Source organism: Periophthalmus magnuspinnatus, chromosome 8, assembly GCF_009829125.3.
Source record: "Periophthalmus magnuspinnatus isolate fPerMag1 chromosome 8, fPerMag1.2.pri, whole genome shotgun sequence".
In the NCBI taxonomy this organism is placed as follows: Eukaryota; Metazoa; Chordata; class Actinopteri; order Gobiiformes; family Gobiidae; genus Periophthalmus; species Periophthalmus magnuspinnatus.
The window spans coordinates 11,656,981-11,729,069 of NC_047133.1; positions in this window are offsets into that span (position 1 = coordinate 11,656,981).

Consider the following 72,089-nt stretch of genomic DNA (forward strand, 5'->3'; position numbering starts at 1 on the left):
ACAAATTCATAAAGAAAGAGACTTAAAGAGAGAGACAGACAGAGAGAAAAGAAGAGACCATTACAAATAAAGAGATAGGAGAGACAAAGAGACTGGGAGGGAAAGAACATAAGAGTGAAACCAAGCAAAAGAGGGAGAGAAGGAGAAAGAAAAGAGACTGGGCAAGGCCATTACAACAACTGTTTGCAATTTGCATGATGGAAAGACAAATTCAAAGGGGAGAGAGTCAGAGGAGGACAAGTTGTTAGAAAACACAGGCCTTATTAAAACAGCGTGTTGTGTGGAGTTGAGCCCAGGGAGCACAGGGTCAACCATTAAAATGTAGCAAACAAGAGTACAGCAAAGTAATGTGACGCCTGTTTACCTGCTCATTATGCTGTTTTTGTTGTTTGTTTTTTGTAATAATATATGGATGCACAGTGAGGGTATAATTATAATGGCATCTGCAAACAAGGCTGTCCGCGACGTTCAGACTCCTCGATGTAAAATGTCATATAATATAAGGAGGTATTAAAGGGGGTATTAAATTTTACTTCTGTGCGATATTAACTGCAAACACATAACTTATTTAGATCACCATGGTAACTTTTATTGTTTTGAAAATACTATATTTGCCAAAAACAACTCTCTATTGACATGTTTTATGAGTTTCACTTTCATTTTTGACACTGAGTCTCCCTCCCTTTGCTCTCTGTGCTAAGTCACTCCCTTTTCAGAGTGCTATCACAACACAATCAACTGCGTCAAGCTAATGAAATTACTGCAGGTTTAACAAGTTGTTTTGTACAGTTTTGTATAATCTTGGAGAACTGTTGTGCAGGACAGGTGCATGGGTGATGTGGGCTTGTTAGCGGAGCAGTGGGCGGAATTTTAGCGCTAACAGGAACGAGGGTTTGAATATTGCCTGGGGGAGATCGCTAATTTATTGAAACGTGCATGGATGACATTGAAAACCATCAGGTGTGTTTTCAATGAAGGAACACTATTATAACATGACAGGAAGCTAAAAAAAACAACAATTTTGCATAATACCCCCTCTTTAAATTGACAAATGTTGCTGATTTGTACTGTCATTTAGCATTGCTGTATTTTATAGAGTTTATTTATTTATTTTTATTGTGAATATTTGTGTGAAAGAAAATTTCCCGGCCACTATGTATGTTCTAAACACTTTAATTTCCATGTGTTCCAAAAGTACAGTTGTTTTTGATCACTTATTCAATGTAATAAATGAAGGATGAAAATGTATATATTTAATTTTTGTTGTTAAAGATGCATGAAAAGGTGGTTGGCATTTCTCAGCGCCAATTTCTGCTAGTGAATCACCGTCTGTGTCGTCTTTTAGGCATAAATGAACTCAATTACAAATATGAGACAATATAACTGAAAAAGGGATATATATATTTATTTATTTATTTATTGCTCATGCCATTTCATTTTATTGGCATCAGAGTCAAAAAAGTCAAAAACAAACAAATCAGACAATGAACATAAATACAACTGTTATCTGCCTGGACATTACTGGCATGAACAAAAAGAACAGGAAGTTGATGAGTCATTTCACATTTCTTGCACAATCGTTCCCCGCCTCAACCAAGTCATCAATGAGCCACATGCACGTTTACAACAGCCTCTTGCGGTTTATATTTCTTTCACTCACGTTTTAACGAGTCCCATAGCTTGACTCATATACACAGACATATTTCTGTTTTAACTGCAGAGTCTCACCATCTTGTCTAATTTAAACCACGACAAACAACAAGAGACATGAATCACGGCGATCAAACGTTATATAATCGTGTTAACTTTGGTACTTGGCAGGTAAACACGTTATCGCCTTAGATATTTGTGACATCAAGGGGATAAAGAGGCTGAGGAGGGTAAAGGTTCTGCTGCTACGTTTGATATCGAAAAGAGCACAGTCCGTTAAGTCGCTGATGAACTTAAGACGTGATTGGCTGAGAGGCAAAAGTAGCATTCAAAATATCAATAAATGTCAAAGATATGCTAAAAATGCCTCAGCTTTGTTGCATAAATGACCATAGAAGACGAAGCTTGATCTTCTCTGATAGAGAAGACACATTTTTGTCCAATAACCGCTGAGGAAGAAGAGCTGCACATGACTCATAGGTTACTCTCTGCAGCTGGTTGGAGGTGCATATTTCAGTCCCCCTAATGCTACATAAACAGACACTGACACAGGGCGTTTTATAGGCTTGTGTAATGCACAACCTCGAGAAAGAGCATCATTTATGGTCAAAATAAACAGTTTATATAAGACGGAAAATGCAATAAAACAGGTACCATAATGTGAATATAATAGACCCATTTTTACTCCCGTTTGTTATAATATTAGTCAGTTGGCATACTTAACAAGCCATCATGCCAAAATCTTTGTTGAACTTAAGAAAAAGCTATAATTTGAAATAGGGAAAGTAATAACATTGACTTACTGACTTATTCTTTCTGACATTCTTTCTTCAGAACAAAATTTTGCTTGTTTTCATTTGTACAGATTTGTACAGATTTTGATGTTGTTTATTTATCAGTAGAGGCAGGACGACAGCACCATCTGCATTTGTCCGACTTCTTCAGTACAGTAGCACAGGTGTGTGGTAGTAAAAAGGGTCCCTCGTCCCGGTTTATAGTTCATAGTTCCGATAGAGCAGTCGTCTAAACTAAACCACGTAAATATTGGTCTGAAAAAAGAATCTGTTATAATAAATTATCGGAAGAAATGTCTGTGTAATCTTTCAGTCGTCCAGGTTTGATCCATAGTAAAAGAAAAATGGAGTGAAAACATTTCGCTGCTAGTCCAAGTTGCTTCTTCAGTTCTGGTCTGTGATCTGACCAGTGATCTGACCAAAACTGAAGAAGCTGCTTGGATGAGCAGCCAAACGTCTTCAGTGCTACAACTTTTTGTCCAGCTGACAGATTTGAATGTTTATTTTACTACAGACGACCAAATGTACCACTCTTGCCTCCCTTTATTACAATACTGTATACATTTATGTTTATTTGATGCTATATATACAATAACGTACAGAATAAGTTAAGATTCAGATATTTGGTTCCCTATTTTTTTTTTACGCATTAGTCAATTATGTCTTAAGAGTGTAAAGTACAGTACTCTGAATCCCATTTCCAGCACATATTTAATGTCTCATATTTGGTCTTATTGTTCCAAATCTCCATTAGCATCTGCTGTTTATTGCATCATAAATATTAGAAAATTATTAATATTCATTTGCACATTTTATATCTAAGTAAAAAATGCAGTTGTTATACTAATATGCAGCTGGCCTTGAACCAGCACTGGGACTAAGGATGGAAATTAGCTACAATCTCGCTACAATCCTGCATATTTACACTTACGGTTTTGCATTATCTTGTTTTGAATTGTCCCATTAATACATAAATACAAATATGATATGTAGCATGCAGTAACATTTTAAATAAAAGATAATGAAAGACTTTATGTAGGTAGAGGTGCTGTAAACTAAATCCAATTCTGCTGATTCAGGTTTTCAGATTTTTGTTGACGGCAATAAATATAAATTGGATCTCAAATATAGAGAGGTACTTTGTTTATATGAGAGGAGCTATTTCAACAAAGTTAGCAGGAACAGGCAAAGTGCTTTTATGTGAAAATGTTTTCCCAGAATCTCCAAGGTTACATAATAAAATACTGAAGACAAATTTTTGATTTAAGATTAGTTGTTTTGGATCAGTCAGAAAACAGACAATCCACTGAGTACGGTTTATACTGGAATGTGCAAGTGTATTTTGTAGTTGTAAAATGCTTTCTAATTAGATGCAAACAGCAAACGGAGGACTTTAGTTTGACTTGAAGAGCTGCTCAAATACAGGTGGAAAACAAGTACAGGCGCTTTAAAATCATATCATCGTATTTTTTATATATATATCTGTTTCATAAAAAATGCTTTTATCTCAGCGTTTGGTGTCACAATGGCCGCTTTTGATGAAAACTGCTGTTCAACTGTTGATAGTAAAAGAACAGATGGACATCAAACTATCTATTTTTTTCAATGAAAGCAGAGACTTGGATCTTTCTTCTGGCACACGTATTACATTTTAATGTTGCACAATTTCTTTTCTGTGGGATTGCAAAGTTGTTGAAAATAAGCAAAAACTCTGGCAGGCTGGATGTTGCTTGTACAAAAAAGGCTGCCAGTGAAAAACTTAAAGAGCATATGTTTCATGTTTTGTTAATTTTTGACTTGGTTTGGTGCGATAATACCTGTGGTAAATATTTGTCATAGATTTAAATCAGTTGACTGGTAGTTAGTGGGGAAAAAAGTAAATTCAAAGTACAAAAATACAGGAATCTATTGCGTTGGAATACAAAATGCAGAGACAAAATATGTGCAAGAAAGGCATTTTTAACATACTGAATATTCATTTAACAAAACAAATGTGTTGTCATTAGTTTTTATTTGTCTAATGAAACTACTGTGCAATTTTGACTGCAAACAGGTAACCCTTATGGACACCTACTGATGATAAAACTATAAACAAATATATACATAAGTAAGAATGAGCGTAAATATGTTTCTGTGAACTATATTTTCACGAAACGAGCAGTCTAACCCGCCAAATACACTTTAACTCAACCCACGTTCCTGCGTTAGCTAACCCTCCCCCTCTCTCCATGTTGACGCAGTGTTTTTAGCTTTGCATTTTGTTTACTTCACTGTTTACCGGTAAAGTCAGGACGCCATCTGGCACGTTCTTTAACTCTGCGCCAACTACCCACCGCCGACTCCCCTTCCCCCGCTTCCCCTGCCAAAGCACACATATTACCCCCCCTCCCCCCTGACCCCTAGTAATACCATACCTCGCTCTCTCTCAATCTCTCGCACAATCCTTCGAATGAAAGAGAGCGATTCTCTTCGGATAAAGATAGGGCACGGGAATGTGACTGGACTCGGAATGAAATCATCAATGCGTGCAATGTGAACGAGAGAAAAAGAAGATACATATATACAGAATGATGTGTCTTTCTTGCTACATTTGCATTTCCATTTGAAGAAAAAACACACACAATTGTATTCAAGTGAGGGTAACATTACTTCAAAATATTACTCAAGTAGAAGTGCAAAGTAGTGGTCCCAAAAATAACCTATGTGAGACTGAAAAAGTAAAGTAAAGTAAGTAAGTAAGTAAAAACTGTTGGGACATAACATCCGATATAATTTGAAGTTAAACGAAAATGAGCAAAACAAAATCGTATCTGAAGCAGTGGTGCAAGAAACAGAAATGTTCAAATCATTTCATATTGTCGACATAAAGCTTTTGTCACTTGTAGACTTACTCACAGTGCGAAGAGGAACCACAACTTTTACTTAAGTAAGAGTACTGTTACTTCATTAAAAATATTACTCAAATTGGAGTCAAATCTGCCAGAAAAGTACAGTATCTTTAAACAGTTACTCAAGTAAATGTAACTGAGTACTACCCACCTCTGATAATCGCACAGTTGGCTCGAGTGGATTTTGGAATAATGCCTTGTTTTTTTGTCCTTTGCCCTAGATTGGTTTGGCATCTGTGGCGTTCACTCATTTCTCACTATCTCACTCAGTTTTTTTTCCCCGTTCATTTTTAAAGTGACGCGTTCTCTCTTGCAAGCTCGTATCTCTCCCTCGCCATCTTTCCATCTATCTCTAGGCACGCTGGCTAAGATCCATGCATAAATATTTTATCCGTGTCGCCCGTTTCTACATTTGCGCTCTGGGGGAGATACTAACCCCTCCCCCTCGTGAGCGCCTCTCGTGATCGCCCCCTGTGAGTTGTGGTGATGCGGTGTTGCAATATTTACTGGGCCGTTTATTTGCCTTTCCAATCTGTACATAGCGTAAATAATTCAACTTAATATTTGCGCTGTCAGCTCCAGTGGTGTGTGGAAGCGCTGTGCCAAATGAACTTGGAGATTTTCAGATATTGCATATAGCTAAAGGTGTAGTGTGTAACTTTTCTGGTGGATAGGATGACAGCTGCATGACTCCTCAGAGAAGTTATTGCTTTGCCTTATCTGTCTTGCAAGTATTACACTGTTTTATTGTTCAGAAATCTTACATGTGTGTGTCCTTTGAGTTAGCCTGAGCCGGTCCCTTCTACGTTCAAGTCCGAACGGGTTGTGGCAAACTTTGTCCTAACTTGGAACGATACAACTCCAGCTGTTAATGTGTATCGTGAAATTTTCTTGAAAATTCTCATAGCATTCAGAACTGTCGTAACATCTGGGGGATCAACGATACAGGCTCGGAGTAAAGGTTTAACAGAGATTATTACAAACAAGAGGATGTAAATGCTGGTTGGACGGGCGGGTTGTAGGAAGCTGGGTCGGAGGCTTAAGTGTTTGAACCAGTCGTAAGAAGCTGGGTTGGAGTCTCAGGTGTTTTAACCTTCGTAGGAAGCTGGATCGGTGGCTGAGGCATTTGAACTGGTCGTAGGAAGCTGGATCGGAGGCTGAGTTGCTCGAACCGGTCGTTGGAAGTTAGCTCGGAGGCTTAGGTGTTTGAAGCGGTCGTAAGAAGCTGGGTCGGAGGCTGAGGTGTTTGAACCAGTCGTAAGAGGCTGGGTCGGAGGCTGAGGTGTTGGAACCAGTCGTAGGAAGCTGGCTCGGAGGCTGAGGTGCAAGGTTGGTCAAAGAAACGGGATCTGACGAAAAGCAAGAAACACCAACTGAGTACTATGACCATAACCACAAAAAAATAAAAAAATAAAAAAAAGACTGAGCCAAGCAGAACTGTACCACAGAGGATACACTGACCTGGCAGTTGTATCGATCTGGCAGCGTGTGAAGGATCCTTGGTCCCTTTGTGCTCCAGAGGTGGAGGCTTGATTGTTGTTCAGATGCAGGTGTATAGTGGGTGGTGCCAGAGTCTCCTCCCAGCTCCAAGCACAGAAGGGAGGAAGGAAGACAGCACAGAACACACAGACAGACTGGAATCTTGACAAGAACAAAAAATATAACTTGTTTTACCTGAGATAAATCAGAATTTGGTGCTTCCTTTGTGCTGTTTTTACCCCTTTTTGTCTCATAAACCATCATGTTTGTTTTGACCTAAACGGACCACACGTCTGTCTGATCAAGCTGAAATCAGGGAGACAGGATATGATTCCAGACCCACACGTTTTTGTTAAGTTGACCAGGTAAACACTGCGTGAGGTCACCTGTTCACAGATCTGACCTGTAACTACATCTGGCATCAGCTGCTTGTCTTTATTGAGATAGGACAAGGTTAATTCCATACTGTAAAAAAAAAAAGTATGGGAGGCTCCTTGAATGAATGTCATACATGAATTTGATCAGTGGAGGTTGAAGAGCCATTGGTTAATGAATGTGTCAAGAAGTGTCTGGCCCAAGGAAACAACAACAACAGCATACACTACTCAGATACGGCACTGAGTTGGCAACTGTCTGTAGTTTTAACACTGGTTTGTCTTGCACATGGACACAACAGCAGAACATCAAAGAGGAGATCTAACCACCAACCTTAATATCAAACTATCCAGCATTGGATTAGAGGTAAGATCGGGCCTAAAAAATCCAGCCCGACCCGGCCCGAGCCCGACCAATTAACTTGATTTGCAGGCCCGAGCCCGAAGCAAACCCGAAATTTCATATTTTATCTGTGAGGATAAATTAAAAAAATAAAGAACCAAACAAAGTTAAACATGGGTAAAAAATAAGCCTACTAATAAAAAACCTTCGCCACTAACTACTGAAAATGGTCTAAGGTCCTGACAGCAAAAGTCCACGCACTTGTCTGTGATGGCCTGCTCAGTGCGAAGAGGTGCGGTCTGTGGGACAAATGATAATATAGATGTTTGATCATCACTTTTGCCAGTACAGCTGTTTAAATGCCTGCTCAGTGTCGAGGTGCCAGTCTTTTTGCTCTCGTATGAAAGCAAAGCTCCACATTTACTACATTCAGCGAAGCCAACACAAGTTTCTGTAGCATTTTCAACAATCAATTTGAAGCATTTCCACACCTCACTCTTGCCGGTGCGTGTTTGCCTTTTCAGTTCCCCTGTCTTTAGTTTATCCTTTACTTCTTGCTGCTCCATATCAGGGATACCAGGTCAAAATAGATGCGGACTTGCGGAGGGGAAGAGGGGGCGTTCACGTGCGCAGAGTGTGCTCTGGCTCTGCGGCTCCTGTTTAGTAGTTAAATAGAATTACCTTACAGAGCCTTCTCTGTTTTATCCAAATTACTTTTTTTTATAACAAGTATTCCTAAGTTTAGTATCCACACATTGTTTTAGTATACATTTTTATAAACATATATTTATTTAAAAAAAGTCAGCTAGAGAGAAGCCCGGCCCGACCCGACGTAATGATTGACATTTTAGGCCCGACCCGGCCCGAAATTCGGGTCGGGTCGGGCTCGGGCTTGGGCTTAAGATCTTACCTCTACATTGGATTATCTACGTAATGGGAAAAATATTACGACATATTTTTGCACGGACTTGCCTTATATGGTTACACATTGCACCAGGTATTTCAGCATTATTGTAATACCTCTTGATAGCTAGCATTTGAATATTTGTGGCTAAAATAATCCCACAATCATGACAAACTATTCCTGTCTAAAAATAAGCTTGTGTAATTTGACTTCACGTAAGAGGATCATTCTGAATTTGCATAACACCACTTCAGATACAGGTGTACAAAGTGTGATGGGATAGGAAATACAAAAAGTAAACATGCGTGCGCTGGTGAATATTTCATAGTCGCCTTCACAGATAATGCCTGAAATAACATCTGAAAATGGATTTACTTCTATGCATCAAATCTTAGAATGTTTCTTCAAAGTGAAAATATAATGGAACCCAATTGTCCCATGTCAACAAAGGTCTTGTGTGTCGTGATGAAAACCGAAGCTAACAAATGTCCAAAGGAAGTAGCTCTGCCTTTAAGGGAATTCTGCCTCAGTGGGACTACATTACCCATGAGTCCTGGTGAAAAAAAACACAGCATCACTGGTCCCTATGGGAGTAATCCCTTGGCAATAGTGTCATCAAAGTGAAACGTATTATGTAACAAGACATATTAAAGCTACATGGGTTCGTATACTTGTATTGTTTGAAATAGGATGGTTACAACATAACCCAATTACTGTGGGTGGGATAAAAGTTATTGGCAATCAGACAGACAGCGTTTAGAGTGTTTTCCCACTAACCAGAAGGTCGCTGGTTCCTTTTAAACTCCAAACAGTGCAGACTGGTGTGTACTCGCCCCCATTTAGAACTATTGTTAAAGATTTTGAAAGGTAAATTAAAAAAAAATTCTGTCCGCTGTATGCAACCTGCTTGTCTCCTTGAAGATGTCATTGCTTTGCCTGAAATGTTCCGCAGTTGGGCATTAAACTATCTTGCCAGAACAAAAAATATCTCGAAAAACTTGCATTCTTACTATGCATGGACCTGGAATTGTCTCCATGGAGATAGACATGATTAATGCTATACTGTGGAACGATCTAGTCATAGCAATAACAACCTGGAGATAAACTGGTGACAAACAATCCACCTGAAAAGTTACATAGTGCACCTTTAAATACTCTATAACAAAACTAGAAAGTATTCGTAGCTCCTTTTGATTCCCCAAAGCTTATGATTTCATTGCCAAATATTACATCTAATTCGATTTTTTTTTTATTCCAGAAATCCTACACTGGCTTATGAAATTAAATTAAAGGAAATAGCAAAAAAGCAAAACTACTATTTAATTGGAGGTTTTCGTCAAACTAAATTGTAATAGTCGTCTTAATGGTATCCTTAAAGAGTTGGCACACAGCTGAACGACGTTATGGACACTTTTAAATCCAGGTCAGTCAAAAAAGCAAAAGAAATCTTGGCAGACCCCACACATCCCCCGCGTGAGGTGTTTAAGCCCCTCCCCTCAGGCAGGACACAGGTGTAGGACAAATACATTAAAAAACTCTTGTCGCTACCGTTATTGGTCTTTTAAATACACCATGAAGGGAATGACGTCTTGCTGCATCCTTTTGTCCCATTGCACTTATTTCATTTTTTTTAATTTAAAGGTCCCATATTACGCAATTTTCTGATCTATGTTATACGTTTCTTCATTCCAAACATACATGGAGTTGTTTTTTGTTTCATTCACACACATTTAGCACACAAATCCTGCATATTTAGGCTGAGTTCTTCTCTCAAACTGAAAACACTTCCACCTTGTGATGTCATGTGGTAATACAGGAAGTGCTCCACTGTGTTTTTAAACTCCATACACCTTCACTAGAATCATTTAGTTTATTTCAGGCCTGGAATTTCCAATCTCTACTGAACTAAAGGTAAATGGTAGCTGTTAACTTGACTACATGACATCACGAGGTGGAACAGAGCGTTTTGAGCTTTGGAGATGTAGATAGACTATATTAAAGGGTTACTCAAACGTGTGTGAATGAAACAAAACACAACTCCAGTTTTCGATGAGGTAACATCATTATAACATGGCTAAACGCTCACAAGAGTCTCACAAGTTTTGCATAATATAGGACTTTTTTTGTTTATATTCTTATGTTTTTGACCATTTCGTGAATTGTGAGGTTGTATAAATTGGTTATTATCACTGACTGTGAAACCACTGCCCCACAGAGACCTAAAAAAGTGTTGAAGTTGAAGCTTAGCAGGGACAATAGTTTCATAATCAACCTACTGAAACTGTAGCCCTTGAAGGAAACTCACACCAACTCAAGAAGAACATGGCCTGGGAATCTAACTCGGAACTTTACGGCCATGAGGTAGAAATTCTAACCGCTACGCCTCTTCATTTTTTCACATTGTAATTTTTCACGCATAAAACACAAGTACGATTTACTCATTAATATTGCCAGCGATGTACAAACCCAGCCATTCCCCAACTGTTTATGAATATTCATAAGGCTCATTACACATGACATTAGCTAAAAGGCCATCATTATTGACAGTCATTTTCCCAAACAAACAACAAATACGAGAAGCTTCATCAACTCCTAATCTGGTTCCTCCCAGTGAAGAACCGTGCCGGGTTAGTCTAAGTTCATGTTCGTTTTGGGACACTATGGTAAAAATGTGTTTTGTGAATTTACACGTTTTAAGTTGAAAGTCTTTTTATGTTTTTGGTCTCATCAGTTATTTAGTTCTCGGGTGTGTCGGCTTTGGTCATTTTAAAATCTGCTTTGTGAATATGTTAACGAAGAAAGTGGTGAGGGATGAAGAGAGTTAAGATAAAGTGTAAAATTGTTCACTAAAAGATATGCTTTACACATATTAGGGATGTACATGTGTAGCTGACTATTTAAAATTGTATTGAGCCCCTGCACCCACGTGACAAATTTTGATACTGACGCCATATTGGAATTAGTGCTAATCAATGGCACCAAACCAAGCCCATTTTTGCAGGGTTTTTTTTTACATTAAAGGGGTATTTTGTTTTACTTCTATGGGGTACTAACTGCATTTTGCTAATGAAACTACTGCACATCAGTTCAGGTTCGTCAAGTTTTATTGTTTTGCATCATTCTTTTGTGTATTTATGGAGAATTATCATGTGTGAGAATGGATTACATAGACTTGTGGGCTGAGTATTGGACAGAATCTTACAGCTAACCATAAAAAGGGTTTGAATAGGGCCCAATAGAGTCAAATAGGAGAGATTACTAAATTACTCAAACATGCATGGATGACACTGAAACCTCTTCCGGCATGATTTTGATGAGGGAACAACAATATAACAGGTAAGGCTTGCATAGAATGTGTCTGGATATCTGATTTACTTTCACCTTCTTCTATCATCGAAAAAGGTCCTTGGAAATGTTTTGATGCATAAAACTTTATTACAAACCACTGTAGCTGTAACGTTTACTGGTACTGGCTGTTTAAATGATGTGAGATTGATAAAAGAGCAAACAGACCATGTGCTCTACCTAATTGTAAAAGAACATTTCGAATCAGTCAACTGGATAAAAAGTTGGGAGTGAAGATGTTTCGCTGCTCATCTAAGCCGCTTCTTCAGTTCTGGTCAGATTACTGGTGGACACTGCCTTATATCTGTCAGAAGTGATGAGCTAACTACACTGAAACTAACACACTTGTTTGTTTACAGTTTCTGTTTGTAGGCCAGGTCTAATGAGATACATTAAATGTGAACTGTGCCTGGGTCATATTTTGCATAATTCAGGCCCCTAATGGGTGCTCTCACACCTATTAGCATGCTGGCTAGCCCTATTGTTTTCTTTGTTTACATATAGGTCTGGGGAATGAATTATTAATACTAGACAGATGCTCTACTTAATGTGCAGATGCCAAGTTATGATACAATAATTAAATAATTCAAATAAAACCATATAACCCACCTCAAATATCAATGCAAAAATACATTTGTAGCTGATCTAATGTACGTTTTGATTAGCTGCTATCCCGTTTAGCTGCAAAAATCCACTTTGTAAATCCGGTAAAAGGCTCAGGCGTTCTTTTGCTCTCGACGATGTGTACATGTGCGACAATAATCCACAATCTCTGAAACTTGGATAAAATGTGTTAATTATGCCACAATTCTCAGCTACTCTCTCTATGGCGCCATCCCTGCCAGTAGCTCTATAGCGTTCTTTGCACTCGGGCTGAAATTGATACTTTGCAACAATCCCTGGGCGGTGAAGCTACCTCGAGGCACTGCTCCGTCTGAAGCTCTGTGAGACTCAAGTTAGACTTTAATCTGAGTTTTGTTTTAATGCAATCTGATCATAGAAAACTGACTCAGCTGGAACTACAACAGGTGAGCTAATTTTGTACAAGCGCTAGCCAACAGTTTTTCAGTTAGTCATTCTCACCGTTTTTGTTGAAAATCAAACACCTAAACAGAACGCTCGAATTGATCACAGGCTCCTGAAAATGTCTTGTTTAAATCCATTTTGTATTTTTTCCAGACAATCTTAAACCTTTTGTGGCAGTTTTTGCTAATGTGTGCTTTTATGTCATCATGGTATTTGCTCAACATTCCGCCACTGACATACATGCTGTCCCCACCCCCAACATATGTTAAAAGGTAGGATTCTGTTCAAAGTGCACATTGTAAACAACTTAGAAGCATAGACATTTGAGAGAATACTGAAATATGAAGTGATAAACTAATACAAGAACCCCATGCATTTCAGAATATGTTCAAGAACATTTTTTAATATAGATCTGTTATTTAGTTGTTTGCAGAAGACATTTTATTGTCTAAATAATTGTGATAATTACACCCACTCAGTTTGTGGTTTCTTTATACTTCAAGCATACAGTGTTTAATCTTCCAATTTAACACAAGAAACACTTGGATTCCACTCTTATTGTGGTGTTATAGTTTTTTCTAACTAACTATCTAACTATAGTTTTGTATGTTGTATGGAAACACACGTTAAAGTGGTTTGAATTTTCCCAGGATTGTTGCATCACCTGTAGAAGCCCTGAGCAGTTTTACATTCCATAAATCATCGCTAGACTCATTTGCCAGACTCACATCGCTTCTGCCATCCAATCCTATATAACTGGGCAAGTTGCGGCATGCATCAGCTAGTTTAATTGTTTTCCCAATGGTAATCCCCTCTGCTGCCAGTAAATGGCAAACAACACCTGTTCCTAGTATGGGGAGCACTGAAACTGTGAAATAATGTGTGTCGTATAGCACAATTTGTACACAAAATAACAACATAAATAATAACAGAATAAAAAATACATTAAAATCACAATACAGCAAATCAAAAACATAAATAATCATCATAAAATTAACGTTAAAAGAGAAGAGTGCAGAATAAAAACCTTTCAGTCATATGCACAGCTAAACGGAATCGTTTTGAGCCTGGATTTAAACATTGTCAAGGCCTGTCTCACATCTTCAGGAAGACTGTTCCAGGTTTTGAAACGCTGCTTTCCCATGTTTAATCTTGACCCGGTCCCTAAAGTCCTGAGAGTGTGAGATGGTTCATACGGCACTAACATGTGGGAATTAGCCATTATTTTAAGTTGTAAGACATGAGATTCCACAGGAAATGTCGTCAAGAGCATGTTTAAAGGTCAGTAACAATAGTAAAAAAAAGAAATAAAAATAAATTCCCATGTATTTGAGTAAAGGTCAAAATAAGTCTGCATCTAATTAGAGAGCATTTTACTGTCCGATAATGAGGAAGTGCACGTTGGCTAATTGTTGTTAGCTTTTACCGTCAAGACAAAACTTCACTCTGGTCTCTTAGAGTTCTGAAAAGCGCTTTCAATATTTAGGATACTTAAAATGCATAAGATCAATCAATCAATCAATCAATCAAACTTTATTTCTATAGCACCTTCCAACAACCAAAGCTGCCCAAAGTGCTGTACAACATTAAAAACACAATCAAAAACAATAAACAATACAAATCAACAGAGCACATTACACCATTAAAATATAGAAAAGTGTCATAGGGCCACTAAGTGTTAAAAGCCATTCTAAATAAATAAGTTTGGCTTTAAATAGAGGCAGGCCAGAGATGGAACATAACTTTGGACCACTGCAAGCGGTTTTAAACAAACTAGTTCTGTAAACTCGAACGTCTAGGCTCACAGTAGCAGTACCTCCCCATTCATCCTTACAGCCTAATGCGTGTTGCTCTACATGTAATCCGATGCTGACTCAATTCTCTCATGGAGCTTACAGTCGCTGAGGCTAAAACGCACAAATAAGCGATTGTGTTGTGGGAATCGATAGTTAAACAAATGCAACATCCCCCTTCGGTCAATAAGTATATCGATTGTGGTACATCCTCTGTTAAAACAAGCCACGGGCATTCCACTTTCACACTACATTTTGTGATTTCATGTAATGCTGAATCGGTAGTCCTCTCCACAGGTGTTACGAGAATATCTATACTAATGCAAAATACAATAGCGAATCATGCTGAATGGTGGCAAGATGGTTAGCACTCATGCCTCGCAGCTAGAAGGTCCTGGGTTCAGTTACTTGGCCGCCTGGATTTTTTTTGTTTTGGGGGTTTGCATGATCTTCTTAGGCATTCCCATTTCCCCATCAACCTATAACATTCACAGTAGGTCAAAGCCTCCAGGTAGTCCTGACCAAGACTAGAGTCAAATGCAGAGGACAAATTCCCCTACAATAAAGACTTATTTTAACTTACCTAACTTCAATGAGATAACAATGGTGGTAGTATTACAGTGACAAATAAATGCTGTAACTAAATACAGTTACTTTTTTCCCACGCTTTGAACCCTGCAGCTTATACAAAGGTGCGACTAATTTATAGATTTTCACTGGTTGATGGCCACCAGGGGGCACTCTCTAGCTGTAAACGCAAAAGTGAAACAGACGTGGGGAAAGATTATGTGCTACAGAATACACTAGTTTTGATTCTGAATTGTAATTTTGTGCATCATGCACACAGCCTCAACATGGACAACACATGAAACATGCACATGATGCAGATTTTAAGTTAAAGGCAATTGATCTGGCATCAAAGAAGGAAATAGGGCCACAGCACATCACAGCACATCAATGAACCAATGGTGCGACATTGAGAGGCAGCAACAGGAAGAACTTAGTCAGTGTAAAAAGACGGCAAAAGCTTTCAGAGGAAATAAAAGCAGATTGCCTGTGTTGGTGTAGTTTTATTTTCTAAAAAGGCAGGTATGTTCATCCCGTGTTGATGGTGTGTTGGTGCCGTACTAGGCGATTGTCAGAAACAGTTTTTTTTTAAAAGCGTGTATTAAATTAAAACTAAAAAACAAAACAATCTTCCGTGTACCATCTTTCTGTGTAAATATCTCATGTTACAATATGAAAAACTGTGGCTTATATTCAGGTGCACTCCATAGTCCGAAATTTATGGTATGTTTTTCTGGTATATTTTTTATCTCCCCACACTGACCTCAGTTTAGTCCTGGTCTAGTCTAGGTTTAGTTCCACGTTTAGTTACATTTTCTGGTACATGTGCAATAATATGAGTGCAGTCTGAAGTGCATTACTTTCATTAAGTGCACGGAAATCCCAAAGGAGCTGTTTGAACAAGGCCAAGTTAATTTGCTTCTTGTATTCACAAAAAAGGAACACATTATCCTAAATAGAGCTTTTCCTGTTTTAAGTATGGTATACATTTGTTTGTGACTTCAAAACATTAACCTAGCCAGCACCTCCCATAACAAATAGTTACAAATATGCAATTCAGAGGGAACATCTTTGAATTCTTTGTCAACAAACTATGTATTACTTTCTACTTTCTGTACAAGTCTGCATTATTATCAAGTGATGTTCAGAATAAGATTAAATAGGAAGTAGAAAGTGTAGAAAGTATCCACATGTATTTTTTTTTTATCAAATTGCCTCCTACTTAAAAGTTACAATTTTTTTTCTCCACTCCACATAAGACAGAATTAGAATGCAAATACACTCTCACTAGACTCTTGTAATTAATAATTTCATCGTCTGCTTCACTACAAAGTATGTGTTACTTTTGCTTTGCTGCTAATTTGTCACTTAAATATACCTCACTTCCCACTGTTGCCAATAGGGGGCAGTCATTCATTGTGAATAGCAGTCAGTACATTTATACTTAATTATTTAAAGACCCTGTACCTGATTTGTACTGTCTTATCAATGTGAAAAACAAAACCAGTTCATTTTAAATAGTTTGCGGTGGTTCAAAGTTATTCCTCACTTGCCGGATGCATGCCGAACATCCTAATTATTCACCACAATGAGTTTTGAAGTGCTTTTGACAACTTTCATAGACCAAAGTGTAGTTTTGCCATCACAATAATGCTAACAACAACTACGAGGCTGAGGCACACTTTTATTATCAGACAATAGAACACTGTATAATTAGACTTAGACTTATTTTGACCTCAAGAGCAGTGTATATATGTACTGAGGTTAGACACATTTTGCTCAGGTATATGGGAAATAATCAGGTACAGGCCCTTTCAATAATTTCTATTTACATTCCTATTGGTTGTAATTGCTGTGAAACTAATAATACATGCGGAAATACCATTAGAGCAGCATATCTTTACTTTAAAAAAAAACATGGATGAGTGGTGCATTCAAAACAGCGGGGACATCCTGTGAACATCCGCTGGAGTGTTATTACGTATAAAATTGCTAATTAGCCTTTTGAAAAATGTTGCGTTTTATATTTCACTCCGGGCAGGTGAAAGAATCTATGCATCGAATAAACATGGTGATCAAAACAGACATCTCCCAGCGTCACTTGAAAGCACCGCCGATCAGGTTATGCAACGCAGTAAGTCCCAATGTGTTTCCTTTAATGCTCATGCTAGGCCCGGGGGTATATTTAATTAAACTTTTGCTGCAGATTTCCACAGCCTGAGACATTTACAACCAAATGTCAATAGGCAAAGTAATAGTCAGTGTATATTAAAGTGCATATGATGGGTTTTCATGTTTTTCTAATTATGACTTGGTTTGATGGGGTCATAACAGGTCAGATCTGTGAAGAGACTTACCGTAAGAATGTGCGTTTTTAAGGTTTAATGTAGCAATAAACGTATTTTTGTACAGCATAAGACTTACTATTTCATTTGAATGTGTAAAGAACATTAAAGAAGACCTATTGCGCTTGTGTCTGCTATATAGCTCTAATCTATGACACCCGTGGATCATTATGTTATAATTTGCACATTTTAAATCGCAATATCCATCTAAAACAAGTTAATAAAAGAAACAAATCTGCTCCCTTCCATGTTACAAAACTGCAGTGTCCAATGGGAACTGACGTCGACTTTGGATAGCTGCAGATCACGCTAGCGAATAGTGGATTTTTTTTTCATTTGTACCAAAATGACTACACGTTGCTGCTGACTCCTGATGAAACTGGAATTGATTGGCAACGGCGTCTTGATAATAAGTGATTAAAGATTGCTCAAAGATGCACAAATCACTCCAAAAACAAGATTGAGACGGTAAATGAGAAGGGGACACAACTATGACATGGTTAAAAGCTCTGAAAAGTCAATTTTGTGTAACAGGTCTGCTTTAAGATACAGTAAAACATAACGCCCCCTTAATAATACATACTAGCGATCCATCCTTGTGTATACTAACCTTCCCCATTGAACCTGCTTGTATCCAAATCCCACACACAAACCAATAGCTGTTTACTCTTGTACAAACCGACTGCGATATTGCCCCCACTCGTGTGAGACAGAGAGGTGGGATTATCAAACGCCTCTTCCTGACTAATCCACGATGTTCCACAATTCTATCAGTGCACAAGCCTGAATTCTCACTCAGGGTTGGTACATCGATTGGTATTTTCACTAGACTGGCACATGCTCACTCCATATGTGCAAGGAGTACAGGGATTTGTAGTACGGATTTGTAGTCCAACTGGGGGGGGTTCAGGCCAGGAATGCAAGTTTGTAATGAACAGAAGATAGTGGAGTTTGGGGAGATTTACTGTTTTATCGTGGCATTTTCTATTTATAGTTTGAGGTGTTGTATCACTAACTAAAAAAATTATATTTGTTAAAAAAATTAAAAAATTTAAAATCAGGATGCTGACTTTTTCACTTTCAATGAGAGCACTTCGTTGATTTTTTTAATTTTTTTATTGCGTCCTAATAAATGGTGCATAGCTTATTTTAAACACAGCTCCGTTATTAGCAGCATAGTCAAACGTTTGAACACACTTAATTAATTTTTCTTTTTTATTTCCATGATTATTTACACTGTAGAGTCTCACTGAAAGCATCAAAACTATGAATGAACATATGCAGAATGTAGAAAGCAAAAAATAAACTCTAAATAACTCAAAACTTGCACTTTTGGCATTTCTTGACCCTGGTGCAGCACCTGTGAAGTGAAAACCATTTTAAGAGACTTCATCAAGAAGCTCATTGTGAGAAGGTCAAGAGTTTGCTGCAAGGGTGGCTAGTTTGAGCATTTGATTATAAAAAAACAAACAAAAAAACACAACAAACAAAAAAAAACATATATATTTAGTAGAGTTTTTTTTCTTTACTATATAATTCCATAAATCTCGCACCATATATATGATATTTGTATATAGATTGTGCAAAGTAGTAAATAGAAGAAAAAAAAACGGAAAAAAAAAACGTGAGACATGAGAATGTTCAAACTTTTGACTGGCAGTGTACACAGTGTCTCTTTCTTACAAATCCAGATATTTGTACAACTTTCACTGATACCTAGAGTTTATTATCAATATCAAAATGTGGTATCAAAAATAGCGCTACTTTTGAATGGAATCGTTCACCAAAACACCCACATTTTACAGCATAAAGCTAAACCCAACCGAGCCATGGCACATCAAACATCAAACATTTTGTCTTGTCGCTGATCGTCTACCCATGGCTTTCAGAACGACGAAAAGTTAGGGTGGTTTCTATAGCAATTAACGGTTCAGAATAAAATATTATATCTTTTGAATGGCCAACCGGCCTCAAAATGACGGCATCTAACAGGAAGCTGAATACCATGAATAGATATATCTGACGCCCTCCTGCACCCTCAGTTTCTTCGTTCCCTCGTTCTCAGCTCCGGCTTCAAGCTGTGCGGGTCCCAGCACATTCTGCCGAACGAGAAGGACAGATGAAGGAAGAGAGGGAGAAAGGGAGAGTAAGACGAGTGGGCAGCGATACAAAGGTTTTAATCTTTCAAGGGGCATATTCTGTTTTATTCTCGCTGATTGTAATAGCTTTATGTTCTCGTGCTGGTTTAAAAATGACACCATGATCACAATTTATTTTGGGGTGCCATTAGCTGTCATATACTGAGGACATATTTTGGATTTAGTTATGGGATCTGGCAACGCAAAGTGAGAAGCTCATTCTGTTTTTTGATTGGATTGTTCCTTTTTTTTTTTTTGCACAACTTCTACATTGTGTAAAAAAAAAAAAATTGTTAAATTAAAGAAACTAACTTTTCTAGTGACTGATTAGGTTCTGCTTATCTCCATGAACGGCCCAATATGGCATTAAACGTATCTAATGTAGTTGCATGATTTGGTTTTAACAACAGCAAAATAAAAATTGGAATGTTCTTGGTTCAGTCGCTGCTACTCTCATTGATTACTCTTGTATCTTTGGGAAAACTATGCACTTGCGTTTGAATATGTTAGCTGACGACGATGTGATTGGTTGATGGATGCAGATGACCACCCACATTTCTATCCCTCCGCCCCAGGGCAGCTGTGCCTTCAAAAGCAGTTAACACCACTCAGACTTAATGAATAATACATGGAATTGTTAAGACTCTCTTGACATACAACTTAAAATCTAAAATATTTGCATAATACGAGGCGATGGTGGATTCAAGCAGAGAAAGCTGTTTTGGCATCGGGCTAGCGCTGCGCTGTAATGGTTATGATCGCGTCTTGAGGCGCTTGGTAACGGTTGCTAAGGTTGACAAATTTCTCTTTAGGAATACGGCCTCAAGTGTAGCATTTTGAAAAGCCATTTTCTCATTTTCCACACCAAAAATAACCTCTGAATTTCTACGGATAGATTTCTGAAAATATTGTACCCTGATAAACATTGAGTGAATGTATTGCCTGTATTGATTTTTGTTTGCGCTGTTAGCAATGTAAACAACACTTTAGAGCCCCATTGTAAATTGCTATTGATTGAACCAGCCAATAATAAACCCTAAATGGTGTTTTAATGTTTGCATATTATTCATGTGCAAAACAGGATTGTTCAAAAGTAAATGTGGAAATTATTTGTGGTAAGTGAAAAACAGATTAGAAACAAATTAGATTTTTTGACATAAGTTGTTGAAAATTTCTGTCCACACATCCACTGGTCATTTTGGCAATTTTTAAAATTGAAACACATTCATGTGGTAAATAAGTCAGTATTATGCTAAATTGACTTTTTGGAGCTTTCTACCATGTTACAACATTGTTCTCTCATCAAAAACATGCCTGAATTGGTTTTATATGTCATCCATGCTTGTTTGAGTAATCTAGCGATCTTTCCAGGGCTCTGTGTGAACCCTCCTTTGCAGTACTATTCTGCCCAAAGCTCAGCCCACAAGCCCACGTCACCCATGAGTCTTCCTGTTTCATCGTAGCTAAGATAAGTGGGCACATGGATCAATATATGAGCACAGCACAGAAGGGCATCGGTAAAGATGTCAGAGGAGCCAAACACCAGCTCCTGGTAGACCGAACTGTCACCCGTGACTGCAGAACAACCTGTGCACTGCCTGGATGGATGACATTAAGCTGTACACTAAGAGTGAGCAACACATGGGCTCACTGATCCACACCACTGGAATCTACAGCACAGACATTGGAATGTCATTTGGGCTTGAAAAGTGTAGTCGGATGGTGACAAGGAGAGGAAAGGTATTTCACACAGAAAAACAGAACAGAACAACAGAAGATCAAATGTCAGCAAATGTCTCAGACAGTGGAGTGCAGAGGAAGAGGTGCTGGAGGAACCATCATGGAAGGACAGGCCCCTGCACGGGATTTACAACCGGAACATAACTGAAGTGGCTGATATCAAGAAATCCTACCAATGGCTTGAGAAAGCTGGTCTGAAGAACAGCACAGAGGCACTCATCCTGATTGCACAGGAGCAGGTCTTGAGCACCAGAGCGATAGAGGCCCAGATCTACCACACCAGACATGACCCAAGGTGTAGGCTGTGCAAAGAGGCCCCTGAGACAATCCAGCACATAACTGCAGGGTGTACGATCCTGCAGGGAAAGCAAATATGGAGCAACATAATCAAGCATAGTGTACAGAAACATCTGTGCAGAGTACTGACTGGTGACCCCAAGATCAAGGTGGAAAACACCTCCAAAGGAGAATGATCAAGCCAAGATCCTGTGGGACATTCAGATACAGACTGACAGAATGATGATGGACCAACCGGACATTGTGGTGGTGGATAAACAACAGAGCAAAGCCGTTGTGGTGGACATCGCAGGACCAAGAGATGGGAACATCAGGAAAAAGGAACAAGAGAAATACCAGGGGCTTAAAGAAGAGCTGAAGAAGGCCTGGAAGGTGAACACATCAGTGGTGCCCGTGGTCATTGGAGCACTTGGGGCAGGAGTGGCTACAGCAGATCCCAGGAAAAACATCAGACATCTCAGTCCAGAAAAATGCAGTATTAGAAACAGCAGAGATTCTGCACAGAACCCTCAAGCTCCCAGGCTTCTGATAGAGGACCCAAGCGTGGAAAAAGGGATGAGACCACCCGCGGAGGGTGAGGACTAAAGCTAGAATGATGAGTTTAATGTCACATTGTGAAACATTCCAGGCAAAGCAATAACATCTCCATGGAGAAAAGTTATATAGTGTTTAAATGTGTCCCTAGATGCACTACTGTCATTTACTTCTCCTGATTTACATACCGGGATTTTAAAAAACATGAGAAACAGAACTAGTTTGCAGAACAGAACAGTTTACAGTCGTCCAAAGTTATCCCTCACTTACCTTGTGCATTCTGAGCAGCCTATTAATTCACAACTTTTAGAGATGAGAATAGAGTTTACTGCGATGGTAAAATTAGCAACAAGCATTATAGCAGCGCACTTTCTTATTATCGGAGAAACACTTTATAATTGGATAATTCTTCTTTCTGATTGGATAATAGTCTTGAGAATCAAAATGCCAAATTATAACATAAATAAATCGGACATCAGGCTCAACAGTTTTCTAAGAATAAATCAGCATTAGACTTGTATATATATGATTTGAACATGTTTACTTTGTATCTTGGGACACATCCATGACACATAATATAAAAACGTGTTGAATAACCGGCATGTTTGGTTGTTGAATCTGCCTTTGCCTATTAGATCTACACAGTGCAATTTGTGTCAGTCTTCATTGTCGTCTGCCCCAGGACGGGTACGGCAGATCGCTCGCACTTTCACACGTCCCTGTTTCTCCACACTCCCCTTGGGGACCTATTTAAGGCGATCTAGTTGCCGGAGTTTGCGACAACATTGGAGAAAATAGAACAGACTTTGAATGAAGAAACAACGGACACTGATGGTTACTGACGGTCCAATCAAAAAGAATGTTTCACTGAGGTGACGTTAGGCCGTTTATAGTCCACAGGGAAATTTGTTGTCTGGATTTGACCATTTTTATTGTGCATTTGAGCAAAACGTGTCTTGCCCCTGTACAGATATATTGTATAAGCAGCTTTTAAGGTCAAAATATGTCCACTGCATGTTGTCTGTATCAAATTGTAAACCGTTTTATCGTTGGTTTTAGCTTTACCGTGATAGCAAATCTTCATTCCGGTCTCTGAAAGTTGCGAAAAGAGCTTATAAACTCATTGCGGTGAATAACTAGGATGCTCAGAATGCATAAGGTAAGTGAGGAAAAGTTTAGGACCACTGCAAACCATTTAAAATGAACCAGTTCTGTTTTTCACATTTTTAAGGCAGTAAAAATCACGTACAGTGCCTTTAATTCATGCATTCTTCTTATTTTTTTCATGCTGTCATTTTTGGTGATTGATAGCATAGTTTGGGGAAAGTAGTTCTTGCATTCCGCCCGCGTGTACTTGGGTGACCCTGTACTCACACCTCCTCACCCACACTCTCTCTTTCTCACTCTCTACCTCTCTTTCTCTCCATCTCTCTCTCTCTATATATCTCTCAGCGGGGGAGTCTTTCATTTGTCAATAACAAACCCATTTACTTTGCCACCACGGAATGAAAGCACAATGGGGTGGATTAATGAGTTCTGTGGATGTAAAAACTGTTAACATGTTTTATTTCATAATGTGGCTAATTAGCGGTATCGCCAGATGGCCTTGGGATTGGGTCCTAACATAACATAGCAAGAGGTTTGATGAATGTCTATATACGCTCTTGTCCTTCTTTTAACGTTAGCTGTTCTGTCCAATAAAGTCAAAGGGCAAAAAAAAATTGAACATTTAAAAAATATATATAAATCAGATTACAATTAAAAATAAATAAATAAATAAAACACTTTAAAAAGAAATAAATTAATTAAAAATATATTTATATGTAGTTATTTTTTTTCTTTTCTTTTTCAAATGTTGGGTCCAGATTGTTGTGTCAAAAAATATAAATAAATATGAATATGATTATTAATATAACAACAACAACAACAATAACAATAATAATAATACATAAACAGACACTTTGATGCAGAAATTTTGTCCAGTTTTCTTATTTTGTTATTTATTTTTTACTTTTATGGTATATAAATTACATAAATAAATCATATAAAAAGTCCTCCGTTTGCTTGAGTAAATGTAATCATTTAAAGAGCGTACTATTAGATGTTTAGATCGTTAGGGTTTTGAATTACATGCACATTATGTTATTGCTCATAAACGTCTGTGTGTTATTGTGCATGCTTCATGCATAACGGCTTCATGGCTAATCTTCTGAAGGTCATGCAGTCACATGAAATCAATTTGTGAATGGGAATTATCTTAATGAGCCGTGTGTGTAGGCTCTTCTGTCACGGTTCTCCTCCTCTATATGTTCGGTGTTTTATAAGCCTATTTTCATTAGTCTGGAGTTAGTTAAACATGTCTGTAGTGAAGGAAGCTGGCTGCAGTCACAGTATTTGTTTGACATTAGTTTGTTAGTTATTTTGGTTCTGTACGTCGGAGGTGCCGACAACTTCACGGCTCTTTGCTGTGATGATGTTTATGACAACGTCAGCTCCCATTGGGCAACGCAGTTTTCTAACGCTGAAGTAAGCGGACTTGTTTCTTTTATTTTCAAATCGGCATGATTGACAGGTGTATTAGCCGATCAGAGACACGCATGGTCTGTCTGTGTCAAGACAAATGGAGCTCAAAAGTGATCGCCCACCCTCGGTTTTGGAGGTAAATTTCCCGTTCATTTTTCTCATAGACTATTCATTTAAATGCATATTAAATGCTTGAAAGCTTACTCAAGGTTAGTCAGCTATGTGGTAACTAATGAGCACAAGACTTATCATTTTATTCAAAGTCTGTGTCTGAAATGTTACAAAGTGCAAAGTTATTAAAGCATTTTGACGTGATTTATGGACTTAAAACAACCGCATTATGGATATTAGTTACCACACAGCTGGTTAACCTCTACAATTTGGTTGTTAATATTTGAGTTTTTCTAAATGTCTATGGGAAAAAATTGATAGAAAATTTACTTCTGGAACTGGAGAGCACTTTGAAGTGGGCAGGACTGTTGAGCTCCACTTGCAAGGAAAAAATACAGTAAAAATGATCACAGAGGAATGAAAAACATCATGCATTTCAGCCGAATCAGTGAGGAAATACTACACTCTGTTTCTGAGGTGAGAAAAATGTCATTTTATTTGTAAATGACAGGTGACCAATGAGCTTGTTCATTTCATTTCACATGCATCACTGAAAAAGACAAATCTGATTGGACGTTCACGTTACGATTGATTTGAGACGCGATGTAGGGTGTGGTGACCAGACTGACAAAAATCAGAGAGATGTCATTCTGGAAAAGTAGCTGCCAATATGTATCAACTCATCTAAAAATGATATGCTTTGTTAAATTCAGAAAGTATATCTTGCATATTTTAACTGGTGTAACCTTTTTTTGCATAATGACTCAATAATTCCATTTTAGTTATCTTAACCTCAAGATCTACAGCACCCCAGGGACACATATTGGAATGGACAGTTAGCGGGATCATACACCTGATAAAGCTCAACTAATTTAATTTAAGCACAGATAAGACATGAATGAAGCCCCGGGGTTAGCGAGCAAAGACATCTACCTCAACAGACTACATATATTTGGGGAATGCTAAGCTAACACTAAAATTATTTCTCTCTGTGTTTTTTATACAGAGGGATGTCAATCACTTCTTTACCATCATGGTAAAGGCAAGTTTATTGTTTATTGTATAGCACAATTCATACACAAAGAAATTCAAAGTGATTTACAGAATAGAAAAGACATTAAAATCGCAATACAACAAATCAAAACATAAATAACTGCAAATAAACATCATAAAATTTACATTTAAAGAGAAGAGTGCAGAATAAAAACCTTTCAGTCATATGAACAGCTAAACAGAACTGTTTTGAGCCTGGATTTAGACATTATCTCACATCTTCAGGAAGACTGTTCCAGGTTTTAGCTGCATAAAACCGAAACATTGATTCCTCATGTTTAGTTCTGACTCTGGGCACCAGCAAGAGGCCGGTCCCTGAAGTCCTCAGAGTGTGAGATGTTTCATGTGGCACTAACATGTCGGAGATATACTTTGGTGCTAGGCCATGGAGAGACTTGTTCCCATGCAGAGCTGCTTTAAAGTCTATTCTCTGAGCCACAGGAGCCAGTGCAGAGACCTGAGCACAGGATTTATGTGCTCTTAATTTCTAGTTCAAGTCAGGACCCGAGCAGCAGTGTTCTGGATGTACTGCAGCTGTTTTAACGCTCGTTTGGAGAGGCCAGTGAGCAGGCCGTTACAGTAGTCTAACCTACTGGAGACAAATGCATGGACAGATATCTCCAAGTCTGGTTTTGACGGGTATACTGGCAAAACTGTAAGCATGGTAAACAACAACTAGCATGCTAACAGTATACTGCCTGAATCTAAGACACTAAACGCTTTACATATTTTGACCTCATGAGCTGCTTATACAATATATCTGTACTAAGGCAAGACAAATTTAGCTCAAATACATGAGAAAGGGCTCTTTTAGTTTAGTGCTTCTCTCATTGATTCAGCAGAAATGCGTGATGTTTGTCAGTCCCCTTTAATATAAGCAGCCATATTTGTTTTGATAAGGACGAACCATGCATGCCCCTGACTGGCTAATCCACCTGTCAATCACGCCCATCTGAATTCATCGATAACCAGACCAGCCTCACATCTTTGCAAAGTATTGGAGAAGCGTATATTCTGGATCCCAGGCAAGACACAAGTAGAAAATGACTGCTATTAGTTTTGTCACTATACACAAATAGACTTGATTCTTGATACTGATTCTGATACCGTGATATAATAAAAAACAAAAACACTCTTTCTTTAGACAATAAAATGTGATTTTCAACATTAAATATCAGCACTTTCTTTTATATTCCCATGTGGCCTTATATCTGTGTAATCCCTCAGTGGTCCAGGTAGTATTGATTAGTATCTGATTTTTGATTCTTGACAATCCTAGAACCAAAAAGAACAGTGCACAAAAGCAGTTTTTTTTTTTTTTATTCAAGTCTACAAAGGAGACATCATTTGAAAGGTTAACATTTAAAAGGATCATAATTACAGGCTGCTCATGGTGTTAAAGAATGGAAAAAGAACATGCCGTTTCATCAAGAAATACGTGGGTACAAGGAGGACCGAGTACAAGAAATAGTTTAAAGACGCAATGTGTAACTTTTCTGGTTCGTCACCCGTTTGTCTCTGTAGGGATGTTAATATGTTGCCTGGAATGTTGAACAGTAGGCTATGGCATTTTAACATAAAGAACTCCATGGAGACAAGCAGGTGAGATCTGTGGAGAGGAGAGGCCGCTGACAGAATGAAGGCGCGTTTTTCAAGGTGTTTTTGAGTAGTAAAAATACATGATAAAGCATGATACAAATCAATACACTCCAGCTTCACAAACCTGATGTGATGTGCAGTGGTTTCATTAGCGGGATGCACTCTGGTTGTGTAGTGATAGTGCTCTGAAGGGGGTTGTGACTTAGCACGGAGAGCAAAGGGACCGTCAACGTCGTGGGACCGTGCATACATTGTTTTTGGCAAATATAGTATTTTCAAAACAATAAAAGGAAACGTGGAGATCAAAATATGTTGTGTGTTAGCAGTTAATACTCAATAGAAGTAAAATATCCACTCTTTCATGAATTGACGTTATTTTTATTAATTTATTTATTTTGATATTTTATATAATATATTAAGATCTAATTTATTTATTTTTTCTATAGTTTTTTATTTTTATTTATTTTTATGTCTACATTTTTTTTATTCATTTATTGCATTAACAAAGCTATGAAAACTACGTGATACGATATTCCCAACATTCCTGCATTTCCGTAGTTCGCTTGTTAACAACACAACCTCAACCGTAACAAAACTTGCATAACCCAAACATATTTATTTATTTATTTTTATTTATTTTATTTATTTTAATTAGGACAGTGCATATTAATCAACATGTCAACAAACAGCATCAATGTAAATATGCCGGAATTAGCACAATAGCTACTTTACACCCGTTGTCCTAAGGCAGGTCAAAAACAGGAAATTTAAAGAAACACAGACAAACCAAAAGTGCACATAGACATGACAACAAGTGAACCACAACCCAAACATATCTTAAGTGATGTTCGACGTGAAGAGGGTTGCCAGATGAGAGCGTTTTCTCATCGTAGGTGGCGTTTTGAGGCCAAGTAGGGTCCACTTAAAAATCTGTGTTGTGGTGCGTTTGAGCAACTGAATAGTAATGATTCATGGGTCTGGGGAGCAGGGGACATGTTTTATACAAGGACCCAATGACTGACAAGAAAAGACAATTGTAGCGCGTTAGCTAGCTGCGTGATGTAACAACAATGCTGCGAAAATGAGATGATTTATTTTTTACATTATGAAACTTAAAGCTAAATATCTCAGCCGATCTTGTTTTGTTTTATTTATTGGTTTCTTTAACAGGGACCATGTGTAACCGCATTAATCTCATAAGCCAGTTTCCATCTGCAGTCCCCGGGCCTTGTGGAGGGCCAGCTGCCTGCCTGCAATGCCTGGAATGTTTCGCAGCCTGGCATTAATTTCATGGAGAGACAAGCGGATGATGCCACCAGGTCAAACTACAGTTCAGATCTGTGGACAGGCAAATGCATTCATAGTAAGATAGCATGAATTTCAAGGGATTTTTTTTTTTTTTTTTTTTTTTCAACTGCTATTGAATAAATGCAACACAGGTGTTCAATGCCATACTGTGGAACATTCAAAATTGCAAAAAAAAAAAAAAAAAAAAGAATATTATATTATAGCCAGGGGTACGAGTGAGCGAATGAGAAAAAGAAGGAGAGACAAAAGAAGAGAACAGAAGATATACAGTATCAGGAAGAAAGGGGAAAAGAGGGACAAGAGAAGGGAAGAAAATGAGAGACAGAGAGAGAAGGGGAGAGTGGACGTAACAGGAGCTCAGGTTACTTCAAAACTGGAAGATTCGTGGTTGAATTCCAGCTCTAGCTTGTACATACTGTCACTGAGCCCATGAGCAACACATTTCCGCCATCTTGTCATCTGGGTGTATGATTGGTGGTAGTGGATTATTTCACTAGAAGTAATATATTTCTGTCTGCCTTTTTTGTTCTTTTACTCATTTCAAAGTTTGTTGTCCAAAGTTTGCGTTGAAGTAAGAAAAAAAATTCACTTTGATGTAAAAATATATTGTCCCCTGTCATGCATTTTTAAAGAGGGAGTATTACGCTTCAATGTGGTATTAATTGCTAGCACATAATATATTTAGATCAGCATGTTAGCTTTTATTGTTTTGGAAATGCGATATTCACAGGAAACAATGTATTCCTTCTCCCTTTGCTCTCTGCGCTAACTCACCCCCCCTTCAGATCGCTGTCACATTACAGTCAGCATGCATCTCGCTAATGAAGTTACTGCACGTAATTTGGATCATGCTTCTCTATTTGTACGAAAGTAGCTGTGTGGGAGCATGGGTGAATTCGACTTGTGGCTGAGCACTGGGCAGGATCGCTCCGCTAATCATAAGGACCGTTTGGGAGAGATCGCTAGATTACTCAAACGTGCACGGATGACATCTAAAACTTCTTCATGTTATTGATACATTGTGGTTATTAATGTGACGTTCATGAAAGAGTCGGCTCTTTAGAACGGTTCCTTAATGTGAACGGTTGGAACTGGATCTCATTTTTTAAAAGAACTGAGTCTTTTTCTTTCAAATTCCATCAATCCATCCATTTTCTTCCGCTTATCCGAGGCCAGGTTGTAGGGGCAGCAGTCTAAGCAGGGACTCCCAGACCTCTCTCACCCCAGACATGTCCCCTAGCTCCTCTGGTGGGATCCCAAGGCGTTCCCAGGCTAACCGAGAGAAAAAGTCCCTCCAGCGTGTCCTGGGTCTTCCCTGGGGCCTCCTCCCGGTAGGACATGCCCGGAACATTTCCCTAAGGAGGCGTCCAGGCTCAGGTTCTTTCAAAATTGTATGCATTTTATCCCGATTCACGCTGAATCAACACAAGAATCAGCACAGAAGCAGAGCAAATAACATGAGTGAGGGCTTTCTGCACGAAAAACATATTTGACATCATAATAACGGTTATGTTTTAAATAATTATTATTGTAGTAGAAAGTTTTGTTAAGATTATGCTTCATTCTAAAGGGTAAACTCACTCCCACTCTCAGTTTGAACCATTTTAAACAGATCTCAGCCTTGGTCGATTCTCTCTGTGATTAGTTTGTAGATAAAATGAGTTCTCACATTGACTTCTTTCATATAACTACATTGGAAAAGAGCCTGTCTTTTGAAGGGCTCTTTGAAATGAATAGATCCAAAAGATTCATGTAAAAAAAAACACAACAAAAAAACAAAACATTGACTAAATTGCAAACAAAAAAAGAACACTCATATTTAATACTTATCTTGGGTTAGGCATGCTTGCAGTTACTAACCGTACTAATAATAGCGTCTTTTTCCTGTATACATTTTTTCTTTTTTTTTGTGCATTGCTTCAAATTTTCAAAACCACTTCTCCTCCCAGCCTTGAATCATGCACACAGCTTTAAACAATGCAAAAAGAACTCAACATATCTCCTATTTTTTTTATTCCCTCGACACCAAACAGCAATATATCCAGAACATAATTATAAGTATAGGTCTGAAGCATTTTACACAAGCCGGGCAGATCACGTCCCCAGAGTGGCGCCTTTAGAGGGGCCTGAGAGGAGAGCGATCATGCGTGAAGCTCCGGAACACACGGCCCCATGACAGGTCCAGTGTGGCCGCGAGCAGACTGCGGAGGAGAGGCGGCCATTTTCAAACTCTTATGTAAAAGAGGATATAAGGGCTTAATGGAGAAGTACTGTGAAATGTAAAGATGAGCTGTTGTCTTATAATGTTGTTGTAATGTTGGTGGATTATGTTTTTTTGCATTTATTTCATTGTTCTTCTTACCTAAACAAGACATGAGATATGAACTAAATACTAACCAGAGTTGTAGACTTGTAGTTTTTAGAGCAGCGTCCAAACTTCTTTCAACTAGGGTCGTTTATTGACACTTATACAGAGCAAAGAGTCACAGACGACAGGACAATGCTAGGAACGTTTATGTGCATTTAGATGACACAATTCAATAAAAGTTAACATCATTATATTGCACTAAAGAGTTGACCTAGTTTTTCCTAATTTGAGCATTTTGGTGAAGTTTATCATTTTACTTCTTGGTTGGACAGGGGCAATAAATGTGACATACAGAGTGGTTTACATAGTGGTTTTTATCTGATGACCAGTGGTGGAACGTAACAAAGTAAAAGTAGTAAAGTACTATACTTAAAAACAAAAGATTTTAAAATTGATGCTTTGACAAATTGATACTTTTTACTTTTACTTCACTACATTTGAGAGCGGGTGTGTGTACTTTCTACTCCACTATATTTTTTAACTGGACTGAAAAGCAATGTTATTTTATTTTATTTTATTTTTGTTTCATTGTTTCTGTTGAGCAAAATCAAATAACAAATCTTTATCAAAATCACTCAATTTGAAGCCTCATAATCCCTCAAAATCTGTGCAAAATAGTTTTAACGCTTTAAGTACATTTGTAAACAGGTACTTTAATACTTTTACTCAAGTAGATTTTGTCATGTGATACTAGTAACAAAAATGAGTAAAATTGTTATTTATGTTGTGATAGCAGAATTTTCCACAATTTGGAATACAAACTACGATTTTAGAAATTTGGCCCAATTCAGCAGAAAGCCTGAGGGCCAACTTAAATAGTTCTGAGGACCACATTTGGTCCGTGGGCCTTAGGTTGGACACCTCTGTTTTATATATTAGCAAGTCCTTCACATTTTCCATATGTTTTGTGCTCTTAGAGGAGAAAATTGCATTTCTGACCTTTGACCTAATGTTGCCACTCAGAAGTAAAATGCTGAATGTTGTGATGTCATCTGCACAACCTCTTTATAATGTTAGCGCAGCACATCAGGTTAGCATAATAGAAAATGTATATCTATTTAAAAATCTATACAATTTTTAATAGCATATTCATCCATATACACCCATTTCATATAACCTTGAATCCTCATCTTTATTTGATGTGCCGTGCCTTTAAAACCTGCGCATTACTGTACATGTAAAAGTATAATGTCACCCAGCACTCACATTTATACTGTCCAGCCCTAACCCTCCTACTGAGACCAGAGAGACCAAGGTGAGAGAGACATGAGAGAGGAGGAGAGGCGGAGAGAGGGATGGAGAGGGAGAAAGAAGAAAGGAACAGGAGACATATCAGTAAGAGAGGGGGGAAAGAAGGAAGAGAGAGAAGGAGAGAGTGGGAGCAACAGAGGCTCAGGTTATTAGCTGAGTTGGTAGAGTGTTCGTCCTCTGATCCGAATCCCGCTCTCCACATAAAAAAAACATAATCGGTAGAGCGCTCAGATCCACTGACCACACTGACCCGCAGTTTGACTCCAGCTCCCACAGATGAATACTGTTTTTGTGTCTTTGGACCAAACACCCCCTCACCCCCTGTGTCTGCATACACTGGGGTGTGCTGTGTGTTTTTTGGACGTAAAGCACTTTGAGAGGATTGAAGGTGGAAAAGCGCTTTATATAAATGTGGTTGGTAGTTTTTTCCTTGTACATACTGTCATTGAGCCCATGAGCAAGACATTTCACCCATCTTGTTGAAGTGGGTGAGTGATTGGTAGTAGTAGATTATTTGTCTAGATTTAATATATTTATGTCTGGCTGAAAATGAAAATGTGAAGTAAGAAAAAAATTACATTCAATTTGCAAAAGATTTCACTTTGATGTAAAAATATATTGTCCCCAGTTATGCATTTTTTAAACAGGGAGTATTACATTGCTATATCCGCAAGAAAAAATGTATTCCCTTCTCATTGCTCTCTACACTAACTCCCCCCCCCCTTCAGAGCCATATCAGCGTGCATCCCACTAATGAAGCTACTGCACATCGTCATTTGCATCATGCTTTTCTATCTTCATGAAAAATAGGCCTTGGGTGACATAGGCTCGTGCAGGATCGTTGTGCTAAACACAAGATGGGTTTGAATAGTTTAAGAGAGATCACAAGATTACTCAAACACACATCGGTGACATCTAAAAACACATCAGGCAGGTTTTTGGTGAAGGATTAATGTTATAACACGGTAAAAAGCTCTGAATAATCCATTTTACATAATACCGTCTCTTTAAAACAAGTCCCAAAAGCCATTACCAACCAACAAAACCCATCAACTTCTGTCTAAATTACTCAAGAATATGAAGTACGCACTAGTCATTTTAACTCAATATATCTCCTTTTTTGCAGAGATAGAAAGAAGGGGGCTGCTTGTCTCCTCCTCTGACAGTTATCCACACAAATGACTCCCCGATGGCCGACATGTTTGCTGCTGCGGTGCTTTGAGCCGTGTTGTGGCAGGTGTCTGTGGCTCGCTGCGACTGAAACATGGAGCTCTCATTATACGTAGGTCTATATTGTAGCACGTGTAGCTAGCCACAATCTGTCATATGCTGCTATCTGAGGCTATGGGGGGTATTGTTACACCTTCTGTTGATAAAGGTGTGTTATGGTGTTGTATCATCACACCTAACAAACTGCTTGGCTAAACCTTTTATTTCTAATTTGAAATTTAAGTAAATAACGCAACATTTTTTCAACAGCGAGACCGTTCGATTAAAGGAAGTGTTACTCTGACTCTGGCTGCACTACTACTATGATATATGGGTCAGTAGGAAATGCCAAAAAAAACCTGAAACTTAATTTAAAAGTAGAAAGTTGCAAAAGGTGGCAAAGTGGCGTAGCAAGAAGGTTCCAGGTTTCACTCCCAGCCCTTTGAGTTTGCATGTTCTCTCTATGTCTGGGCGGGTTTCCTTTGGGCACTCCAGTTTCTCCCATCAACCCAAAACATGCACCATGCATCAAAATCTCCACTACGGTAGTCCTGACCAAGACTAGCTCAAGATCTGGAGGTGGGTCCTGACAGGTTACCCCAGCGACACTGAAGCATGGGTCAAATGCAGAAAATGAATTTCCATCACGGCACGACACATTTTTCAATATTTCTCTCTCTCTCCTCTTCTGTTGCAGCTCGTGAGGCTCGGTTGTGGCCTGGCCTGGATGCCGACTCCTCTGCAGTCTTCATGATAAAAGCCCGTCTAACCTGTGTGTACTTCTGAAGGAGAGAGAGTCCAACCGTCACATCACAGGTACAGAATCTGACCACTTCTTAAGGCGTTTGATTAACACTCCAAGGAGAATGTCCCTCTGGATGTGTAGTGTCTACTCTACTGTCACAAACAAGCTGCAAATACAAGCTTAGCAAGAGAGGTTTGGGTGAATGATCTTGTGAGATTTTTCTTGTGTTCACTTGGAAGAAAAGAGGGTTAAGGCTAGTTTATAGACCAATCAGCCAATCAGAAAGCTCTATGACACCAACAAAAGCCAGTCACAAAGTTTGCATTGTTGTGCTGTGTATATGCTGTGTATGTACACTTTGGTCAAAAAGGTATATGCATCAGTGCTGCAGAACGCAAGGGCTGTAATTGGTTGTAATCCACAAAGACTGTATAGAAAAGTGATTTAAAGCATCTTGAAACAGCTAAAGTTCAACTCCATAATGTAAGGGTGGCAAAAAATAAATGATTATCCAGATTTGCTTGGAGCCAGATCACGATTTGGCTTATAATGTAATTGCAATGTGTTATTTTAGTGCGTTCATCTGCCCAGGGACTGCAGATGGGAAGTAGCAGTAGCAAAATCTGGTACAAATGATCTTTTGTTTTGTAAGATTAATGAATTTGAACATGGTCCCTGACAAATAAAGAGTAAAGAAAATAAATAAATTGGATTTGATCACCATTCATGTACACTTTGTATTTTTTGATGGATCTTAAGAGACATCTGCTTCTTCTGAAAACTCACACTTCACTGAAATTGGTTAAATTGAGCTGTCACGCGCTCAGAGCCTATAGAGAAATGGGTGGGGAAAAGTGTCTGTGTTTGAGCAGACAGTTGCTTTAAATAGAAAAACAGTGAATCACGATTTGGCGATATGTCCAAAATAGCAGATCGCCACAGGGATGATTCCATTTTTATCATTACCTAGCCCAGCCCTTCCATATCGTCTTCAAACAAGGCTAATCTGATTGGTTTTTTTTATCCTAGTTTTTGGGGACGAAATTAAATAGTTCAACTGAAATCCCACAATGCACCTGGTTTAGCTCTGCAGCAGGATCTTGTGTCTTATCCTGTATCATCTTGCTATATTAACGATTGCCCTCCAACGGAATTTTGTCATACTTAGTCCATCTGTATTGGCCAGTTACGCATTTTTGGTTTTGCTTTTGCCTGTTTCTGACATCTAAAACACTTCTTAATGGACAAACGATTGTGGACACTCCAAAATACCAGCACTTTGGAGCTTTGACAAAATGTTTAGCTTCAATTTGACTAAGCCAGCACTCAAAGGGACATGCTCTCAATACTGTTCTTGATTTACTATTGACTTGTGGTTTTGACCCAGGCCTATCAAAGGTGGAAAAAGTCCTCGTGGCATTTAAGGTATTGTTTTTTTCTCACAAATATTCCAAATTTCACAAAACTATAGCTCTGAGGCATTTGGCTTTTTGAACTGGTCAATAACGTTTAATTGAGGTGGGAGGTGACTGAACGCCTAGTGCATTTTTGCTGATTTTGTGGTATGGTTGGATAAATATAGCAGGATAATGGACCTTATTGCTGAGAGTCGTCTGTCTGCATAGGAGAACTAGGCTATTAATCAAACAACTAAGAAATACACTTCTAGAAATCATATTAAAGACAGATTTGCATGGAAAAAAAAGTGTAAAAGAAGCTAATACATTACACAGATGAATATGGTGAAATGTACATGCTAGAGATAACATGTTAGAAAAAGTTAGGAAGAACATGGAGAGGCTGAGCTGGCTGTAGGTTCTGCTGCTGCGATAGAGATGACAAAAGAGATGTGGCATGTAGTTTATATGTAATCAAGAAGGAGGGGGAGATAGTGCACTCGGCGACCTCACTGTTAGCCTCACTACTTCCTGTCTAATTTTATCTAAAATGAATGCATATTTAAAGATCACTGAGTGGACAGGGAGCTTAAACACTTCACAAACAAAATGAATACTTCACCAGAGAACACTTGTGGACACTGTGTTTAGAAAGGAAGATGTTAATTAACGCTAATTTTGAGGCATAATACTTTTTTTTTTTTAAATGCCTCAAACTTTATTGCAAGTACTCTACATATAGAATAATTGGGTGGTATTTATTTTTATTAATTTGAATTTTAATAGATTGTTTATTTTATATGTTGTTTGTTTTCTATAAATGACTGTTAGCTTTGAGACACTAGCTAGCTTGATGCAGTGCACAGAGCCTGTAGCTTGACATAAGATTGATTAAGTGGTCATTGTATTTAGACTAGTTGACTACTTAGACTACTTCAGTTAAAGGTCCACTGTGTAACTTTTCTGGAGCTGCCATTGCTTTGCTTGGAATGTTCCACAATATGCCATTTTCCGTATCTATCTTAGCCAAGATACAGATCAGACCTTTCAGAGGGAATCCCACTCACTGTATGGACATTTTCAAGTTATTTTTGGGGAATAAAAAAACACTAATCTTGTAACTGAAATACATACACAACAGATATTTTAATGCCGTACTGTGGAATATTCCAGTCAAAGCAATAACTCAAGTTACATAGTGCACCTTTAATTTTTGCTAACAGTGACAACTGTCAACTTTGCACTAGTTTTTGATTCCTGTAAAATAAGTAGGATAGTTTCACCAATACAGTATTACCACAAAAGGTTCCAGAATGCTAATTTCAACAATGAACCATTGAGAAGATCATGACACAAATCTTAAATGCTGAACCAGAATTTCTGTGTGAATCATAGACTGTATATATTAATGGACATAGCTAATCTGTTAGCCGCCAAACAGGAAGTGCGCATGGGTGTGCTTGATTGACAGCGTTGCTAAGCGCTCACTCCCCGCTAAACCAGTTATGCAGGTGGGAAGGGGCATTACCTTCAACAGCGCTTCAGATTGGCTCTTTGGTTGCTATGATACTATTGGAGTTTCAAATATGGAACTCGGGTCCAAATTCTCCCCTATAACTGCAACTGCTAGTCTCGATGAGCTTCATTTGACTGGAGCCGAAAGCTACTGGTGACGTCACACTACATCCACACGTCTATGGTATGAAGTCAAAAATAGTATAATTATAATAATAGCATAATTTTCAGTAATACTAGATTACAAGCAATCAACTGTAACTTCAGTTTTGAAATTATGAATAAATAAAAGAAAAATCAACCTGATATTTCACACGCTTAGCACATATTTTTCACACATTTATCCCAGAGATCGAACAATGCTTTCTGTTATTTCTTGGCACCCGCACCGCTTTAAAATCACTAGCTAGCACACCGCCGCTTATCTATAATGCCATCTTTACCGCATGTATTGCGCTAATTTTCGCAGGGCACGTTGTCATTAGCGTCGACAAAACATCTTGCTAACACCACCATTACATTGAGCGTCCCTTATGCTAGCCTGCTCTGCGTGTCAGCCACAGATAAAAGCAAAAAAGCCGTAATTGTTGTAATTATGTTGTCTTAGCTAACGCCCACCGCGCTTCACATATGAAAGGCTCTTTTCTTAAACGGAAAGACCAAAGGGAACCAGAGCGTATCCACCTTGGTGCAAAAGAATACAATGTAGCAAAGATACTATGCGAGGTTAGGCTAATTACGGTTGTCAGGTTGAATGCTATGTACCAAGAGCTTGTATTCACACAATGCACAAAAGTCAATACCGAAATGACTATATAGGAGTAGTTCAGAGCAGTTTGAAGTCACTGAATATAATGGCTGTACAGATCTCGTACAGGCTAACGTAAAGAAATAGTGCCCTGAAATGACTTTATTGAATATTAGCTTGTTCTGTTGAAAAATTTACAGTCTAAATGTAAACTGTTTTACATGCAAAACAGAACTTGTTCATTTTAAACGGTTTACAGTGGTCCAAAGTTATTCCTCACTTAACTTATGCATTCCGAGCATCCTAATAGTTCACCATGATGAGTTTATAAGCACTTTTCACAACTCTCAGGGACCAGTGCGGAGTTTTTCCATAACGGTTAAGCTAACAACAACTAGCATGCAAACACACACTATAAATACTGTCTAACTAGATGTACTTTTACTGTAACGTTTTGGGTGGGGGATATGCCACCTGCTTGCCTCTATGGAGATGATATTAAATTGCCTAGAATGTTCCGCACTATGGCATTAAACTCTCAATCTTGCATTTATTCAATTACATTTTCATTGCTGAACACAATAACTTGAATATAGGGCTATGCATTAATCTAGCCCAGTGGTTCTTAACCTGGGTTTGATCGAACCCTAGGGGTTCGGTGAGTCAGTCTCAGGGGTTCAGCGGAGGTCAAGAAACACATCCGACTCATATGATTAGTGGACTGCGAGCACCTCCAGAAGTCGGCCGTGTCTTAATTTGACAAATGCAGCCTTCGATGTGCCTATCGAAGTACCCGCCTGACTTAAATTCGCCGTTCTTTGGTGAATTGCGACACAGCATGAGACAAGGCCAGAGTGATGCCCCAGCGTTGACTGGGAGGATCCCGGCGACAATTACACTCTGATTGGACATCTTCGAGGGACCATGAAAGCACATTACCATAATGACAGTAACATATTTAAAGAGCCCCATGCCTCTGCTTTGACATGCCGTTTGAATTTACATGAGAGCACAATTGGTTGCAGAGTCACGGTGTGTGTTAAAATGTAAAAAATAATAAATAGCATAAATACAATAAGTTCATTATTATAATACATAAGGTTAAAAATTAAAATAATTTCAATGTGGTAGTATTAAAAAATGTCATGTCTTTGTGAAAAGGTATGTATGTAATTTGTTGTGAGTTCATGCATTTTATTGGTTTTATTCTTTGAACACAGTGATGTTAATGCACAGGGTTTTTTTGTGCACCAGTAAAACATACATGTGTCTTGAATTTGAAAAAAATCCTATTTTATTTTTCAATAAAGAAGGGTTCGGTGAATGTGCATATGAAACTGGTGGGGTTCAGTACCTCCAACAAGGTTAAGAACCACTGATCTAGCCTAAGCATACAAACCAAAAAATACCCTAAAATACAATCAGTTAGTCCATGTAAAAGTTATACATAGATTAAATAGTAGCCTATATATATCTATGGCACAGATTTAACCTAATCACATTTTTGAATGATATAGAAAAATAAACCAAATAGTAAACCAAATTTTGGAATGGATAAGTCTGATATATATGAATTTACGCCTGAACTTCACTATATTTGTGTCTTTCGCTCACTATAAGGAAAGACAAACTACCCCTAGCCACAAATAGCATCCATTTGATCACACTCCGAACATCCCTAGGCACCTCTGAAGTGTCCTCATGTGCACCAGTCACTGCTAGCTAACCTTTGCTTTTAGCCGCTAGCGCAATTTCACACATCCAGGTCGTTCTTCCTACAACCGCGGCCAAGTTCTAATATTACTTTATGTGCGCACATTTGGCACAGTCATGTAAAAGCTTTTTAAAGTTATAAATCTGACCGTTTTAATGTAGTCTGTATTTTAGATACAGCTGATGCACTGTACATGATATGGACTTGATGAAGTACAGGTGAAATGAGGAAATGACAAAGTATGCAACATAAATTTGATGTGGATACAATGTTGGCAAAGCTTGTCTAGTTCAAATTTCTCTTGGCTAATCCATCAGTCTCTAACCCTAACCTGTGCGGTGTTAACTGCTAACACGTAACATATTTATAGAAAATGCTATATTAGCCGAAAACAACATAGCAACGTGTTTTATAAGTTTCACTTTCTTTTTCGATGCTCTAAGTCCACCCTTCCTTTGATCTCCATGCTAAGTCACTCCCCGTTCAGAGCACTATCACAGCACAATCAGCGTGCATCCCACTAATGAAACTACTGCACATCGCATCAGGTTTGTCAGGTTGCTGTGTACAATTTCGTATCATGTTTTTATATATTTGTGGAGAATTGTTGTGTGGGAGTATGTACGACGTAGGATGACTAAATTACTCAAGCGTGCATGAATTACTTTTAAAACCTCTTCAGGCATGCTTTTTAATGAGGGAACAACGTTATAACATGGTAGAAAGCTCAAAAAATTGATTTTTCATTAAAGCACCTCTTTAAAATAAATTGACCATGTACGCCTATTTAATGATTAGTTTTTTATACTATTTTTGACTAGTATATTAATGTCTATATTTTGCTCGAATTGCTTGTCTTCATGGAGGTGCTCATTCTTTGCCTTGAATATTTCACAGTACGCCATTAATAAAGTAAAGTATCTATCTCTGGAGGCAAGTAAGCAACGCTACCAGGCCAAGTAACTGGTCAGGTCTGTGGGCTGGCGAACTCGCTCACAGTAAGAATGCACGTTTTTCAAGGCATATGCTTACATCGTGATTGAATAAATGCTATTTTATGGAACTATTTAAATAAATGATAACAGACAAGGAGGTGATGTCCCCCATTAGAAAAGCAGTTTTTTTGAATGAAAAAGACGTCAGTATTACCTTGAAAACAATGCTAATAAACTCATATAAGTACATATTAAGTTGAGGTGCTAGATTACGCAAAATCAACTGTTGAGCTTGTAGCCACGTCAGAATGTTGTTACCTCATCCAAAAAGTACCTGTCTACATCTCCAAATCTCCAACTTAAAAGCACAGCGGAGCACTTCCTGTATTACCACGTGACATCACAAGGTGGAACAGAGTGTTTTCAGTTTGAGAGAAGAACTCAGCCTAAAAATGCAGGGTTTGTGTGTTAAACATGTGCGAATGTATGTTTTGGATGAGTTAACAACATTATAACAGATTAGAAGTAGCATAATCTGGGTACTTTAAAATGTAACACATATATTTCCCTTGTATTTTTTTCCATTTCTATTACGCATAAGTAGCACTTAATGCGTTTCAATTCTATCACTTTTCATTCTACTCTCCCATATTTTCTACATTTCCCCTCTCTGCCTTCCCCTGCTGATTTGCCCCTGCCACGCTGCACTGCTGACTCTTGCCGCGGGTGAGAATTGCCAATGAAGACAACATTGTTACGGCTGGCACCCTCGAGCCAGGAGTGTACCACGCTCTGCAAAACTTACATATTTATTCTTATCTGCGCAGCCCAGCGTAGAGTGGTCAACCAGATAGGGCTTGGGAGGTTCTGGGTGCATTTTTTAAGGGCACCTTGGCTCCCCAATGAGACTGTCAGATATGTGTTTATCTTTTTCACGGAGATTAGCCTTTGTGCGCGTCGTTGGCCTTATAAGCTAGTGCTGCTTCTGCTGTAGAGATGCAAAGGATGAGATAGGGGTGTGAAAGTCTTATGGGTAAGCAGGGTGGCAGCCAATGTCTGTGTGGGATTTGCTTCGTAGTGGTTGGATTTCCGTTGGTGTAGTTTTGCAGGACCAATCGCAGCTAGCGGGTGGGTCGAGTGGCATTGTAGCTGGATTCAGTCAGAATGTTGTAAAGGGAATAATCCACATGATGCCATTATCTTTTTCAATTGTTTGCTTCAGGTTTAGAGCAGTTGTGCACCATGTTTACCAGTTTAAATTTGTGAAGCAACTTAATTTTAAACTGTTGACTTTGGTCCAAACTTATACTTTACATTCCTGACGCATTCCCAGGTTCTCAAATCTTAACCGCTATGAGTCTCTAAGCTTTCAGTGAAGTTAACTCATCACTCTAATGCACATGTGTCAAACTCAAGGCCCGCGGGTCAAATGTGGCCCTCCTCATCATTTTATGTGGCCCTCGACAGGGTACATTAAAAGGTATAATGGTTAAAATGTAATTTTACCAGGAGATACACAGTTACACAGCTATATTTTTACATCTAGGCAAACGCATGTGCAATATTTGTAACTTGAATCAGTAAGAAATACAGAAACAGATAATTAACAAGTTAAAAAAAGTAGTTAGATTTATTTTACATCTGGTCCTTTGAGAGTAGCCATTTTCCTGATGTGGCCCTCGGTGAAAATGTGTTTGACACCCCTGCTCTAATGCTAACTACAACTAACATGCTAACTGTGCATCAGTGTTTGTACTTGAGACAATTATTATATTATCAAATCATTAGAGTCGGATTTTAACCCTAGAAAAGCATTTTACGAAGCATTTTGGTCAATGAAAAGGTTAAGAATCAACACAATATTTACATAATCGACATAACAATATTTTGACAAATTTTGCTTTGTATGAAAAAATCTATCTGAGCATGTCATGAGAACAAACAAAAACATTATATCACTGGGGTTTTTCAGATTCTAGACCGAGATGACGTCATTCTCTCAGATGGGGGGCAGGAGTCAGATATCTCTATTAATGACATTGTAATCACATGAGGGCAGGTGGCGGAGGGCAGAGACAGTGCATTTACATATATATTTACACATCTGAGAGACCATTAACCCTAACCAACTTACCACACCTCATATCGAATAGGCTTACTTTACACCCCGTTATTATTCACACCATTAAACCATCAATCTTGCAAATCCTTACTTAATTATCAGCCTGGCTTCATTCTCTCTCCCTCTTTCTTCCTCCTCCTTCCCTCTTTCCCTCCGTCCAAACTCCGCAAATAAAAGCGCTTTCTCGACTATAATGGGGTTATTGATTGAGGTAGCAGCCGCCGCGTGTGCTTGTGCGTATGGACGACTTGTGAGGTGATGAATGGGTAGACATTTTGTGTGTCATAGAAAGATAGAGAACAACTTGTCTTCTCTCTCTCTCTCTCTTCCGTTCCTTCTTTCCATCATTCTATCCCTCTCCCTCCCTCACGGCGTGGCGAAGGAATGAAGCATTAAATTGGCTCGCAGTCGGAGCTCTCATCAACTATGTGACATGTTTTACTGATGAGCTTGAGTTTATTTTGACTGATTTCCCACCAAGACTTCCATTACGCCCGCTCCTCCAGTTATTGTCTCTTCTCATCGCAAATTGTCCTTGTCTTTGAGCTGGGCCGATGCAAAGAGGAGGAGGGATGGTTGCTATGACACTTTGCAATAAAGCGACGCTAATTAAAATTCTTCAAAACGCGACAACCTCCGGAGTCATGTTATATTGCGTATTTTTTTGTCCGATGATTGCGCATTCAAGCCAGTTTGGCAAGTCCTTTAATTTGAAAGAAAAGATGAGTCAACCAAAAGTAGTGCATAGAAAATGGGTGAATACGTCATTGAACTGATAAACTTTGGCTAAGTGAGGTGATGAATGGAGAGAATGATAGATGTGAAAAGAGAAATAGAAGAAGAAGTGGGGGGGTAGAGGATCAGATGAAGAGGCTGATGGTTGTGCTGCTGCAGTAGAGATGGAGTAGAGGAGGAATGGATATGAAAAAGCTGAATGAAGGAGACAGAAAGTGCATTTATACTGAATAGTTTGAGAGGCCATAGCAGGCTGTGATTGGCTGACAGTGACATACAAGTCGTCCTCTTAGAATTATGGGTTATTTGCGTTCCGGATAGTTCTGAGATGTTGACATTTAAAGTTCTGACTACTGGACAATGGAAAGGCAAATGGGTATTTGATCATATAAAACCTAAAAAAAAAATCTTCGGAAAGTTTTCAGACGGTATTCAGGAAAAAGAATATATATGAATTACTGATTTCAACAAAAAAAGGCACATAGAACGTTGAATTCTATGGAGATGACAAAGTATCCATGGACGATGAGAGTAATTATTTTTGTCAACACAATATCACCCAAAGTGCTGTCTGAGGAACAAGGAAGCAAAGCAAATGGTCAACAGTATCAAAAAATTAGATACTAATCAATACTAAAACTAGTACAGGACAGAAATTAACTTTTCCTGAAAAGTTTTAGAACAATCTTGTGCTGTATCAGAATAAATAAGAGACCACATAGACGAGTATACACCCATGGACTATAGCGTCTACTCCTTAGTATCAAAATCGAGTTTGAATTTTTAGTATCATGACAACACTAAAGCAAAGAACCCTAGATTAAAAAGGTTTGATTTGAATAATGGGTGCCATAGTTTCCTGTAATTTCAGATTTTTAAATATGACAGGATAGCAATAATACTGCTATAGCATCACTCAATTACAAAGAATACAGATTCCAGTACTGCTACTGATACTGCAACTTGCCTTAATTCTTTTAGTACTATCAACCCCCCATTTTTTCTGATTAGTTCCACCTTTTTCACAGAGCACTGAGAAGAAAAACAACATTGATTGAAATACATAGAACCCGGTGTTGCAGTTTGAACATCTCTGCTCTTCAAAGACTGTTTCTTTGGTACATATTTTGGTGCAATTTATCGATTAGTTTATTGATTTGTTTCTGGTATCTAAACCCAGCATTTCTCAACAGTTGATCTGCACTATGATGTTTTACAGCACTATGTCCTTGCCGAAGTCTAAGCACCAAGGTTGTTGATGTTGTTGACGATGTATTAATAAAAAAAAATATTTTAATTATTATTAATATTCACTTCCCTCAAATGATTTTCGTGATTCTGATCTTATTTAAAACTGCATTTTTACCTACAAGGTTTAAACACCAATGTTTATCTGGTTTAAATAATTAAATACATAATTAATTTAACAATGAAACTATTATGAAAAAAGTATATACATTAAAAAAAAAAAAAGACTAGGAAAAAAAATATGGCAGTATATCAATTTGCATATATGTCTACTGCTGACTCTTTTGTTGTTTAAAGCATTTCATGTTTCCCTGCCAGGGTCTATTTAAGCACCAACCTTTATTTATCAAAAAATATTTCTTTCAAATATTTTAGATAAAAACTGCAGTAAATAAAAAACATTAAAAAAAAAAAAAAAAAAAACAGGGAAAAAAAATTGACTCTTTTGCTGTTCATATTTTATGGTTACTTGCTTGAGTCTAAGGGCCAATATTTATAAGAAAAAATAAATTATAATCTTTAAATTATTTAACAAAAAAACACAATAAATACAAAATATACCAAAAATATTAAGGGAAAATAAACATCTTTGCAGTATTTTTACTTGCATACCTCAACAGCTCACCCACTCTCTGTCAACATGTGGTTATTTATAGCCTGATTACTTTCCAGAAAAAAAAAAAAAAAAAAAGGTGGCTGTCACATAAATCCAGCGTAGATCCGAGCGGTGGCGCATTCCATATTTACCTCAGCATGAGGTTATGTGCTCCATCTGTGTCTGAACAGGCTGTACATTACTGCACATGTAATCCCCAGACCTGTGCACTCAGGGATTAGCATGGTGTCGCTAGCATGCAATTTCCAACGTAAAAACCAAGAGGACAGAACAATAACATGCTATAAGGCGGTAGTAGTGTAGTGGGTTTAGCATTTGTCTGTGAATTGGACAGTAACTGGTTTTATTCTCGTGAGACGTGTGCTCAGGGATTAGCGGGGCATCGCTAGCATGTTATTTCCAATCTAAAACCCCCCCCCCCAAAAAAAAACAAAAAACAAAAAACATGAAAATAATAATGTGCTAAAAGGTGGTAGTGGTGTAATGGGTTGAGCATTTTTCGGAGGCCGGTTTGAATCCTGTGGGATGTGCCCTGCGGGATTAGCATGGCGTCGCTAGCATGCAATTTCCAACATAAAAATAAATAAATAAATACAAATAAAATAATCGTAACACGCTATAACATTGTATGTGGTAGGCAGTGGTGCAGTGGGTTAAGTATACATCTGTGGACTGGAGAATAGCCGGTTTGAATCTCATTGGATGTGTGCTCTGGGATTAGCGTGGTGCTGCTAGCAGATAATTTCCACTGCAATAAAAGAGAAACTGATAACATGTAATAAGGCAGTAGTGGGGTAGTAGGTTAAGCCTTTGCCTCTGAACTAGAGTAGCTGGTTTGATTCTCATACAACTAGCGCGCTCATTATTTACTAATGCCCACGTAAACATCATAGCTAGTGTTTTTAGTTTGAATAAATTATTGGAAAATAAGGGCACTTGGTAATTCTAGTTTACAGTCATGCCATGCAATTCTACAAGTGAACCAGCCCAGTTTCATAATGCCATCTAGAAGTAATAATCCTATCATCACGTTACATTATATATGAGGGTCGTCCTAGTAGTGTAGTAGTTGTAGTTATTGTAGCAGTAGGTCTAGTAGTAGTCATAGTTGTAGCAGTAGTCATAGTAATACACTTTTAAATCTTCAATAGCTCCTACTTACACTTTACACTTTACATAACATTTGAAAGCATTTCCGGGCTCATGGCTCATATTTGATCCTCGATTTGCCCCACAGGAAGAAATGAGGACTAGTCAGGTCTGTGGAGATCACATACTGCCCCCTGTCTTTGAAAATGACTTATTATTCCTTTAAGGGCATTTATTCTTAGGGCATCTCTGGTATTAAAATGTCGACTGTAACACCACTGGGTAAATTTGACCCATGTGACTCAAAGTACCACTGCACAATGAGGGTTTGTTCCTCGGTGCTGTATTTGCTCATATTAATGTCGGAAGGGTCGTTCTAAATGCTCTGAAAAAATACAAGAAAAATATTAAGAAACAAAAAGTTCTGAATGTTTGTGGTGAACTGTTACTGACTTTACATTTATATTTTAGGATGAGGAGCTGTAATTGAAATGTGGCTCTCTTTCTTCTTCCTACAATCTCAAGTACTATATTTAACAATTTGATCTGAATTAGCAGTAGCTAGTAGGATTGTAAAAAGAAAATTAGATGCTAAAACCAGTATCCAAAGAAGACACAACCATTTGAACAAGTATCGATACTAAAAAAGTCAATGACAGGACAGAAATGAATCTCTCCTGAGTAGCTTTAGAATGATTTTGAGCTGTATCAGCGCAAGTATAAGACACATGGACTAGTACACACCCATGGAACACTATGGAACCTACGTGGACACTGAGGGATTACACAAATATAAGGCCACATGGGAATATAAAAGAAAGTCAGGTCAGCCGAGAGACATAGTCCCTCCAGCGTGTCCTGGGTCTTCCCCGGGGCCTCCTCCCGGTGGGACATGCCCAGAACACCTCCCTAGGGAGGCGTCCAGGAGGCATCCTAAGCAGATGCCTGAGCCACCTCAACTGGTTCCTCTCGACGTGTAGGAGCAGCGGCTCTACTCCAAGCTCCTCCCGTGTGACCGAGCTCCTCACCCTATCCCTAAGGGTGCGCCCGGCCACTCTGCGGAGGAAACCCATTTCGGCCACTTATATCCGCGATCTTGTCCTTTCGGTCATTACCCAGAGCTCATGACCATAGGTGAGGGTAGGAACGTAGATTGACCGGTAAATCAAGAGCTTTGCCTTCCGGCTCAGCTCCTTCTTCACCACAACGGACCGATACAGCGACCGCATCACTGCAGATGCTGCACCGATTCGCCTGTCAATCTCACGCTCCATCCTTCCCTCACTCGTGAACAAGACCCCGAGATACTTGAACTCTTCCACTTGAGGCAGAGACTCACCACCCACCCGGAGAGAGCAAACCACCTTTTTCCGGTCGAGAACCATGGCCTTGGATTTGGAGGAGCTGATTCTCATCCCAGCCGCTTCACACTCAGCTGCAAACCGCCCCAGTGCCTGCTGCAGGTCCTGGCTCGAAGAAGCCATCAGGACAACATCATCTGCAAACAGCAGAGATGAAATCCTGTGGTTCCCAAACCAGGCCCCCTCCGGCCCCTGGCTGCGCCTAGAAATTCTGTCCATAAATATAATGAACAGAACCGTATCGAATCTATTCTACTGATATTTTAGTAGCATGACAACACTATCAGCTTTACTCCTTGTTGAAGTATTAATCATAGGATCATGTAATAGCAAGCAGCAGTGGTAGTTGTTTATGCAGTAGTCATGCAGTATTATTATACTGAAACCTCCACTTACAAACTTTGAGTGGCTTGTCTACCATGTAATCCCATTGGCATTGGTATTTAATTTACTAGAAGGGATTTCAGAGATCCCTGCTTGAGAACTTCTCTGCCTCTCTCACGCGCTGCAGAGTGCTATTCTGGTGCGCAATATTTTTACCACGTCATAGATTATATTTTGCATCTAACCCCAGTGTCATGCAAAGTGAAAGCAACAGCCATTCTGTTAGTCTGGAGACACAGCGTTCCATATTTGCATAACAGTGGCACTTTAAATTCATGTTGTTTGGGATTGTGTGCACATCCCAGAAATGTGATAGTGGAAAAATATTGGACTATGGCACTCAGCTAAATTGACTAGAAATAAGACGTTGAAAAGGGAAGAAAACATATGGAAAATTGCTGTATGTAAAGAGTAGATGTCTGATTGGTCTGCTACCTTCTTGTCTCCATGGAGATGAGATTGCTTGGCCTGGAATGTTCCACAGTTTGCCATTACTTCAATGATGGGACCTTCGTTGCGACCTGCTTGTCTCCATGGAGCTAGACTAAATATAATCCCATACTGTGGAATATTCCAGGTAAAACATCAACATTTACACACACTATATTAACACTGACATACATTATAATAACTTGGTGTCAAACATGCAATGTCTAGCACCTATGTTTAAGGGAGGTGTTCCGGGCACGTCCCACTGGGAGGAGGCCCCGAGGACGACCCAGGACATGCTAGAAGGACTATATCTGTCAGCTGGCCTGAGAACGCCTTGAGGTCCCACTAGAGGAGATGGAGGAAGTGTCTGGGGTGAGGGATGTCTGGGAGTCCCTGCTTAGACTGCTGCCCCAGACAAGCGGAAGAAAATGGATGGATGAATATTTGGCATCTTCTTGTCTCCATGGAGATGTGACTGCTTTGCCTGCATGTCCAACACTATGGCATTACTTATACCTCGCATTTATGACAGGTGGGTTTATTGCATTCTCAATGGGCTCACCTATTCACAGATTTGACCTGTAACTTGGCCTAGTGGTGCCGCCTGCTGGTTTGCATGATAGATAATGCCATACTGTGGAACATTCCAGGCAAAACTATAACATTTTTTTTAAGAACTAGCCATAGCTCTTTTTTTTACATATTAAGGAACATAATAACTATAATTGTTGTTTACATATCTGTTACCATTGTAGTCAAGTAAATAGTTTTTTGTTATGCTCCAGCTATTGTGTGCTGTCTGCATCTAATTATAAAGCGATTTATTGTGCAATGATCAGGAAGTGTGTGTTCTAGCATTCTAGTTGCTGTTACCAAAGCTCCGGTCTGGTCTCAGCGTTGTGAAAAGCACTTATAAACTCATCAGGATGAATAATTAGGATGTTTGGAATGCGTAAGGTAAGCGAGGATTAAATCTGAGCCACTGCACACCATTTAAAATCAGCTAGTTCTGTTTTTTAAGACTTTAACCTTTAAACGGTCTTGCATCCTATTTCTCTTTATGCACACACTTTGCTCCAACTTTTCTTTCCTCTGCTTATTTTCACTGATTAAACTGGTGCATTACATCATATCCCTGTGACAGTACCCCTCCCACCTCCTCTATCTCTCCCTCCCTCCCTCCCTCCCTCCTTTTCTCTCACTCGTTTGAAGTGTAAAGCTGCACACCAGGATTCCTCTGCAAATTAACCCGGCACAATGCAGTTATTCTTAAGCACTAAGTGAGAGAAGGGAAGCACCAGTCACATAGCAGGAACAAAGTACTTTGAAAATACCAAAAGTGTTCAAACATTTTTCATTGTTTTATGATAGAGGTGATGGGGAGGGGCAGGTCAGGAGACGTGTTGGATATTTGGTAGAATTAGTAAGTAATAAGGGCTAATAATATCATGATTTTGGACAGGTTTAAATGTAATAAGCCCATAATGTAATAACTGAGATGAGACAATAACATAATAACATCTTGCTAATAATGACTACAGTATTATCATTGTGGTATCGGAATCGGTATTGAGTATCGAGTCTAAGCCTTAGTATCGAAATCGAGTTTGAAATTTTAGTATAGGGACAACACTACAATTATTACAACAAAAGTACTACTACTATTACTATCATGACTGCTTACAATCACAACTACTATGTTCTGAATACTACAAAACACTTCTAATTTCCGTGCAACATGTGTGATGGTTATTGTGTTACAAAAATATTTCCTTTTAAATTTATTAATTGTTTTTTGATCTGTGTTATAATGTTGGGTCTTCATCACAAACAAGAACTTCTCCACTGTGTGTTTAAACTCCATACACTTTCACTAGAATCATTCTGGATGGTTTCAGCCCTGAAATGGCCAATCTCTACTGAACTAAAGGTAAAAGGAGCTGTTCACTTGAAAACTATCACTATATGACATCACAAGGTAGAACAGAGTATTTTGTGTTATTGTAGACAGCTTGATAATAAAGTGTTAGTCAGACATGTGCGAATAAACAAAACATTACTCCAGGTATGTTTTTGAGGCGATATCAATGTTATATCATGGCTTAAAGCTCACAAAAATCCATTGTATGTAATATAAGACCTTTAAATGCTTTTTATTAATTTATTTTTATTCAAATTATATTGCAACTCTTAGCAACATTTCTCACAGCACACAAACCAGTCCTAACCAAAACTTGGCTAACCCCAGTAATGCATATGTTTTCACTGCAATAATTGCATAAATGATCATGTGCATTTGAATTAAGGTTGAGAGAAGTGGTGCAGAAACAAGATGTTAAAAACATGGCTTGCGGTTGGACTGTTAGCGTGGCTCAAATAGAAAAGAGTTGAATTTGTAATGGAAAAAGCAACACAATGTAGCGAGTGGGAGAATACATGTACATCAAGTCATCCATGCTAATCCTGCCTGACATTCACAACACACGGCTGCACTCTCTCTACGGCAACACAGAGAGGACAAAAGAGCAGAGGAAAAGGCAAAAGTATCTCCACAAAACACATTATTTGTATTAAAAGGACACATGTGCCAAATGGGCCTTTTTAATAATGTTGTAACTTTGTCACCTCATCAAAAACATACCTGGAGTTGTATTTTGCTTCAGTCACACTTGCCTCGATAACCCTGTTTATGAGGTCATTTTGCTCTGAGCCTCAGGAATCACTTGGTTTCAATTTTCCCAGGATTGTTGCATCACTGGCAGAATAAACGATTACCACTCTCATTCTGAGCATTTCTACTGCAAAATAGTTTGTTTCACAACAAGAGCATGGCTCTATTAGCCTAGTATTCACATCGCCTAGTGGCTTAGTTTATTTATTTTCATTGTTTATTCGTATTACTGACAGCAGAAGGTGCCTCAGTGTCTCACTAGAAGCAGAAGTGTAGTTGATGTGTGTTTTCCAAATACAGACATTATTTTAAGATAGAAAATGTGACATACTAATGCCAAGGGGACCAAAAGCATATGTTTTTAAAAAGTATTTAAAGTCACAACAATGATATGTCCAAATTAAACATTGGATTTGCATGGTGAAAGTTCAGTAAGAAGTATTCATAATAATGATAATAATGCCCTACTTGTAATAGGCCTACTGATCGGCACCAATCACTCATGCACACACCACTTTCACACTAGGCAAAGGTGGATAAAGTGTCTTGCCTAGAGACACAACAACAGGACTTGAGTGGGAATCAGTCTTCCAACCTTCGGATTGGGGGAGCACTGCTCAAACCACCGAACCATATGTAATGCCAAAATTATATATATTTTTTTCTTTTTACATTATTACTTTTACAAAATTGAAAATATGACAGGATGTGACCCCTCTCTCAGTGCCTCTAGCACTGCACACACTGCAGAATCATCCACAGTTGTGTATGTGTCACATAAACATGACTTTGCATGTTAAAATGGCTTTAGAAGCTTTGGTGCTTGAACACAACTTGTGTTGGTGTAAAAACTCCAAATACATATAAATATTAGCCTGGGCAGCCAGGACTGCACCTTTTCCCTGGATGACTCTCACCCTTCTCTCCCAGAGTTCTGAGATCAACAAAACAGAGACTTGTGAGGTCAGTTTGATTCAAAACAAACATGGTGCTTCACGAGTAAAATAGAAAGAAATAACACAGGACTGAGGACAGAGAAACAACGTTGATTTCTGCAGAATCAACAAGCAAAGCACCAAACTCCTCTTTGTCAGGTAAAAGAGGTTATATATTTGCCTCTGAATGATAAAAGGCTATTCAAGGTGTCCCCTGGATATGAGCTTTTTTAAATCAGCATCTGTGACTGGATCATCAATAAACTTAAGTAAATAAACTGAAAAATTAGGAGCTTTCTCACCATGCAGGCTAAATAAACAGTTCAAATGACTGCACTATAAATGATTGCACTATTTTTGATTTATGTTAACAATGTTGTTTCCTCATCAAAAACATACCAGTAACAGGTTGTTTTCTTTTCTCAAACTGAAAACACTCTGTTCCACCTTGTGATGTCATGTGGTAACACAGGAAGTGCTCCACTGTCTTCTTAAACTCCACACACTTTTATTAAAATCATTTTGATTATTTCAGCCCTAAACTTGACAAACTTTGAAGTTCCAGCTATTGTTTTAGCCTCACTGAATCTGTTTGACTCATCACTGCACCAATAGAAGTCAACTGTACAAAAGATAAAACAAATCAAAAATAAAAGCAACAACATATGGTTATTCTAGTGTATCATAGAGTAAATCAGCTAAATTGAGGCTAAAAACAGTTGTTCACCAGGAATCACACCACAGGGTGAAATCGAGCATTTTGAGCTTTGGAGATGCAAACAGCCTAATAATCCAGGATTACTCAAACATGTGTGAATGAAACAAAACACAACTGTTAAAAAAATAGACAACAAATCATTCCAAGAATCTAAAATAGGATTAGCTAAAGCGCTAGCATGATTGAGAATGAGTGATTCTAACACTTTGACACTAAATGCATCTTACACTTGGTCTGGTTCTGTCCTCTTGTCACTTGACTGACAGTTCAAGGGGCTATTTAGAAACGTGATACTCCTTCCCTAATGTGCCTGTCAAAGGACTTGTATAATGGCACTAGTTTCTCACGCCGCACTGTATCCATGAGCTGAGGCGGGGCGAGGAAGGATGAGCAGAGAAGGGGGAGGGAACAGCGGGAGCCCAGAGCTTCAGCCCCCATCTGCACCAAGGCCACATGTTGCATAAGTCGACCTATATCCACGGCTGCGATCAGATCATGAGGAGAAGATGTGCTCTATATAGGCTAGTGTGAAATGTATGACTGTAGTTTTAGTGATGTAATAATCTCAGTGTGCGCTATAATTACGATCTAATCTTGTGATACAATATTGTAGTAGGACGGACAGTAGTATCTCTGTAGTTAGATGTTTTGTTTTTTCATGAGTTTTTTGGTCTTTGCCTGATAAATCCAAAATGATATCGCTCAGATCGATATCAGTCTGGTCTCCACGTTGCTTCTCAAGACCGGTTAAACGTTTTTGCGTGAATGTGATGTGAAACGAAGGAGCTCATTGGTCACCTACAATTTACAAATAAAATCTAATCTATCTCACCTCATATTAACAGGTTTTAGTGTAGAACCTTTCACGATAAGATATTTTGAAGTGCGATATATTGCTGGAGAACCTATAAACGATAAACGATGATACTGAAACAAATTTATGACACTGATGCAATAACCCAAGAGCAGATTTAAACCACAACCACCAAAAAAATATTCTAAATGTACAGTATTGTCAAAAAAACCCAAAAACCCCCCCCCCCCCAAAAAAAAACAATCTGCACAAGATGAATAGCAGAATGAAACACTACACACTACACAAGTATTTAGTCTGCATCTGATATGAGTCATAGAAGTTATTAATTCAACTGCAGCTCAAATCTTATCATATAGCCAGAAAATAACAGCAAAATTCCTAATAGTGCAACAAAAATGTGCACACGATAAATACTGACCTAAAAAATATTGTTCCATTTATCATATATTGAACAATAAGTCGATATTGTAATTATCATGACAGGATTACTTTAATGCTTCGCCTACTGATTCTGCAGAAATCCGCGATGTTTTTCAGACCCCTGTGATTTTTTTTTCCCCTTTATTTTCTCCAATATGGTGGTGACCAGACTCACATCTTGGTAAAGTATTGGAGAAGTGTGTGTTCTAGATCCCAGGCATCTCTTATCCTGTAAAATAAGCTAGTTTAATTCACTTGCTAATGTTTTGTCCTTGCAATTATTATTATTAACTTCAATTTTAAATCAGATGTTATGTCTAGACAGTCTCTTTTATAATGACGCTTACATAAAGGAACTGTATGTCTGCGCTCTTAACAGTTTTAACAAATGTTTTACAATCACAACTGAATCTGGGTTTTCAGAGCGTTGACTTGCAGATAGAGGACGCATACAAGTTTAACTCTCATTCTCAGTAAATGGACAGGCCATGCATCAGGTGACACCTCAGAAGCTCCAGTATTCACTCACTGATTCATGATCGGCTGCAGGTCCTGGGGTTTAGGTCGTGACGATTCAGATCAGAGAGAGTCCTTTTAGGTTTAAACCAACTGGATTTCAGCGGTGAAACTGGCAACACAAATGAGAGACTTGTTCTGGTTCCTGGTTGGATAATCATCTTAAGAACCAAAGCACTAAATTATAACATAAACAACATAGCTATCATGTCCAGGGTTTTGTAATTAAGAATAAATCAGCTTTACAATAGTTATCAGTAAAAGCTCTGTTTGATTTGTCATATCTAGGGACACATTTAGCTGCAATTTAAACTCAAAATTGTACATACAGTCTCTTTGAGGAGTAGTTTCTCCAAATACTTTGACTCTTGAGTACATTTTGGAGCAGCAGTTTGTATATTCGTCTATTTGAGTAATATTCTTCTAAAGTATCTGTACTCTTACTTGGCTACTCTACCCACATCCTGTTGCAAAATAATAATTCACAATCAGTACCAGAGCTTGAAAAAAAAAAAAAATCATAATCTCCAAATGGGATTTTACACCACATTGAAGGCCCATAACTAGGGAATACTGCATGTTTTCAAATCCATATCTATATTTCATAAGTACCATCACATATTTCGCACATGCTAGCTCTGATATTCTGTTAGCGTGTGGGGGTGGTTACTTGGAGCTGCAGCGACGGAAAAATATGGTAAAAAACACATTTACATTTTACACTGTGGACCTCAGCATCTTCTAGCGCTCAATCCTGGCCAGCGAACGGAGAGCCGGATAAACGAGTGGACCGAGCTCCTTATACTTCGATGAGGCACTCATAAGCACCGCACCGATCGATAATATTGGCACACCGTATTAAAATTCATTTGTTGCGTTTGTGGGACGCAGGGAGATGGATGGAGAGAGAGAGCAAGATGACAGAGCTAGCACGCTGCTTTGGAAAAAATATGTTAGGTACGATGAACTGTTTATGGTCTGATTATGTAACTTAAAGGAGATGTATTATGCAATCATTGTTGAGATTTAAACCGTGCTGTTATGTGTTTTTACCTCAATTGTCTTACTCGGAGTTGCATGAGAGTTGTTTATTCATGCAAGTTTAAGTTATTTCGAACTGCTTTCCAGACTTGAGCGTGACGAAAATTCCTATTTGCATCTATCCCCTATCCCCGCCCACTGCTCTCTACTTAAAGGGACAGTGCCTAATTTTGTCTTCATGTAATAAAGTAAAAATTATTTGCAGTACAGATCAAAATGAGACCCCATGTGCTGTCTGAGTCTAAATATAAAGTGTGGGAAGTGCGCTATTAGCGTGCGCGCTGTTATTAATCTGCTTTTATATGGTTTCATAGCTTTTATAACTTTTTTCCTAACCTTTTTGTATATAATGTAAATTTAGTCTTTTGTGCTGGCGCCTACTACTCCTTCCCTGGGGGCTACAGTTGGAAACTATAGTTGTACAGCCAGTACTGGCACGTCTACAGACATTTTTACCAGCGTGCATTGTCTCTATTCAGATAAACCAATAAATAAATACATATTAGAATTCTACACATCACTTCCTAATCATAAAACTTCCTTAAAATATTCCAGAAATGCTAAATATATAAATTACTGTCAAATCCAAAAGTATGAGTTTTGATCCCATTTTCAGGCCATTTGAGAATCACCTGGACGAGAGGATCCTTTAAAAACACTATTATAATGATATGGGTCCTTTAAAGATACTATTATAATGATATGGGTCCTTTAAAGATACTATTATAATGATATGGGTCCTTTAAAGATACTATTATAATGATACGGGTCCTTTAAAGATACTGTTGTTATAATTCTATGGACTATTATGCATTTTCTGCCTATTTACTCATGTTTAAATGTATTTAACTTGTGAAGGCAGAAGTCTCTCTCGTTCTCTCTCTGAAAGTTGTGGAAAGCGCTTATAAATTCATCGCAGAGAGTAATTAGGATCTTATTAATGTTTTATGTAAGGGAGGAATAAAGTTGGACTGCTGAAACTGTTCTGATTTTCAGGTTGTTGTTTTTTTAAACAGTAAGCATCAGGTACAGATCTGCATAATGAAAAACGTGAATCAATGATCTTTATATGTAATAATTTGTTACTAAATACAAGAAAAAATCATATGTGAATTGTTTTTTTAACTTTTACTTCTAATTCTACACAACTGATATTTATTTTGAAGTATCAGTACTCTTGCCTATTACAAGTTTTAGCTACATACTCTCTCTATACTGAATACTAATATACTGAATCAATGTTTTCTTGTAGTAGGCCTGTTACGATAATTTTGAAGTGCGATATATTGCTAAAGTAAATGTAGACAATAATCATGAAGACAAACCATAAAGCAGAACTATCCCCAAAAAAGTATTCTTAACATAAAGTACTGTTAAACTACATAAGCTGCAATAAATAAATAGCAAAATGCAGCACTTTCTACTCTTTTCAACTCCTGACTAGAGCTAGAAAGTACGAGCGCATAAGTCCTGTGCTCAGGTCTCTGCACCGGCTCCCTGTGGCTCAAAGAATAGACTTTAAAGCAGCTCTGCGTGTGCACAAGTCTCTCCATGGCCTAGCACCAAAGTACGTCTTTATGCAGCTAAAACCTGGAACAGTCTTCCTGAAGATGTGAGACAGGCCTTTATTTTGACAATGTTTAAATCCAGGCTCAAACGGTTCAGTTTATCTGTGCATACGACTGAAAGGTTTTATTCTGCACTCTTCTCTTTTAAAGTTCATTTTATGGTGATTATTTATGATTATTTGTTAGGTTGTATCAATAATAAGTCATAATTCAACATTCTACAGCTCAAATCTCATCGAAGTACAAAAAAAATTACCAAAACTTCCCCATTAGTGCAAGGAAAAAGTACCCACGATGAATACTAATTCCCAAAAAGTACTGTTCTATCTGACATGTACTGAACGATAAGTCAATATACTGTAGTATTTATCGTCACTGACCTACTGAGAAGTACAGACCAGTCTACCATTTGCTCTGAATAGTACTACTTCTGTAATATATTCACTCACTGCCCTCAGAGCCAAACCAATCCAGGAGTGTAGTATTTCTCACAGTCCGACTTTGGTTCCAGAATGTGTCCTTGATCACTTTGTCATGACCCACTTTTTAGAAAAGCGATTTCTCAAAATGACTTCACTACAATTTTTCATCCACAAATATTCTGCTTAAGAGTGTAGTGGTGGCATAGGGGTAAGCATCTCAACTCATAGCAAGAAGGTCCTGGGTTCAATTCCTAAACTGTATGGGGTTTCTCCTTAAAGTGAATGACAGGTTAGATTACAAATTTCTTAAAACATTGTTAACGTCATTATATTTAAGATTTTACTAAAACATTTTGTCTATTTTTTTCTATATTTTTTATTTTTGTGAAGTTTATCAGTTTACTTCCTGGTTGGACATGGATAGCAGAAATGACATAGCTAGAGGTGTTACCTAATCTAGACATGACCCATTGACTATTACAATGGGTCAAATGCAGAAGGTAGATTTTTTTAGTAGGACCATTAAAGGTATACTATATAACTTTCCTATAGTGGATGAATAGTTGCTGGTCTCCTCTGAAATATAATTACATTTCCAGGAATGTTCAACAGTATGGCATTAGTCTATCTCTGGAGAAAAGCATTTGGCGCAACCAGACCATGTGCAGGTATTTTTAAGAATGTAAATGTGTTCTTTTCCTGTTTTTCTTTTCTTTTTATTCCAGTGTGTCAGTACTTGCGAGAACAGTCTGAAATATGTTAGCGTGTCCAAGGACATAGTGTATGTTTTTCAAGGTATTTTTATGAATGTAAGCTTGCTTTGCTGTACATTTTTATTTATTTTTTTTAATTACAATGTGTCACTACTTTTGTTTGTTTGTTTGTACCATTTGAAATATGTTAGCATGTCCAAGGCCGCAGTGCATGTGGAGGACACTGAGCAGTTCCGTTTTAGAAAAAGAGTTTCCATCTCCCATCTTTACCTTACCTCCCTCCAAAATCATGGAAATGTCACACACACAGGTACACAAACACGCACACACACAACACAGACTTGTCATATACAATTGTAAATAGCTGTTACATTCATAAACCATGTTATGTCTTATCACCACTTGTCACTATTGTATATGTATGGTCACTATGTATGTATGTTTTGCATTAAATAAATAAAAAATAAAAAAAAAAAATTTGGAATAGGTTAGAAAAATCTGACCCAACCCTGCCCAAACCCAGGTACTCTCCAAACCTGACCCAACCCCATGCACTCATAGAACCAGGGTTACTTTAAAATATTTACATTTCTGATAGAGCTAATTGTTCACATGTAGTGTTGTCCCCATAGTAAAATTTGAAACTGGAGACTCAATATGACACCATGATGAAAATAAAAACACTCTTTTTTTTACAATAGAATAATTCAGATTTTTAAACATTAAACCGTAGTGTTTTATATTACCATGTGGTCTCATAGCTATGCAATCCCTCAGTCGTCCAGGTACTAGTCTACGTGGTCTTATACTCTCAAGATCATTGAAAAGTTATTCAGGAAAGCTTCAGCTCTGTCCTGCGAATGTTACTTTTTAGTAGCGATACCTGCTCAAATGAGTATATAGTTTCAATACAAGTTATAGTAGCGTTTAGCATCTGATTTTCGATACTTTTCACAACCCTATTCACATGTGTTTAGTTTTACCTTTATGTCTCCAGTACTAGAAGCACTGACCCACATTATCTCTTCCTCGTTTCTTTCTTTATAGTGCCATTTCATTTTATTATGACAAAATCCCCACTCTTGTCCGCTAACCGCAGCAGCAGCAGAACCATCATCTTCGTCAGCTTCTTGATTGCGTTTTCTTCACCACCGCCTACCACTGTCCTCATAAAACTTTTTTTTTTTTTTCCATCAGAAGAGGCTGGATAACCTTGAAAAACAGGATTTAACACTGAAGTTGTGAAAAAGGAGGAGATGGAGAGATTGAGGAGGCTTGATGACATGACAACGAATGGGAGAGACAGTGCATTCATATGTTTAGGTTGAGAATGAATAGTTTAGTTTTTCTCTAGGAAGTATAGAAAGACTTTGGATAACCGCTGACCATCGCACACCCACAAGAAGTGCAATTTTTAGGTGCTCTGACCCAGTTCTCGCACGATCACATATTGTTCCCTGTCAAACTCCAGCCAATCCAAATCCTCTCTTCCACCGTTTTCCTGTTTCTTTTAACGCTTTGACTTTGATGACAAACTGTTCGCTCACTGCTTAGAACATACCACCCACTAACAGACAGCATACAGAAGAGATCATTTATTTACTTTACCCTTCAGAGTCTGTAAAATATTTCTTTTTTTGCATTATTAACCTCTAACTCTTATGTACTTTAAGATACTTACAGCTGGGATGCAACAATAACCAATAATATGATATCGTATCGTCAAAAGTCTCATAGTATCATCACGGGCCATCATAGTATATCAAATTACAAGTCTCTTTGCTTTTTCTATTAGCTATTGCTGCACCTTAAACAATAAATTTAAGCAGAGGGAACTAAATATATAATGATACTTTGCTCTGTTTCAGTGCAGTCGACATGAAGAAATAACTGTTGTTAAATCTGAATTCTTTGGATTGTGTCAGAATCAAAGGCATACTCACAATTTGGTTAGCATCCATAAAAATATTGTAATAAATATCGTACAAGTAAAAAAATATTGTACCCAGAGATTTGAATATCGTTATATTCCTACTTACTGCCTTAAATGTCTTCATTGTGGATTAACCATTGTTTTAACATGGCTTAGATTCTGCGTTAAAACAACTGAATGTGCAGTTGCTTTGAACAGGCATTTCATCTCTGCATGTGATGTTTTGGATAATAATGGTGATCCTTCTAATCTTGATTATGTTGTTACTGAACCTCTGGCGGATAGAAGTCACATTTTCTCTTAAATGCTTTCCAGGCAATCTAAGGCAGCTGATGACCTTGAGCTAAAATTTCTATTACTAGCTGTTCCATATTTAATTCAACCTCTATTACACAGTTTTAATTTATCAATTCAAATAGCAGTTATACCTTTACATAAAGTAATGAAAATTGTAAATAATTTCCAGCCACTACCTAAATGACCTTGTCTTCCAAAAGTTTTAGAACAGTTAATTGCAAATCAAATTACAATTTATTTAAATAAATGATCCATTTTGAAGTCTTATCAGGCAGGTTTCCGAAAAGGGCAAAATACTGTCTCTGCAACCACAAAAGTTTTAAATGACATTTTCACAGCCTTTGATGACAAAGTGTAGCTCTATTTATTGATTGAACTAAAGCTTTTGATTCAGGGGAACATAAAATCTTCTTGAAGTGCGTGAATCATTTTGGGGTTTGACAATGCTACATGTAATTGGTCCTAAAATTATCTTCAAAATCCAGGTAATAGTAGCTGATGGGTTTAATTTAAAAATTGTTTGTTTTTTTTATTTAAGGAAAGGGATGCCCCAAGGCTCAATTTTAGGCCCGCCAAATTTTGCTATATTTATTAATTCCATTGGTTGTAGTTTAAGAGAAAGCCTCATACATTTATATGCAGATAATGCTGCAGCAGATTTTGAAACTGCAGCAAGATTTTAATGAAATCCAAAATTCCCTCATAAATCTTAAATAATAATTTTTCCTAAAAAAAAAAAACAACAACAAAAAAACACCTCTAAATGGTACATTGACTGAAAGAGGCACCACCTATAAATATATTGGATTTAAGCTCGACAAAAAATACATATCACGGAATTATGTAACGCTTTAACACTTTTTTTGTATTTTAACAGGACGCTCATGAAAAGGAGACTCTGGTCCTCGCATTGAGCTCTCCCTGTATAAATAAAGATAAATGAAATGAAATGTCTTTTTGAGATGCTTTATTAAAGGTCTTATATTACACAAAAGTGACTGAAAATGTTTGTAGTGAAGGTGTATGGAGTTTAAAAACACAGCGGCACATTTCCTGTATAACCATTTAATAACATCAGTGACAATGAGGAACAGAGTGTTTTAAGAGTCAGAAATGAACACAAGTTAAATATGCAGGGTTTGTGTGTTAAACATGTGAATGGAACAAAACACAAGTCCAAGTATGTTTGTGATGAGGAAACAACATTAGAACATAGATAGTGCAATATAGACACGTTAAGTCAAGTTTATGAAACATCAATTCTTCACATTTTTTCTAATAATCACTTCAGGTCTGCCACCTGCTTTTCTCCATCTAGGTTACTACTTTGCTCCAAATGTTCCACAGTATGGCATTAATGTTGTCTGTGTCTATGGAGACAAGTGGGTAATGCTACTAGGCCAAGTTACAAGTCAGATTTGTGGAAAGGCAAGCCTGCTCACAGTAAGAATGTATGTTTGTTAAGATACCATTTAGCAATATAAACAGATTTAACAGATTTAATTCAGATTATTAACAGATATCAGATAATTTAACAGATTAAATATATTAAGCAAACATTTCTATTACTGACTCCCAACCAAAAAGTTTGGACACCACAGTGTACCTTTAAACTGAGGTATGGAAAAACAATTAAAAGCAACTACAAACTCCTTTTGATGGTGCAATAATGAGTAAAGCAGTGCAAATGATGCTAAAAACAATAACTGATCATGTCCTAATTGAGATGCATCTTCATGAAAGCAATTTGAGTGTGAAAATGATCAAAATAGGTGATGATAAATGGCCTTTAAGCACATAGAGAAGCACTTCCTGGATTGCCAACTTTTGCCAAGCAACAGCCTAAACATGGACGATTAGCAACAGGCATGTTTTTATTAGGAATCAGCATTAAAACATGTCAACTAGCCTAGTATTAGCCCTTTAAAATTAGCATTTAGTACACATTTAGGCAAGGCAGGTTTATTTGTATAACACAAATCACACACAGTAATTCAAAGTGCTTTTCAAGTATATGCACAGCTAAATGAAACCGTTTTGAGCCTGGATTTAAACATCAGCCATTAAACAAGCAGAGGCAAGTCTCACATTCAACCTAATCTTTCAAGACATCTAGGTTTCTTAGTGCAACATTTGACAACGTATTCAATATATTTATAGTGACAAATCCCAAGCAGTAGTTTTACAAATACGCCTTGCTAATTTAACCTCTCCCCTCGAGTATTGATGCATTTCAACTAACCTTTGCTATTTCCGCGTCACTCACCTTCGTCTCAAATAAGCAAATCTAATCTGAATGTTGCACCGCTCGTATTTTTAGAATGAAATGATGATTTTTATTAGTAGGCCATCTTTGGTGTGTACGTGTGTTTAATTAGACTTCTTTTATACCTATGGCCAATATGCAGAAGTGGGTTGAAGAATCCGGAGCAGTCTGTCAGCGGAGACCTAGCCCGGTGTTATTTTGGACTTGTGGAACCATGTCAGGGTTAATTTTATGTAGGTAGCCCAGAATACAGACACTTGTTGGTCACTGGCGATAGTAGCACAGAGGTGATGCGGTGCAAAAGTTGTACATGTGGATAGAATTTAGTAGTAATAGTTAGTAAAGAAAACATTACGCTAGCAGCTAGTTTGGTGTTGTTTGCACATGAGAATAATAGGAGGAGTTGTATTGTTTCATTAGTACAGGTCTACAGTTTATCAAAAGCTCCACTAACTCCTCCTATATTACACAAAAATGATTCTTTTGAGCTTTAGTTCATGTTAGAATTTTGTTACCTCATCAAAAATATAGCTGGAGTTGTGTTTTGTTTCATTCACACATGTTTCAGTAATCCTTTATTATTCATCTGTCTATATCTCCAAAGCTCAAAATGCTCTGTTCCACCTTGTGATGTCATGAAGTGGTACGGTTTTCAAGTTAACAGCTAAAGAAGATGGGCAATTCCAGTGATGAAATTATCCAAATGACTCTAGTGAAGGTGTGTGGAGTTTAAAAACACAGTGGAGCACTTCCTGTATTATGACATAACATCACAAGGTGGAACTGAGTGTTTTCAGTTTGAGAGAAGAACCCAGCCAGGTATATTTTTTGTTTGTTTGTTTGTTTATGAGGAACCAACGTTATACCATAGATTAAAAAAAAAAAAAAAATGTAATATGGGCTCTTATACTTTAAAGGTGCATTGTGTAACTTTTCCGGTAAAGTGTATGTCACTTGCTTGTCAGATTCAGATGTAGGTTTGCCAGGCATGTTCCACAGTATGGCATTAAATATATGCATCTTGTCATTCTTATTGCCCAAAGATACCTTGAAAAAAACAGATCTTTTGTCTTTGAGGATAGAGAGGTTTAATGCCATAGTGTGGAACATTTCACATCTACATCTCCAAATCTCAAAATGCTCCGTTCCACCTTGTGATGTCATGAAGTGGCAATTTTCAAGTTAACAGCTAAAAAAGATTGGCAATTCCAGGGCTGAAATAATCCAAATGATTCTAGTGAAGATGTATGGAGTTTAAAAACACAGTGGAGCACTTCCTGTATTATGACATGACATCACAAGGTGGAACTGAGTGTTTTCAGTTTGAGAAAAAAAACTAAATGTGTAGAGTTTGTGCGTTAAACATGTGTGAATGAAACAAAACACAACTCCAGGTCTGTTTGTGATGAGGAAACAACATTAGAACATAAATCAGAAAATAGCGTAATATGGGACCTTTAAACCAACACTGTGAACCGTTCTGAAAGCGGCACTTTAGAACATTCAGTTTGATTGCATTTACTAAAGCCAGGTTTATGGAGACGCAAGCCCGCTCACAGTAAGGACTACATTTTTCAGTGTGAAATAAACAAATAAAAATCTGCCATTTGAGAGTTTTCTTCGGCAAAAAAAAAATACGTTGTGGGACTGTAAACAATTCAATTATATCGTTCTACTGCACGATTTTGACTTTACTGAGTGTGAAATTAGCAATATCTTCTGTTTATTTCTTTGGAAAGGTCACTTATTCCCCTTGCTAACCTGAAGCTGGTGTTTATACCCGCTAACAGCTACACATGCTATTGTGCTATTATTTCCAGCAGAATACACCAGATGATAGAACACAAATTATGGGTTGAATGGATTGAGCATTTACTCCTAAATTAGCATAGGCTCGCACAGTGCTAATTGCGTTGTCATTGCTTTTTAATTACAACTGAAGCACTTCTTTTGCTAACACCGTTTATGAGTTTGCAAGTCTTAAGCCAGATTTAAACCACCTTTAGCTACAATTGTACGCAATCACTAAATCTTTACAGGTCAATTAAAAGTTTAGTTTAGCTATTTTTTTAAGCCAAACCATTCACTTTTATTTGTCTATAAACCTTTTACTACCCACGTCCCCTGTCCCTCTCTGGCCCCTCTGTACTGCAACACTTAGCGTGTGTGCAGAGCGTAATGACTGAAATATAGGGCTCTCAATTTTTCCCATAATGCATCTTGAAATGTTAAGTGCCAATGATTAGTGGATACCATAATTATTTTCATAAATTATTCAATAGTATGGATTTTGTGAAAGCCAAATATTGTTGGTAATTGGTGCTACTTAAAGCCACACTGTTGTCATTTCAACCGCTCAAACACAAACATGTATAGCGTTTATTTTGCATTATGGGTGTTTACATGGGCAGAAATACATGGAAAGTACACAGCTTTACAGTGAGCGAACTTGCATTTCCGAGATCTGACACATAACTTCGCCAAGTGGCAGACACGACACCTGCATGAGTATATAAATATCCTGTTGCTTTGCCAAGTTCTTTGTAAAGCTTTATGTAACTAATCTCCATAGTGGCACGCCCTCTACAAGAAGTTTTACACAGGAGCTTTAAATTGTAAACTGATCATGTTAAAAGTAGGAAATAAGCTGCAAAGATACTGTAGGAGCCATATGGGTGTTTAGTTGCCATGGCAATGCGTGAGGGGCGGGGTTCACGTGGGCAAGGGTGATGTGCCGGAATGTTCAAATGCACCGGGTTTCCTGCTGTCTGGGATATGGAGAGGGGAGACGCTGGGTAGCCGTATTTTTCATTGATCGCTTTGTTTTTTTGCTTGTTACCATATCATTTTTTTGTGTAGGCCTACAATTGAACATCTCTGTATGTGTAGACACTTGGACACTGTTTGAAGCAACTGATTAAACCACCAGAAAACGCACTTCGGGAGTCATTGCATTTTTCCAAACAGCAGCGCGTCAGATCGAGGGACTGGACTCCTCTCAAAGCGACACAGGTTTAAGGTCGATACAGATACTCTACATCGCTCATTAACTGGACTATGACTCTCCAACCTCAACTAATCACACACAAACACTCATATACAAAAAAGTTAGCTAAAGTGTCTTGCCAAAGGATACAATCACAATATGCACTGTCTGAACTAGCAACGAAACCCACAACCTTTAGGAACATGGGTGTATTTCCTACAAACATGTAATTTCCACTGTAAGGTTTTGGTAGTGGTACGCCCATGTTCTGGTTTCCAAGGTGATGTTGTTGCTTTGCCTAGAATGTTGCGCGCTATGGCTTTAAAATTATGTGACATCTGCAGGTCAATTTACAGGTTAGATCGGTGGAGAGGCAAGCACACACAGAATCACACATTATTTATTTTTTCATTGTGATTTCATGCAAAAAATAAAATAATGATGATGACGACGATTGAATAAATGCAATAAATTGAATGCCATAGTGTGGCACATTCCAACCAAAGCAATCCCCAATTATAACTATAAGTATATGTATGTTATAAGTGTCACAACTGGTAAACTGGACTCAAATGCAACACGAAGTGAACCGTCAAATGTCTCGAACTACAACAGAAAGTGTCCTTTAAGCAGGTAATTCAGAATATGCTAAATCAGGGACTACACAACTGAGGAATCAAGTCTTATTTAATGTCAAGCTCTTCCACACTGGGGATTCAAATGGGGAAACAGGCTGGACCAATAAACTCAGGAACAGGTAACTCCAACAGATATAAATGCAGGTACAGAATTGCAGAAATGCAAACAACAGAGTATATCAGAGGAGCTTGAAAGTTGCTCTTGTCTAGTCAACAATCTAGCAAGAACTAACTGAACAGAAGCAGTATATATAGGCTACCCTGAGCTGATTAGCACAATGAGAGGCAGCTGCTGGGAAACCAGGGAGGTAACAAAAGAAGGGCTGGAACAGGCTGAAAAATGGAGCCGGACTGAGGAAAGAAAATAAGCAAACAGGTAGAACTATGACAATAAGTGTTGTCATGCACCTTTGAAGTATGGATTACAATTTTTAAACAATATTGCAATTAAATATTACTTTAAACGTCTGGCTCAAGGACACTGCAGCAATATGCATTACTGTAAACAGAAATTAAATCATTAGCCTGTATATACCAGCCATGTACACCACAATTCACCCACTATTTAACCTTATTCAACTGAGTTACAGTTACAGAATTACATGTCCCTTATACTAGACAATAGCAAGAGCGCTGCAGCCCACGCTAACACTGAAAATACATGCGTAGCTTGTTGAGCTAGCCACCTTGGAACCCTATATAAAAGTATACATACATTTTAAATATAGATCTGCATTAATTATTCCAATAGCCCCCTTTACTTGCGGTTTAGTTAAAAAAAAAAAGAAAGTCCATTTGATTTGCCATGGAGAACGGCCACGCTTGGCTTACACAATCGTCAGCTAGTACCATATGTTGAAACCACCTACATATGCTGTGAATGTTAGCATAGCCATAAGACAGACAATTCTTGCTTTGTCTATTTCCAAGTTAAACAAAATATAAATATACACTTACACTTTTGTTATAATTTATATCTGAAAATGTTGTTTTCTGTGGGTTTATGCCACTCTTAACCACTAATAGACAGGAAGATTGGTCATTACGCTAGCTAGCACATTGCAACACACCAACGCAAGAGGAGTGGGAGCTGGACAGTAGCTCAGATGAAAAGAGTATATTTATTGATTTGACTTTTTTATTATTTATTTTTATTTCTTTATTTTTCCTCATCCGTAAATTGGATGTGCTGCCGTGGGCGCGCTGAGGGGTGCCAGGTAGAAAAACACATATCATTATAAAACAGGAAAGAAAGAGAGAAGAAAGGAGCATTGGGTGACAGAGGGCGAGCGGAAAAAGTTGGATGAGTTTGTGAATGTGCCTGAATGTTTGAGAGGGAAAAGAAGAGGTCATTGGTTCTAATCCCAGGTTTGATCAGTGCAGTTGTGACTTTTACTCTTGCTGATGTTTGACCAGTGATGAGAAAAACACTTACAAAATGCATTTAGTTACAGAATACTTCTTCCATCCAGCCAGTTTCTTTTGCGTATCCGGGGCCGGGTCGCAGGTGCAGGAGTCTAAGCAGGGAGTGCCAGACTTCCCTCATGTCCTCCAGCTCCTCCGGTGGGACCCCGAGGCGTTCCCAGACCAGCCGAGAGACATAGTCCCTCCAGGTCTTTGTGCCCGGAACACCTCCCCAGGGAGACGCAGCGAGATGTCAAAGAGAATACTTAATACTTACATTAAAATATATTCTGAAGAGGTTGTATTATGCAAAATCACCCTCTTTAGGCTTAACAGTACGATTCTGTCCTGTGATCAGCCCACAAACCCACATCATTTATGCTCCCACACGGCAATTATCTATAAAACAAAAGCATGAGAGAAAATTGTACACAACGACTTCACAAATCCGACGCGATGTGCAGTAGTTGCATTAGCGGGATGCAAGCTAATTGTGTTGTGTGAGCGCTCTGAAGGGGGAGTTGTTTTCAGCGAATATAGCATTTTCAAAACAATAAAAGGGAACATGGTGATCTAAATATGTTATATGTTAGCAGTTAATGCCCCATAGAGATAAAATACACCCTAGAAGTAAGTAAAGTACATAAATAAAGTACAGCCAGAACCAAACATGATCATCTAATCAGCCAGGAGTTCATTGGTCACCCATCTTTTTGAATAAAATGACATTTCTCTCACCTCATAATAACAGAGTTTAGTGCTTTGCTCATTGATTCTGCAGAAATTTATGACGTTTTTCAGTCCCCGGTGATAATTTTATAGATTTTGAGTTAGTCTTGGTCAGGACCACCTTAGCTGGAGGATTATATCTATTGTGTATGTTTTATGTAGATGAATTTGAGGAAACCCACTCAGACACAGTACCTTCTTGCTGTGAATCACCAACAAAAATGGCAAATTTTTAGTGTAGCTTTACAAGATTATTTTGACTTGAGTACTATATTTACAACTACAATACTAAGACCAAGTGGGTGTGAATTTCAAACCATGGGCCAAACCTTTTTCTATGATAACACTGTCTTTCTTCAACAGGTGAATCTCAAATTACACGCATGAAGTCATCAGCCCGTCACAATAATTACAATATCGGCTTGTTTTTGATTGCTAGAAGCCAAAAAGCAAAATGATTTTCTCTCACACGCCAACGTCTTCTGCATACTGAACCCAATGGACGATGCAGTGTTACTGAAATAAGCACAACTGGGTGGATTGGCTCTTTACACCAGTTGGCAGGAGCCCAGTGTGCAAGGTGCAAAAGTCACATGAATGTTCAAATATAGTCTCCCGCGATGTATCCTGGATGTGGAGAGGGGAGATAGAAGCCCACTCTACACCCGAGTCCCAGGCCTGGTGCGGAGGGAGCATGGTGGTCCTGACATGATGGACTTCCACACTTGAAGATCACTGTTTAAACTGGGACTGAAAGCAAACTGCATTGTGTTGCGCCAGGGAAAATACAAGGAAACGCCATAGATCTGTTATGGCAGGTGAAGTCAGTTATACTAATTTACTACATTTAATAACATATCGATTTAACTTCGCAGATACAAGCGGTCGAAATGAGTTCCCTCTGCAGTGTGGCTGGGTGCTCCCTTAGAGATAGGGTGACGAGTTCAGTCACATGTGAGGAGCTTGGAGTAGAGCCGCTGCTCCTCCACGTTGAGAGGAGACAGCTGAGGTGGCTCGGGCATCTGTTTAGGATGACACCCTGGACGTTTCCCTGGGGAGATGTTCAGGGCATGTCCCACCGGGAGGATTTCCTGGCGAAGACTCTCGGCTGGTCTGGGAACGCCTTGGGGTTTAGAGGAAGTGTCTGGGGTGCGGGAAGTCTGCTCAGACTGTAGACCCCGTGACCCAGGTCTGGATAAGTGGAAGAAGATGGATAGATGGTGGATGGATGATATAACTTTTTAATAACTACACCTCAATTGGCCTAAATAAATGACTTAATCCATAATGAAGAAATAGTTCATTAAGAATCACTTAGGCTTAGCAATTACTTAAACCACATCATGTAATTTTTTTGCCAATTTTTTTGTCAGTTTGCTGTGTTTATTGCACCAAAAATGTAGAAAAAACATGCATCCTAACCGTACTGAACAGGCTTCTTCACAAACCTAACTCTTATTTGGCTCTTTTCAAATGTTATTCCTTCAGCTATAACTTCATTCACCTCCATGATGAATGTTCCGAAGTATGGTTTTGACTTTATATTTCTGTGGAACCATTCAGATGACGTGCCACCTCCGGAAAGTTGCATACTGTACCTGTATCAGCAAGCAGCTTGTACATAAATATGCAAGAGTTAGCACACTAGCTAAATTGCAACCGTTTTCTTAAGGCAGGTAAAACCATTAAACGCTCAACATTAAATTTTCATTTCGAGGCGACAGTAGCTCAGAGGGTTTGTCCACTGATTTGAAGGTTGGTGGACGGCATCCCGCTCTCGACGCATGAATACTGTCGTTGTGTGCTTGGGCAAGACACTTAACCCATCTCGCCCCCAGTGTCTGTGTACATTGTTGTATGAAGATGTGTGTGAATGAGTGCCTTGAAGGTGGAAAAGCTCTATATAAAAATTGTATTATTTACTGTTATATCCTATTATTATTATCTTATAATGTGGCAAATTTCTCTCAACTACTATCATTTAACCAAAGCAAAAAAAATATCAAGCTAACAGCACAGATTTGACCAACATTTTAGAAACTTCTGGTGCGACTTGTCAGACTTTGAATAACCAGTAATGTGTAGTTATATGAAGATTTTTCTTAAAGGCGCACTATGACAGGGTATTTAATCATATGCATTATTATTACTTAACAGTTCCTTGCTTTCTTGAGCGTGGTTGCCTCTCCACAGACCTGACCTGTAACTTCGCCCGCCATACTGTTTAACATTCAAGGCAAAGCAATAACATATCCATGGAAACAAGCAAGTGATGCACACCCACTTCAAATTTCTGACCCCAAGGCCCAACTATCTTGAATGATTCTTGAACTAAACTATTGGTGATTTATGGATTCTTCCTCAGCACAGATGTTAAGTCAGATGCCCTCCCAAACCATGCTACACATTACACCCTCAATATAAATTCAGAAACACATATTCCATTCTAGTATCTCCCCCAATCTGTGTCTGTTTTGTGTTGTTCTATCCACACATTCACAGTCCCTCTCTCTTTTCTATCACTTCTTTTTGCTGTTATTCACATGATTCTTCCCACGCTCCATCACTCTATTATTTTCTGTCTATCTCCTCTCCTCTTTTGGAATCCATTGTTTTACACTTACCATGTGAACTCCTTGAAATAAAAATATGAATAATCACTTATTATTTATATTTTTTGTCAAGAAAGAAAAAGGAGAGAAGATGAGAAGGAAACAAGAGAAGTAGTAAATTTTCTGGTTGTTTGTCTGTAGAGATGTTATTACTTTTTACTTGAATGTTCCACAGTACGGCTTTAAACATCTTCATAACACATTTGTCCTATTACATGGGTTTTTATTGCTAAAGAAATAAACCTTGAAAAACATGCATTATTTTTTACTGAGAGCGGGTTGCCTCTCCACAGAGCAAACCTGTAAATTTACCTGGTAGTGCCCCCTGCTTGTCACTATGGAGATGTTGTGGCTTTGTAATGGAAGGTTCCACAGTATGGCATTAAAGTGCAGAGGTAGCAGGTGGTTACAGGTCAGATCTGTGGAGAGGCACGCCTGCTCACAGTAAGAATAATAGATTTGGGTGGTACCTCATAATGAGACGGTTTCCTTTGGGTGCTCCAGTTTTTCCTGCTTGGGGCCAGTACTCTCCTTAATGAGATTACAAATCTCAGTGGGACTATCCTGGTTAAATAATAAATAAATAAATAAATAAACAGATCAAGTTTAGAGGCGCTGTATCTGAATTTTATCGTCTTAAAAACATGAAAAACAGAACTAGCTCATTTTAAACTGTTTGGAGTGGTCCGACGTTTTTCCTCACTTACCTTATGCATTCCAAGC